This window comes from Cibotium barometz, chromosome 47 (genome assembly GCF_041138505.1).
Source record: "Cibotium barometz isolate CiBa-2024 chromosome 47, ASM4113850v1, whole genome shotgun sequence".
In the NCBI taxonomy this organism is placed as follows: domain Eukaryota; kingdom Viridiplantae; phylum Streptophyta; class Polypodiopsida; order Cyatheales; family Cibotiaceae; genus Cibotium; species Cibotium barometz.
The window spans coordinates 6,267,315-6,339,403 of record NC_141092.1 but is presented as its reverse complement, the minus strand read 5'-3'; the positions used below and the strand labels follow the sequence as shown (position 1 = coordinate 6,339,403).

Sequence of the window (72,089 nt, the reverse complement as noted above, 5' to 3'; positions counted from 1 at the left end):
CAATTTTCTGCGATGTTGCACAGGCACTAATGCATATGCCAGGCAACCAAAAACACGTAAATGGCCAACAGATGGCTTGCGGCCATGCCAAGCCTCATATGGAGTGACAACCTGTAATGCTTTGGTGGGACACCTGTTTAGTACATAAGTGGCACACATGATAGCCTCAAGCCAAAAACCATGTGGTAGACTTTGACTCTTAACCATACATCTTGCCATTTCCATGAGAGACCTGTTTTTTCTCTCAGCCACACCATTTTGTTGTGGTGTATACGGCACTGTACATTGGTGTTTTATCCCACGCTCAGCCAGAAATGCATTAAATTCTGAAGACATATACTCCCCCCCTCGATCTGAACGGAGGGTGCCCATCTTACTTTCTGACACATTTTCAGCCATAACCAAAAACTGTTTGAAGCACAAAAACACTTCGGACTTTGCCTTCAAAGGATATACCCATGCATGCCTGGTAAAATCATCAATGAAAGTCACGAAGTAAAGGTAGTTTCCAAATGATGGAGTTTGCATGGGACCACAAACATCACTGTGAACAAGCTGCAATCTGCGTTCAGCTCTCACTGATCCATCTTTGGGAAAGGAAGCACGCTGCATTTTACCCAATATGCAGCCCTCACAAACATGCTTGACAGGTGCCTCAAGCTTAGGCAAAGAAGACACCATTTCAGATTTCTGCAGGCGTAGCAAACTTGCAAAATTCAGATGACCAAAACGTGCATGCCACAGTTTTGCATTTGAAATAGCCTGCGTATCCATAATAGCACATGCTGAATCCTCTACACATTTGCCATCCATATTGAGCTTATACAGCCCTCGACATAGTGAACCAGATGCTACAATGATGTCACCACAAGAGAGATCATGAACAGTACATCTGTCATCCACAAATTTTACAACCAAACCTGTTTTGGCAAATGCGGAGACTGACAGCAGATTCTTTTTGATCCCTGGCACATACAATGCATCAAAAAGTGTAAAGGTGTTGCCATTTGCAACATTCAGCACAATCTGTCCAACTCCTTGAACGGGATAAGAGGAGTTATTGGCACAAGTGACAGTATTCCCTGTGGGAGCAGACTCAAGGAAAGTGAATAAACTGCGCTGCGAGGTGATATGCTTAGTGGCACCACTGTCAAAGTACCATACATCTGAATCTACTGCAGACATACATGTGTCATGCAAAGATGGGTCATAACTGCACTGCGCATTGAATGCCCATTCTGTATCTAGCACAACATTAGCAGATTCATTGTTAGAAGGAGAGGCATCTGCAACAGCCATACCAGCCTCTTTCTTCTTAGCCTCTTTCGCAGCCAGCTTAGGACACGCTTTGATGACATGATCATTTCCCTTACAGTACTTGCAAAATGTCTTCTGTTTGTCACCCTTCTTCTCATCTTTGTCTTCCTTCTTTGGTTGCGCAGCATTTGCAGATTTCTGCTTACTAGAAGAAAAGCCAGCTTTACCTTTCCCGCTTCTCTGACTAGCAACGAAAGCTTGATCTGCGACACGCATAATATTCCTGTTTTGCCTTGACTGGTCTTCTTGCAGCAAAACAGAAACTAACTCCTCAAATGATAAGGCATTGGGATTGCCTTTCATCATCAAGCGAAGAGTGGAAGCAAAACCCTGATAAGAATCTGGTAGACCATTCAAAACAGTCTGCACAAGTGAACTGTCTGCTGACAGGATTTCATCTGCAGAAATGAGCTGCTCTTTGAAATCCTTGATCTTTGTCAAAAAGCTATCCATAGAATCACCTTCGTTCATATGCTCACTCTCCAACTGTTTTCGGAGGTAAGCAACACGAGCCTCATTTCTTGCCTGATACAATGTGGCAAGTACATCCCAAGCATCCTTAGAAGTCCTGCAGGAGCGAATATGTGGGATAATGGTACGTTTGACAGACAGCGCAATCAAGGCATGAGCCTGTGTATCTCTACCATCCCAACGAATCTGCTCTGCTGAAAGTGGTGGTTCTCGAACAGCTGCTACAGCACTTGTGCCTGCACCATCATCAACAGTACCTGTTTCTGATGTGTTTGCAGCATTCCCAGCCACAATAGGACGTGCATCAATACCCTGCACAATGTTCCATAACCCCTTTGCTACCAATACATGTCGCATCATATATGCCCACAATGGATAGTTGGTGCCATCCAACTTATCCTCAGCAGCCAACATGCGGAATACATCATTGTTGTCAGCCATGGCCAATGACTGTACTACTAGATGTAAATGCTGTCTGTAAGAGGAAAACCTGTATAAAATTGACCTGTGCTATGTAGCACAGCCCAAAACAGACGAATGGGCACCTGTCCTGCAGATTTTAATCCTGACAGAAAATCTGCACAGCAGGACGATTTTGCCTGCGCAGTACTTGGAATGCAAAAACGGAGGGCGAAATGACCTCAGATTAAAATTCTGAAATGACGGCATATACTAACCTCAGACCCACGGCATATACTAACCTGCAGACGCTCGTGAAACCTCGTCGCAATCGGAGGAGATGAAGCGGCAGGTGCCGGTGATGCTGCCCGGGAGGAGGAAGCCTGCTCTGATACCAATTGTTGGAATTAGGGTTGCAGGAATGCACACACAACTTCAAGAAGATGAGGAAGCTTGAGCACAACACAGTAGTGTATTATGAGTGCCAAAAACAGAAAGATTACAAGCCCTAGAAGATAATGGGCGTATATACAATGCACGGGGGAAAAAACCTCCTAGTGAGGGAAAAAGTGCCCCGGCGGTCCTAAGTGTGTTCACACACATCACTACTATAATATGGTAACATTGCTATTCCTAGAGGGGTCACATCTCATCCTAGTGCACCCATGAAACACCCCTTCCCTAGAGTGAGTGTGTTACCAACTCCTTTTGCAAGACCGACTACACTTAATGCCCACATGACTAAAGCACCTATTGGGGCACTAGTAGGACACACACCCTATGTAACACATCTAGGGTTTAGACCAATGTATTCTCATGTAGTGCTACGTGTTGCACCTCCACCTACTATTGTTTCTCCTGTTATGCCAGCACCATGGAAGCCATGGAAAGGCTGCCCAGATAGCCAAGCTAACTCATAAATTCACTAGAGATGGTGATTCTAGGAGACATTTGGATGTATTTGATCAAGTGTGTGAGGCATTTCCTAGACCAATGCCTTAAGTCTAACATTTTCGTGGATGTTATGGTCATGAGGCTTCGTAGTGTTACACGTTGCTAATGCTTCCAGACCTTAGCAGTTGGGTTTATTAGCTCCATCATAGCCACAAGCCATAATGCCTGTTGAACACCTCAACCCAATGCTAAGCAAATGGCATAATAATCTAATGTAAGGGGGATTTACAATGTACAAAAATGTGTCATTACCTCCACTTAGTCCCTTTATACTGATTTATGGTTATAACTTATTAGCCTAGAGCCCCATGGATGATTAGATTAGTGAAAGGCTGATTTGGTGTTATGGTTGATGAAAACAATATCAAGAAATGTGGGAGTTTCCCAAAGTAAAAGTGCATAAGCCAGAGCACACTTTTATGCTAACTAGAAGCGATTAGCTAAAGTCCTAGAAGAAGGCCAATGGGTTTCCCAAAAGATTCTTAGGTAATGCTGACTGGAAAAGTCTATAAGTCCTCATATGATCTTGAAAAAGATGAATGAGGTTGCTTACAAATTACGTCTCCCGAATAGAGTACTTGTCTTTCATGTTAGTAGATTGAAAGAGATGCTAGGTGCAAAAGAGAGCTTGATTTCCAACTAGAAGCTTGGGGGACTAGAGGATCTACTTGTCTATGTCCCCCATGAGTAGTGATATGTGTTGCCATATATATAGGCAGTGATGTGTGTGAACACACTTAGGACCGCCGGGGCACTTTTTCCCTCTTTAGGAGGTTTTTTCCCCCGGCTTGTATATACGCCCATCATTCTAGGGCTAACTTATCTTTGTACATTGACACAATCTAATACACTTTGTGTTATGTGCATTCTTGCTTTTTCTTCTCCAAGCTTTGTGTGCTTTCCTACAACCCTAATTCCAACAATTGGTATCAGAGCAGCAGGCATCGGCTCCCAGGGCTACGCCGCCGGCACCCTCCGACTCACGTTCTCCTATTGAGGTGAGCTTTCATGAGCGCTTGCAGGTCCCTATACTCTGCAAATCAGCCCACAGGGCTGTGCGTTCTCAGAAATCGCATCTGAGGTCGTTTCGGGCTCCGTTTTTGCATTGCAAGTTCTGTACAGGTGTTCGTCATTTTCTGCAGAAATTTCGACAGTGTAATTTTTTGTAAAACAAGCATACATATTCTATTGTGGATCGTGCCACATAACACGAGTTGTTCTCGGTTCAGTCTCTGCTTCATTACAGGTAGCTTTTGCATCAGTTTTAGTCAGTGGCCATGGCTGATAACAGCAATGATGTATTTCGCATGTTGTCTGCTGATGACAAATTGGATGGAGACAGCAACTACCCACTTTGGGCATACATGATGCATCATGTTTTGGTTGCAAAAGGAGTGTGGAACATTGTGCAGGGTATGGATGTACGTCCAGGTTTTGTGGATGTAGGATCTGTTTGAGGATGTTGCAGGTTCTAGCAGCTCTACTGTTACTGCTGTTTTACCCACTGCTGAACAAGCTCATTGGGATGGTAAAGATGCGCAAGCTCATGCCTTGATTGCACTTTCTATCAAACGTAACATCACCCCACATATTCGTTCAGCTAAAACAGCAAAACAAGCTTGGGATATTCTAGCTGGTTTTGTATGCAAGTCGTAATAACGAGGCAAAAATCTCTTACCTGCGTAAAGAGCTAGAATCGAAGATTATGCAGGAAGATGATGACATGAATGTTTTTCTTGCTGAGATTAAGGATCTCAAGAAATAATTGATTTCTACAGGTGAGATTATTCCTGATCATTCTCTTGTGCAGACTGTTCTCGATGCTTTACCTGAGTCATATCAGACTTTTGCTTCCACATGGAGACTTGTCACTGAAGACAGACCTGGCAAAACAGGGCTAGGCAGCGTGCAGTTGATCAGGCATTTGTTGCTGCCCAGTAGAGAAGAAGTGGTAAGGCAGCCCCTTCCATTGTTTCTTCTCCTATTAGTAGGTCTGCAACTTCTTCTCCTTCCACAGGTAGCAACAATAAGTCTGAGAAAGGCTCTTGATAAAAGCAAGAAAAAGATCAGGTGCAACTAGTGTAAGGCAACTGATCATGTCATTAAGAATTGCCCTAAGCTAAAGGCTAAAGAGGCAAAGAAGAAAGAGTCAAATGCAGCCACAATAGCGAACGCTTCTACAAATGCAGATTCTGCAAATGTTGTGCAGGATACAGAATGGGCGTTTAGCGTGTATTGCCAGTATGACCCATCTGTACATGATACATGTTTGGCAGTTTCTATTGACTAGTTTCTGTTGACTCTGATGTTTGGTATTTTGACAGTGGTGCTACAAAGAACATTACCTCGCATCGTGATATGTTCACTTGTCTTGAGGCTGTCCCTAATGGGAATACTATCACATGTGCCAATAATGCTTCTTACCCAGTGAAGGGCATTGGTAAAATTATGCTTACTGCTCCCAATGGTAGCGCTTTCACACTTTCAGATGCTTTGTATGTGCCAGGGATAAAAAAGAATCTATTGTCTATCTCTGCACTTGCTAGACTTGGACTTGTAGTCAAATTTATGGATGACAGATGTACTTTTCATGATTTGACTTCTGATGATACGATTATTGTATCTGGCATCTTGTTTCGTGGGCTGTATAGGCTCAATTCTTATGACAAGTGTGTGGAAGATTCAGCAAATGCAGTTTCTGATGAAAAGGCAGTTTCAGATGCAAAACTATGGCATGCTCATTTTGGTCATCTGAACTTTGCTAGTTTGCTGCGTTTTGCAGAAATTTGATATGGTTGCTTCATTGCCCCCTCTTGAGGCACCATTGAAACATGTTTGTGAAGGCTGTATTTTGGGCAAAATGCGGCGTTCTGTGTTTCCAAAGGATGGTTCTATGCGGGCCACTCGCAAATTGCAACTTGTACATAGTGATGTATGTGGGCCTATGCAAACTCCGAACACTTGTACTTCGTGACTTTCATTGATGATTACTCAAGGCATGCATGGGTATATCCACTGAAGGCAAAGTCCAAAGTGTTTTTGTGCTTCAAACAGTTTATGCTTATGGTTGAAAATGTATCCAATTGTACTGTGGGCACCCTCCATTCTGATCGAGGGGGGGAGTACATGTCTACAGAGTTTGATGCATTTCTGGCTAGTCATGGGATAAAACACCAATGTACAGTGCCGTATTCCCCTCAGCAAAATGGTGTTGCTGAGAGGAAAAACAGCTCACTTATGGGAGATGGCATGATGTATGGTCAAGAGCCGAGCTTTGCCACATGCGCTTTGGCTTGAGGCTGTCATGTGTACTGCATATGTACTCAATAGGTGTCCCACTAAGGCCTTGCAGTCTATTACTCCATATGAAGCCTCGCATGGCAGGAAGCCTTCTATTGGTCACTTGCGTGTCTTTGGCTGCTTGGCCTATGCTTTTAGTGCCTGTGCAACAACGCAAAAAATTGGATGATAAGGCTGTCAAATGCATTTTTGTTGGTTACAGTGCTGAGAGCAAGGGTTACAAATTGTATCATCCGCAGTCAAAGCATATCTTGATTAGTTGAGATGTTGTTTTTGTGGAAGATGCTATGTAGCCTTTGTTATCATGTAGCAAAGAGACAGGTGTGAGCTCACAGGATGTATTTGATACATTGTTGCCTCTGTTTACAGGTGGGAATTCAAATGTAAGTCCTAATGAGGTAAATATTCAGCCTATGCAAATTTCAAACGACATCATAGATCAGCCTATTTCTGATGCAGATTTACAGGATGTAATTTCTGAGGATAGGGCTGAAAATGAGCAAGCTAGAGGTATGCCTAAATGGCTGGTGCAAACCTTGCGTGATAGTAAAATTGATGCACCTATGTCTAGTCGTACTCGTTCAAATTTTCAGCATGCCTCTTATGCATGAGATTGTTATGCTTTGGCTGTGTCTAGTATGTGTGGAGGAAGAACCTCTTTCATTTAATGAGGCACAAAAATCAAAAAATTGGTTGGCTACAATGTAAAGTGAATATGATGCTATAATGAAGAATGGTACATGGTCTTTGTGTGATTTGCCTATTGGTAAAAAGGCCATTGGATGTAAGTGGGTTTTTAAATTAAACGAAATCCAGATGGCAGTGTTGATCGCTATAAGGCTAGACTTGTTGCAAAGGGTTATGCTCAAGAAAAGGGCATTGATTTTGATGAGACCTTTGCTCCCACTTGTCGTATGACTACCATTCGTAGCATTTGTGCATTGGCAGCTCATAATGGTTGGAATGTACATCAATTAGACATAAAGACTGCATTCTTGAATGGAGATTTGCATGAGGAGGTGTATGTATCACAGCCTCGTGGTTTTGTTCAAAGAGGCCAGGAAAATAAAGTGTGCAGGTTGAAAAAGGCTTTATATGGTTTAAAGCAAGCTCCACGAGCTTGGTATGAAAAGATACATGCATATTTGACTGCACATGGTTTTCAGAATAGTCCAACAGAAAGCACTTTGTATGTTAAATGTGTGGATGATGTACATCTAATCGTTGCTCTCTATGTCGATGATATGCTGCTCACAGGACCAAATGAGAGTCATATTGCTGATTTTAAGGCTGATATGAATGCCTCTTTTGAGGTGTCAGATTTGGGGCATTTGCATCATTATTTGGGGATACAATTTAAGCAGTGTGATGGAGGTATTGCTTTGTGACAGACAAAGTATATTGAGACATTATTGCGGAGATTTGGCCTTGAAGACTGCAAGCCTATTGCTACTCCAATGGAGACAGGTTTGAAGTTGAGTCTTCATGATGCTGGAGATCACTTTGATGTCACACTCTATCAGAGAGCTGTTGGTTGCCTCATTTATGTATGCATTACGAGACCGGACATTCATTTTGCAGTCTCACAAGTGAGCAGGTTTATGCATAGCCCAGGGTCTCAGCATTGGAAGGCAGTTAAACGCATCTTTCGCTACTTGAGTGGCACCATACATCTTGGGTTGTTTTATCCCAAGGGGGGATCATTGCCGCCAGATTTGCATGCTCTTTCGGACTCAGATTGGGCTGGTTGCTATGACACAAGAGTGTCCACAAGTGGTTTTTGTTTCATGCTTGGTAGCTCATACATATCTTGGTTGAGGAAGAAGCAACCTACTGTGGCCACTTCTAGTTGTGAAGCTAAGTACAGGGCAGCTTTCACAGCTCTACGGTTGAGTGTGTGTGGCTCAGACAGCTTATGTGGCTGACTTGGGTGTTGGACAGGAGTCTGCCACCTCTATCTTCACTGACAGTTAGAGCGCATTGGCAGTTGCGAGAAACCCAGTTTTTCATGCTCGCACAAAGCACATTGAGGTGCATTATCACTATGTCAGGGAGAGACTCTCAGCAGAAGAGATCAGCTTGGCCTATGTGACAACACAGGACAACCTCGCCGATCTTTTCACAAAGGCGCTTCCTCGTGAGAAGTTCGAAGCTTTCCGCAAAGCTTTGGGCTTGCTCCCCTTTGTGGATTGATCTACTTCGGGCATGGCACTCCCCTATACATGAGTGCCAGCTCTCGTTCACACCATCACTCCCAGGGGGGATTTGTTGCCATATATATAGGCAGTGATGTGTGTGAACACACTTAGGACCGCCAGGGCACTTTTTCCCTCTTTAGGAGGTTTTTTCCCCCGGCTTGTATATACGCCCATCATTCTAGGGCTAACTTATCTTTGTACATTGACACAATCTAATACACTTTGTGTTATGTGCATTCTTGCTTCTTCTTCTCCAAGCTTTGTGTGCTTTCCTACAGCCCTAATTCCAACAATATGACTATTGCAGATCATAGGAAATGCACCCTTAGAAATAGGTCAGTTTTTGAGTGGTTGATTAGATGTAAGGATCGCACATGGATGAAGACAACACTTGGGAGAATGTTGCTTCACTCGAATGCCAGCATCCAAATTTTATATCCTAGTCTTCCTCTCATTGGCATAGGGAGAATGTTATGTGCCGTGCTTGGACATAATGGGGCTAGTTATTAGAAACCGGCCATACACAATTCTTGTAGTAGTGTGAACTGGTTATTTGGCTATATAGTTGGGATTGTGGCTCATTTGTGTGGGAGCTCATGTGTGTGACTCTATCTTGGGAGAGGGGCCTCCCAAGGGACCGAGCTTGTGTGTAGACCACTAGTTAGTGATAATCGTGAGGACTAGGGGTGCCTGGTATGGGACATGCATGCCTTAAGGGTGGGGGCTTGCCAAGGTTGTGTTGGTCTCTAGCTTGGGGGTGGCTTACCATTGCGAATGGTTTGGAGCCTAGCCTACCTGTTAGATCACCGTAGCACCACTACGGGCACTACCACAGGAGGGGGCGGCCTTGTTGAAATTTGAGCAAAATGATGAGCTATGGTGGATCAAACACTAGAATCAACATAATTAACAAAGTGATTAGCAAGTGATTAAGACGTAATTAGTGAATAATTAGTACATAGATTAATGTAGGCATGGATACTCAAAAACCAGCAAATTCTCATTAGGGCTATGCCTCAATTTATAGTGTTTACATCAAGCATCAAATCCCCTTGATTTCTCCATGATTCATTCCCTGAATTTCTCCACCTCTTGCCTGATTCTCTCCACCTCTTCTCTTTTCCCTGAATATCTCCCAGAATATCTCCACACTCCTAAATTCCCTCATGCTACCCATTATTCTCTCCCAGTAGATTCTCCTAACCTTTTCACAGGTTCTTTCACAATTACATCTCCTCTTTTACAGCCTCTATCCAAGAGCTTGTTCCCACACACACCCTATTCACTTGTATTTTCAACACCTCCCCTCAAGTGAATACGCCTAGCACACCTAGACCCTATACCAAGTTTGCCTCCCCTTACTTGATAGTCTGCGACTAGTGTCTAGCACACCTCCCCTCAAGTTATCTCAGCACACCTGGACCCTATATCAAGTTTCTCTCTTACTTGATAGCCTGCGACCAGTGCCTCAGATCCCTAAACTCCATAGTCCTTGACACTCTCTCTCTCTATGTGTCCAAGGCTACTATAAGTGCCCGCGACCTTGACTAAAGTGCTCACACATACATCTCTCTACCACTTGGCCTACATCATCGGTGGCTCAGAGGTGGTTTTACTTTATTGGGGCAGGTTACATTGGGTTGTGGGTTCTCTCTCTCTCTCTCTCTCAGAAAAGATGATCCGACTCCACTTCTCTTGGAGCCTCCATGAAGTTTGCCGATGTCGTTCCTTCTTCACTGGGTTTGCTGTAGCAGTCTCTCGCCATGTGTCCTGGCTTTCCACATTTGTAGCAAGTGAAGGTCCTCCCTCCTACTCTGCCTCTTCCTCGTCCTCGTCCTCGAGAGAATCCTCCTCGGGTGAAGAATGCTTTTTCCTCTCCTGCTGTTGAGTCGAGCTCTTTCTTCTCTTTGCCTCTGCTCTCTTGCTCTAGTAGAGCTGCTTCTATCTCATGTATCTTCAGTTCAGGTACATTCTTTAGTGTTGCTACAATGTTTTCATAATCTCCTTTGTCCACACTCTTCAAAAGTACAGCTAATGCTTCATCATCTTCTACCTTTTTGCCAATAGCTGCCAGCTGTTGCTTAATGCTTTTATATTTGTTCAAGTGTGTGATTAAAGGTTCACTTTCCTTCATGTCCAGTTTGTAGAATTGCATTAACAAATTTATCTTGGAATTTTTTGCTTGTGTACCAAATAATTTATTGAGTTCATCCCATGCATCTTTTGCCCACTGTATCCCTGTGATATGATGAATGATCTCATCATTTAAACTGAGTGCAATAAGCCCCAATGCTTTTTCATTCCTACTCTTCCACTCATTTTCCCCTCTCTCTGGGCATTCATCTCTCCCTTCAACTAATCCCCACAGATTTTTCCTCATCAGCAAATACATGGTTTTTGTTTGCCATGTATAAAACTGTTCTCCATTAAATTTGGCTATTTCCTGTGCTGAATTCATGGTGAAGTGAAGGGGGTCTTACCTCTTGATCCAAATTCAAGATTCAAGGGCAGTGTCTACCCTTTTACAACTCAATCTGGTGTTTAATAGATGATTACAACAATTTTATCAGCATAAAATCACCAGAAATTACATTAAATTGAGAGTAACCAATTTGTACGGGATGGTTGGAGTATCAAACCAACTCCGATTTGCAATCTGAAGCTTCAGGGATCTGTATTAGATACCTAATGGTTAATTTGAACCCTCAATTGCACCAAAGTACAGTGATTAGCACTGATTAATCACTGATTAGCAAATTAATGCTCTGGTTTGTGTGCAGAAAACAGAGTATGCGGGGAGCTCAGATCTGGTGCCTTCCACTTCAAATGAGCTCAAATGCTTTGAAAGGCATCAATAGCAATGAGTCTAGTAGAGGATTAAGCCAAGAAACACAAGATTTGACCAAATAATGAAAGCTTAATCTCTGTTTTACCAAAGTCACCTGCAGATTTGATGAAGAGCTTTGATCTCCCTGTAGACTTGATGAAATTGATTTCTGTCTTCACCAGCTTGTAGAGCATGCTTGATTACCCCTTGGGCTAAGAGGAATTAGAGATCTTTGACCTGTGGAAGTTGCAATGTCACAAACATCTCAGAAAATAAGCGCCGGCGAAAATCGCGATTTCTCCTAGTTCCTTTGGCGGTTTGCTGCGCCGTTTCGATGGGCTGGTAGCCAATGGTGTTGGCTAGCTTAAGCTAGAAGCTCATAGCCTAATAATGAGTGTGGATGGAGAATAGAGTCCTCCACTGGCTGGGGGTGAAGGGGAAGAGTGAAAACTCACTAAAAAATTGATTTTTTGCTAATTATCTTACTAATCCTGATTAATTCACTAATGGGCTCATAAATCTGGTTGATTCTAGGCATGGCTCTGATACCATGTTGAAATTTGAGCAAAATGATGAGCTATGGTGGATCAAACACTAGAATCAACATAATTAACAAAGTGATTAGCAAGTGATTAAGACGTAATTAGTGAATAATTAGTACATAGATTAATGTAGGCATGGATACTCAAAAACCAGCAAATTCTCATTAGGGCTGTGCCTCAATTTATAGTGTTTACATCAAGCATCAAATCCCCTTGATTTCTCCATGATTCATTCCCTGAATTTCTCCACCTCTTGCCTGATTCTCTCCACCTCTTCTCTTTTCCCTGAATATCTCCCAGAATATCTCCACACTCCTAAATTCCCTCATGCTACCCATTATTCTCTCCCAGTAGATTCTCCTAACCTTTTCACAGGTTCTTTCACAATTACATCTCCTCTTTTACAGCCTCTATCCAAGAGCTTGTTCCCACACACACCCTATTCACTTGTATTTTCAACAGGCCTCTGGCTCACCACCCACAGCCACAGAAGAAGAATGAGGATTGCCCCTCATCCCCCAGGCTATATAGTGTGTGGCCTGCCATCCACACTAGCCTGGCCGCCCATGACTCCGCATGGGCGTCCTCTCCCACTGAACCCCGGTGGATGGCCACGTCCTCGGCGCTCCGGCTGAGGCGTTGATGCTAAAGCCCCGTCTGGCCATCCGGTCTGCCGTCGTCGGTCATAGGCGTTACAGCCTACGTGACATTACTCCCCCCTTAACAAGAGTTTTCGTCCTCGAAAACAAACTGGGGAAACCTCTTGGAAATTGCATTACGGAGTTCCCAAGTAGCTGCTTCCTCATCCCTGTCTATCCATTTAACAAGTACCTCCTGGTACACTTTATGTCGGGTGGGTTTGTCTGTCACGATACCCTAGAATCTTTTCAGGTTCATGTGGTATCTTTGGTGGCTCTATCAAGTCCACCAAAATCTCTGGAGAAACTGCGTTCTCTAACCCGTGAACTGATTTCTTCAGTTTATTGACATGGAAGACAGGATGGACTTGAGAACTCTCCGGTAACTCAAGCTTATATGCTACGTCCCCAATCTTCTTAAGGATTTTGAAAGGACCACAATATCTCGGAGAAAGTTTATCACACTTTCTCGTTTTCATGGTTTCTGACCTTGTAGGAACCTTGAGGAATACAAAGTCACCTTCTGCAAAGGTCACCTTTCTACGTCCTTTATCCGCATAAGTTTTAGCGCGATCCTGAGCGCTACAAATGCTCTCACATGCGGCTCTGAGCATATCATTCATATCTTCAAGGAAATCCTTGACAAATTGAATCTTCTCCTTTTCTAGGCCTACAACCATCGGAGATCTCGGCTGGAATCCATACATTAACATGAATGGTGTAAATCCAGTTGCTGAGTGTTTGGAGCTATTATAGGCAAAGTCCAATAAGAGCAAGTACTCTTCCCAATTAGATTGCTTCTTACTAACATAAGAATGCAACGTATCCTCTAGAATTTGGTTAACTCTTTCAGTTTGACCATTAGACTCCGGATGATCTGCCGTACTCATACTCAGAGTAGTATCCAATTTTTTGAAGACTTCCCTCCAAAAATGACTGTTGAACTTTCTATCTCTATCCGACACTATATCTGCGGGCAGGCCATATAGCTTGTTAGAGATGTTCAATAAAGAGTTTTGCCAACTCTAGCGTTTTAATAGTTTTCTTCGTGGCGATAAACTTTGCCATTTTAGTTAACCTGTCCACTACCATTTTAGTTAACCTGTCCACTACCACCCACACCGAGTCATTCCCTCGACTCGTCTTGGGTAAATCGGTAATGAAATCCATGGAAATGCTTTCCCATTTCCCCTGAGGAATCTCCAGCGGATGGAGTAGTCCTCCAACCTTAAGACATTCGTGTTTATTGACCTGGCACTTATTGCATTTCAGCACATAAGTCTGGACATCCTTAAACAAATAGGCCAATAAAACTGTCTTTTTACTAGTGCATAGGTCTTCTGAGTCCCAGGATGACCCGCACTTGGACTATCATGACTTTCTTTAAGAATTTGGGCCCGAAAGTCACCAATAGTTGGTACACATACTCTACCCTTGTAGAGTAAGTACCCGTCGTCAATGGAGTAATTAGCATATTTCTCCCCCTCGATGAAGTTTATCACGTCCCTTTGAAGCCGTTGTGTGAAGTTTTTTGGGAACCTCAAACTCAACTTGTACATGTGTACATGAGTGCTGTTCGTGTTGTGTTTAAGTCATGGGAGCACCCATTGACTCAGTGTGGGCATCCTGGATGCGGCAATCAGGCTTTAGGCTTAGATGGAGGTGTATACACAGGGACAATGATGAAATCTTGGAAGCACAAGCTTGTCCGACGATGGTATCAGTCATTCGGTTACTTAAATGTGTGCGCGTCCCAAAAATCGAGTGGGCACTTGTAGGTCATACTCAAAGGCGTGCATGGAAGCATGAGCACAAGTTAATGCAAAGGGGCCTTCTTAGCATTGTGGCCATCCTCCAAGCTTAAAAGAATAAAAAAATAAAAATATCAACGTGGCTGGCAAAGACCACCTCCACCTGGCGGCCCATTTTGTGAAGCTTCGTGAAGGGAGTGGGGCGACGACGTGGTGATTTTGGCTGGTGGCAGCTGGATACAGCTGGCGACGAGCAGGTTTGGTGGTTGGTGATACGGGGGGGAGAGAGGGGTCGTTTTCTGGTGTGTGTGGTTGGTGCAGCCGCAAGCACAAAAGGAGGAGAGCAGCGTGCTGGGCTAGCTACGAACGCAGCTGGTGGTTGCTGGCGTCGGGAATGTCGACAGGCTGGATATAGTGGAGAGGGGTGACAAGATAGAGATTGTCAATTGCGCATGGGAGCCTAAGGGGTGCCGACGAGTGGAGGGAGCCACCTGCAGGTAGCGAAGAAAGAGGAGTCCGTGTGGGGAGGGCCGCCTCTAGTTGCGGTGACTGCAGGTAGCAAAGAAAGAGGAGTCCGTGTGGGGAGGGCCGCCTCTAGTTGCGGTGACTGTTGCTAGGAGGCTAGTGTCGGGGGTAATGAATCTAGGGGAGGAAGCAGTGCAGTGAAGCGGTGGAGAAAGAAGCGTCAATTGCAGTTAAGAAGGCGAAGAGAGAGAGGAGGTTGCCAAAAAAGAGAAAAGGTGGTGGTGACTTGCTAGGGAGCCGTCGGCTGCAGTGAAGCAAAAAAGGAAAGAGGTGAGGGGGGCGTCCATGGCAAGAAGGGAGGCTGCAGAGGTGTCGACTAGAATGTAAGGACATACAAGGTGGTGGCGACTTGCTGGGGAGTCACCGAGGCAGTAAAGAGTGAGAAAGCAAAGCGTCAAACAGGTGGAGGCAGCGACTGCAAAACGAAGAGAGAGAGAGAGCTGGCGGGACGGCTGGCAGTGAAGCTGTGAAGGAATACGTCGACAGCAGAGAGGGCTGATGGCAATGAAACAATAGTGAGAGAAAGAGCATTCGTGGGCTGCTGCGGCGGGGCTGGTAACAAAGAGGAGGGGTTTTGGCATCTCTACGGGCTGAGCAGAGAGAGAGAGAGAGAGAGAGAGAGAGAGAGAGAGAGAGAGAGAGAGAGAGAGAGAGAGAGAGAGAGAGAATGTGTGTGTTTTTTGTGGGTTACTACCTCCTGGAGTTTCAGGCCAGAAGTGTTGTTTTTTGTTGATCAGCTATGGTGGCTGGTGTCTGGGATATCCAGCTCTGTAGAGATGAAGGTCTGTAACTCTGAAATATAAGTCCCCAACAAGGGAGGTGGTCGCGTCTGTGAAGAAGTGCGTACGCGTACAGCGCGCCAGACCTCTGTAAAAGATGGATCGTGCTCACATAAACCACGTAGTGACTCCAAGAAATCATTCTTGAAGACTGTGAAACTAAGTTCATTAAATTGTGGCATGCGACTAAGTGTATCTGCCACCACATTATACTTACCTTTCAGGTAACGTATTTGAAGGTCAAACTCCTGTAGAATATCTGCCCACCGAGCTTTTCTACCCTTCAGTTCACTTTGACTTGAAAGCCATTTCAGACTTTCATGGTCCATCCGGACCTCAAAAGAAGCACCATATAAATAATGTCTCTACTTTTTCAGTGCATGAACGATCGCTAGTAACTCTCGCTCGTAAGCCGAGTAGTTACGCTGCGCACGATCTAACTTTTTACTCTCAAATGCAATTGGGCGTCCCCTTTGCATAAGTATGGCCCCAATGGCCTCATTACTAGCATTTGTTTCCAAGACAAATGGCTCATTTGGATCGACAATAGTCAAAACAGGTGCAGGTGCTACGTGCAGGTGCTACGGTCACCTTGAGCTTATCAAAGCTCTTCTGTTGGGCTTCCCCCCAACTAATGTTTTTAGTTTTTGACCGTAACTAGTCACTCAACGGGACTCCGATCTTTGCATAGTCCTTCACATACTATCAGTAGAACCTCGACATGCCAAGAAAAATCCGCAAATCCTCGAGATTCTTCGGCGCTGGCCATTTAAGAATAGCCTCTACTTTTTCTGGCTGCATCCGCGTACCATCGGCGGATATAATATGGCCAAGGTAGTGAATTTCTGTTTCAAAAAATTAACATTTGCTCTTTACAAATAGTTTGTGCTCTTCTTTGCAAATAGTTTGTGCTCTCGCAACAACTCGAACACTAGACGCAAATGCTCTATGTGTTCTTTCTGTGTCTTACTGTATGTACACAAGAATATCATCTAGGAAAACTACTACGAATTTTCCCAGATATGGATGTAAAATGCTGTCCATCAGCGTCATAAACGTCACTAGGGCATTGGTTAGCCCAAATGGCATAACCAAAAACTCAAAATGCCCGAAACGGATCCTAAATGCTGTCTTTGCAACATCTTCTGCTTTGATTCTAGCCTGTGATACCCTGATCTCAGGTCTACTTTTGTAAAGTATCTCGATCCATAGAGTTGATTAAACAACTCATCCATGCGTGGCATCGGATACTTGTTCTTAATCGTTATCTGATTTTAAGAGCCCTATAGTCTATGCACATCCGCATAGATCTGTCTTTCTTCTTTACCAGAAGAATAGGCGATGCCCACGGACTTGAACTAGGCCGAATAAAGCCTTTGTTCAAATATTCCATCAATTGTTTTTCCACCTCCGCGATGCCCACGGACTTGAAATAGGCCGAATAAAGCCTTTGTTCAAATATTCCGTCAATTGTTTTTCCACCTCCTGTGCCTCCTCCTGTGCCTCAGAGTGGCTTAATCTATAAGCATGTTTGCTTATAGGTTTTGATCCTGGCATAACTTCGATGCCATGGTCTACTTCTCTAGATGGTGGTAAGCCATCTGGCAAATCATTAGGAAAAACATCCTGAAATTCCTCTAATAAATTCATTAAAGTATCTATGTACTTTTTCTTTAATGTCTCTTTTACCTTGGATTTTTTCTTGTTTGAATTGCATGCATGCCAAACAGGGTTTTCAAACAGTGGGTCTCGTCCAAGGCTATTTTGTTTTCCTTGTTTGTCTACGCAAACATCATTTACAGTTTCATCTACAGAAATAGAATTTAAGAGGGTAACAAGCATATACCTCTGCTATCTGGCCTCTCTACGGATCGCTGTGCACAGCTCCATGGAGGAAATAAGTGGTGTGACGGGAACAGTACGGTCGCCCTGCAGGGTAATGACTCTACCTCCATGCTCAAAACGTAGCGTATTATGTAGGTAACTCCGAGATAGACTAGGGCCCAAGCCATACAACCACTCCCTACCTAGATATACGTCTACTCTGGCTAAGTGCATGACCTGAAAGTCAAGCGGAGCCTCATAGTCCTGCATAGATAATGGGACCCCCAATACTACGGTATTCCATACCGTTTTGTCATACCCGTTGTCAACCCCAACTTCTTGACTAACGAGTAGTTCAAAAAGTTGTGGCTAGCTCCATCATCGATAAAAACTGTGACTCTATGGCCACCTATGGTGCCATACATGCGCACCATGTCATGCGGACCTACAGTAGGCTGCCACATCGCTGGTGTCACCGAACAAGCGTGATGCTTATCACAATGACACACTGTCACCTCTCTGAACTCTGTGGAACTGAGAGGGAGTCTCTGCACTGTATGCAACAGCCTAGAGGATTTACCATCTCTTTTGGGCTTGTTACCACTCGTGCTGGCTTTAAGCTTTGGACACTCAGCCTTCGTGTGCCCTACATCATTGCAATTAAAGCAGCGATTTTCCTTTCGTGCTTTAATATGAAGCGAGAGTTAATTTGGAGAGACTAGCCATGTCTTCTGGGTATAATTTGGAGCCGGAGAGCTCTCACGTAGGCCCTTCATCACCTTTGACTGCCACGGCTTCAAAGGGGAGTGATAAACTTCGTCGGGGGGAGAAATATGCTAATAAAATGAGCAGTGGAGAGAGAATAGTCACCTCCCTTACGGTCGCCTGCGAGACTGTCGTCAACTGTCGATTTGTGTTGCGTTGCGAGCCTCTACAAGCGTCGCTACTCTGGGATGCTCCGATCCGAGAGAAAGGTGCATGCAACTCATAAAAAATTTATTCCCTGCGGGAACCTATGCCTAAACCACCCTGGATTATCCCTCCACTGCCGAATTATCCTTCCACTGGCGGGAGAGAGGTGTTCGTTGGATTAAAAAAAAACAAAAAAAAAATCCTGGCTGGCCACCGGTTGTGTTGGCCTGGCTGGCCGCCGCCTGTGGGCCGGCCGTCGGCAGCACCAGACAGCCGCCCTTATAAGGTTCGCTCAATGCAGGCGATGAACGACGACATCACCCACTGACAGATGGTAAGCGCATTGACGACCTCAGTGCCCCACAGCTCCAGACACACACAGTCGACCCTCAGCTCCCCATAGCTCCAGACACACACAGTCGACCTCAAATTGACAAGCTCCAAAGCAAAAAAAAACACAGAAATTGCTTACCTGCAATGGAGAGCTTGAGTGTGTACACGCAAGGGAGAGAGAGATAGAAAAATAGAGGAAACCTTCCTTCCAGCTATGGCCAACCTCTTCTCCTCCACGACTTCCTGCTGTAGGACCTTTGGGATAAGGTTATCCCCCCAAATTTGATTGAGAGCCAATCATTAAACGGCTGGGTCTGTTTTGCACGCCACTCGCGATCCCGACGCCAAGCTCTGATACCAATGTTAGATCACCGTAGTACCACTACGGGCGCTACCACAGGAGGGGACGACCTCTGGCTCACCACCCAGCCACAGAGGAAGAATGAGGATTGCCCCTCATCCCCCAGGCTATATAGTGTGTGGCCTGCCGTCCACACTAGCCTGGCCGCCCATGACTCCGCATGGGCATCCTCTCCCTTTGAACCCCGGATGGCCACGTCCTCGGCGCTCCGGCCGAGGTGTTGACGCTAAAGCCCCGTCTGGCCATCCGGTTTGCCATCGGTCACAAGCGTTACAGCCTATGTGACACTACCCCTTCTATGTTCTCGTGGGGATATTTGTGTACTCATTGTATATGGTGTACATCATTTATAGTGCTTTGGTGCTTTAGTCCTTTAGTCATGCTTCTTCTCGGGCTTTCCTTTGTGATTGTTGATCTCAAAGGGACACACATGTTAGTGGATTCTTACTATGGATTCTTACTATGGGGTGTTTTAACACTCTTGGAAGAGATATGATTTAATAGACATGTATGTGTTGTACTTTATATTGTACCAACACACATGTTAGTGGATTCTTACTATGGGTGTTTTAACACTCTTGGAAGAGATATGATTTAATGGACATGTATGTGTTGTACTTTATATTGTAGATTTGGTGTAATGTGATGAGATTATGAGGCTTCCGGAAGATGATTCGATTTGTGTTGTAGCATATGTTACTATGATGTGATTTGAGGCTTATTGTGCTTGGATATATCCTTGTATGTGAACATAGTAATTTGGAGCCACCTCACATGCGATTAGATTAGCTAAAATATAAGTAAATGTAATTTAAAGTGTGAGGAGAGGTGTTCAGATGACATGTACAAGTAGGTGTGATTGAGCATATCGAGGAGATTCAAGGAATCAAGAGGTGGATGTGATTGAGCATATCATGGAGATTTAAGGAATCAAGAGGTGGATGCGATTGAGCATATCAAGGAGATTTAAGGAATCAAGAGGTGTAGAGATTCATTGAGGTACTCCCCGTGTGTAAGTGTCTATTGCAATGAAAAATCAACCAATTTATAGATTAAAATGGTTTAATTTATAAAAATCTCATTTTTAATAAAAAATTAAACCAATTTTTATAATTTGTTGTAGAACTCAAAAGCATAGAAAAATGTAGTCTTCAGATCTAATCGTGTTCTTTCTCTCCCTCCCCATTTTTGTCATGTTTTTCCTCTCCTCTATTTTGCTTGAGTGCCTCATGTGCATATTGAGAAAATCCATGTTGGTCATTTGCTAGTTCTCAAAGGGTTGGCTTCACAAAAATAGAAATGGTGGGAACTTGGAGGGCTATTATTTCGGCTCTCTAGATTGGAATTAACCTCCAACTTGCTTCATGCCCTTTCAGTGGGAAGAGCTGTACAATTCCATTTGAGAGTGGAATTTGAGAATTCCATTTCTAGCACTCTTTTTCGATGTAGGCAAATAGACGTACACCTAGGATTGAAGTAGCCTTTGAAGATGATTACATTCTTCTCCCACCACCGTCAACACCCTCACACGTCTTCTTCAGAGCCTCGCAATTTGAAGTGCACTTTTTTATTTCTTTTCATACTTTAACCGCAAGATTAAGGCCGGGCATGTATATAGGGTAGCCTCCTTTGATGGGTAACACAACACTAAGGCCTACACATGGTGCACAACTTTATATATATATATATATAATTTGGGCAACTAGTGAGTGAGATGACTCCTCTTAGGGTCAGCAAGCCCCTTACAAACACTGCGCCCAACACACACTGGCGGGCAACATTACAAGATAGCATCATTCGGAAACTTTATATGTAACTTTATATATATATATTTTCACGGGAAGCTTTATTTTCTCGATTCCAAAATTCAGAACGTGTTTAGCTATTGACGGTTTGCGACAGTTACCAGGTCCAAGCTCAAATTCTCAAAGGTTTTGTGTCGGTGGGGTGTCCGCTACAATGGTGCTGGTGCATGTGAAGCAGAGCGGAGACAGGCAGTTTCTGTACGAGTGCCCGGCATCCCAGAGCGTGGATGCGCTCATCAGAGAGGTGGTCCTTATCCACAACCTTCAGCTCCGGCTTCTGCTCTTAGCGCGCGAGGGCGAGCAGCTCTGCCTCTACGGGCCCTCCCGCCTAGCCCAAGACAACGATCATGACAGCGATGATGATGACCAGGAGGCCGAGTGCAGCAGCAGCAACAGCAACAACATGAAGCCCCATGGGCCTTTCTACCTAAAGGACCCTGCCAGAAAACGCACAGGCGAAGGTTAGTCATCTGTACATCCTTCTTTTCTTGCCGGCCTATCTGTGTAGCCTTGTTAACCTGGCATCATAGTCATCAATTATCAATGCAGTCTTCTTGCTTATGTGGTCTCATGTATTAGTCAATGTTGGGAGGTTTTCATATGAGACTTGGAAATCTTAACTATACCCTGCATTATTGCCAAGGGCATGTTGCTTTACACGGGTGCAGACGTCAAGACAATTTGGGGCAGGTAATGTGGGGCTAGACAAGCCACAGCTGACCCGTTAATCTTCATCTCTCACCCTGTGTTGCTGTAGGCGGACCTTTCTTACCCCCCCCAGCCCCCCCACAAGGGGCCTTAGGCATATAATATTCATCTGCATTTTTGTGTTTTAAGAAAAGATCTAGATGTTTCACCCATAAGCTATAGTGGCATTAGCTATTCTTGTGGCCGTGATCATGCTTCTCATCTCTCCCAAATTTTCCAAAGCTTTTTTTGGGATGGGATTGAAGGTTTCTACGAACTCAAAGTAAACATCTTGCTAGCATGTAGAATTTTGTCCCTCTTTCTTAAAACTCTTGATTTGAAGGGTGCTGAAGGAAAAATCATTCTATTTTCAGCTATAAGGCCCACCTGAGCGTGTAATTGGATTCAATATTTGTACACTATTGTGACACGAGATTTCATTGCCTCTTCCGAGATGGTTTTGGCCCCCTCTCACAGGTGATGCAGTATAGCGATGACAGATGTTAGGGCTTGTACTTGATTGGGCTTCACCCTCATTGGGAGACTTTGATGAGGCAGCATTAAAGGAGGCAAGATCAGTTTACTATGGGCTCGAGAGTCGAAAGATTCTCTCCATCATACGGTTAAATATTGCCAGGGCATTGGTAAGGCCAAAAGGCATCACCAAAAACTCATACAACCCAAAAGCTGTCCTGAATGTGGTCTTATGGACATCTTGGGGTACCACACAAATTTGGTGATAACCACTCTTCAAATCGATGCGGCTAAGACAAGCCAAACTATCAAGTTTATCCAAGATGTCATCTATGCGCGGAATCGAAAACTTATCCATGATATGTGAAAAGTCGGATGAATCTTTCCCCATGAAAGTGGTAACTCCAACTTATAACTTAAAGAAGAATTCTTCTTAATAATCCGAAAAGGACCATAGTAACATGGTCTTAACTTTGGAAAAACTGATTTCATTGCTTTATATCGATGAGGAGCCATGAACAAAAGAACCATAGCACCTTCTTTGAATTCATCATATCGGTGATGTTGGTTAGCTGCTTGTTGATATTGTTCTTGAACTCGAATCATCTGATCTCGAACTTGAAGAACATCTTGCATTTCTTGAACTAACTGATCCGCTAATGCCACCTTGTGTTGAAGAACAAAGTTCGATGGCACAACTGGTGTATGACCATAAGCGGCTTGAAAAGGACTCATTCCAATTGCTCTGTGATGAGAATTGTTATAAGCAAATTCCATCAATGGTAGATAATCTTCCCAAGATGCTAAGCGAGAGTGAATATAATGTCTGAGTATCTCTTCAAGAATTTGATTAACTCTTTCAGTTTGGCTATCTGTTAGTGGATGATACGTTGAACTGAATAATAAATTCGTGCCAAGTGACTTGAAAAGTGAAGTCCAGAAATGTAAGCCTAGCGGGGCGTGCAGTGACACACTCAACCACGTGCCCAAGAGATAAAAATATAAAGAGAGAGGGGAGAGAGAAGGGAATGGGCAACAGGCTCCACCCCCTTTCAGGAATTTATTCAGGAACAATCCACGGGCACGTTGGCCAGGATCAATACAATCAATGAATACAAAACAAACAAAGATGCTGATGTAGGATATCCAAGTTGATGTCGATGTCGACGCACAAGATCTCTGATGCCGAGCACACCATGGGGATGACCCACAAGTATCTCTCACTGGGTTAGTACCAGATCCAATATCCAAATCCAATGGATCCCAAGTTCAATGAATCCAAGTCTAAGTCCAAATCCCAGTCCAAAATCCAAGCTCCGTGTCTAAGCTCTGTGTTCCATGTTCATGTCTAAGCTTCATGCCCAAGCTCTATATCCAAGTTCCATGTCCAAGCTCTAAATCCACTCGCTCATCCCATGAATAAACTCCACAATTCCTATAGCCTTGTCAATGATGAAAACTCTGGAGAAGCTCTTTCTAGCAAGAAAAATGATAAAAAACTTGTTTTAATGGTTTTAGGGCGATAAAAACATCCAAAAAGCAATTTTTAGGGTTTTTGAAATTTTTAGGATTTTTAAAATTTTTGTCTGTACATGTCCGTACAGTTCCGTATATATCCATACAGCTCCGTACATACGTACATATCGCCCATGCATATGCCCATACAAGTCTGGGGCTGATCATACAACTGGAAAGCAAGTTGGAGAAGGTGTTGATGGCGAAGAAGAAGCTCTCCATGATCATAATGATGCCCACACACACTCCATGGTCTCCTTCAATCTTCAATGATTGTTCATGGTACTACAAGAGAAGTCCAATCCTTTTTATACTTGACACCGGCCTAGCCTCATGTGAACATGGCACAAATCTGGCCGCTCTATGGAGTGATAGTCCCATAGAAGTGGCACCAGAAATGGAGATGGACCAAATGGTGACACCGTATGGACCCAGCAAAGATTGATACAATGTGGAGTTGGCTAGAGTTATCTAATGTACACGAGGTTCGAAGTTTTCTTGGTCTATGCTCCTATTACAGGCGACTCATAAGGCACTTTGCTCTTATTGCCTCGCTATTACGTGAGTTGACTAAGAAGAGGGCATCGTCAAATGGACTAACAATTAGAAGGATGTCTTTCATTATCTCAAGGATGCAATCATACATGACACACTTCGGGAAAGAAGAATCTAGTGGTTGATGCATTGTCTAGGAGACCATATGTGGCTGCAGTTTCAGTTGCCTCACATGGAGACTTATCTGCCATGCATGATTTGTATCATCAAGATGCTGATTTTGGACATTTATGGGCTGATTTGATGGCTGGTCATGCACATGCATCTTATGTGATAAAAGAAGGATATCTCATGAAGGATAATTGCCTATGTGTTGTGTTTGACATGAGGCAAAAGGTTATGGATGAATGCCCTGCTTCTCCTTATGCTGATAATAGAGGTATATTGTCTACTACGCTAATGATTGAGGGCTATTTCTTTTGGCCAAGTATGCGCAAAGACAGAGGCATATGTGCATGCATGTATCACTTGTCAAAAGGTGAAATTTGATAGATAGAAAGCTCCAGGTTTGCTTCCGCCATTGCCCATTCCTTCACAGCCATGGGAAAGTATAGCTATGGACTTCATAATGGATTTACCAAGAGGCATATTGTGGGGGATAGAGATCCTGGAACTATGAGCCTCTTTTGGAGGGCTCTCTTTGATGACATGGGGACCAAGTTGGAGTTCTCATCAGCTTATCATCCCCAGACTGATGGCCAAAGTGAAGCTGCAAATTCAGCCGTGTTGGATCTTCTCAAATGCTATGTTGCATATCGAAAGACAGCATGGGAGAAGTATCTACCGCTTGTAGAGTTTGCATACAACACGGTACATACATCCATAGGGAAGGTCCCATTTGAGATTGTATATGGCAAAGTGGTTCTATCTCCTATCCTTTGCACTATGGATGAGATCTTTGCTTTGTTGATGAGTATGTAAGAGATCTTGATGTAGCCTTTGCATAGGTACGGACAACCATTGCTAGATCTCAAGATACGCATAAAAAGGCTGTTGACAAACATAGAAGGCAGCTGGACGTCAAAGAAGGAGATTGGGTATTGCTGACATTTGAGAAAGCAAGACTTCGGAAGAGGCCAAATAAAGAGGAGCATATCCTAAGCTCTCTACCAAGTATTATGATCCCTTCAAAGTGAGCAAGAAGATGAATGAAGTTGCCTTCAGGTTGGCATTACTTGATCATTAGAAGATTCACCATGCTTTTCATGCGAGTTTGTTGTAGAAGTGCGTGGGGCATAGTCACAGGGGACGGAGGGGACGGCAGCTTGGAACGCGGGGACGGACCAGCACGGGGACGGACGGGCGTTCCCCACGGCATGTTTCTCACAGGGGACGGTGCAGGGACGGGGACGCCGGTCGGGGACGGCAGTGTGAGGGGACGGCAGAGAGCCGTTGCTCGCCGCTTTTTGCTGTTGCGCCTACCGTTTTTGGCCGTTGCGCTTCTCGTTTCTAGCCGTTTATGGCTGTTGGCTCTTTGAGGCTTGGCCCTCTCTCTCTCTCTTGCCCTTGAGGCTTTCCTCCCTCTCTCTCTCTTGCCTATCTATATAAGAACAAGCCTCTACAAGGCTACAAGCACACACAACTCTCAAGGCTCAAGCTTCTTCTCTCTTCCAACTTCCAAGTTCCAAGCCTCTAGGCTCTCACACAAGGCCTGCGGGCCGCCGCCCTACTATCTAGATTCTAGAATCTAGACTCTCTCTCTCTCTCTCTCTCTCTCTCTCTCTCAAGCCTCTTGAGTCTTCCAACTTCCAAGCCTCTAGGCTCTCTCTCTCTCTCTCTCATTCCTCAAGGCTCTCTCTCTCTCTCTCTCTCTCATTCCTCACCGAGTGGGAGATGAGTCAACAAGAAGAGCAACAAGAGGATGAGGTGCAGGAGTAGCATGCCAGTGAGGATGAGACTGAGGATGAGCTTGATGCTTCTTTGGCACAAGCTACCCATGACCATGAGGCGAGCACTTCACGTGGATGATCATTCATGGATCATGATTCATGGGCCTTACTACTTAGCTCTAGCCTCTAGCCTCTAGTCTTCAGCACTTTTTTGTCATTGACTCATTTGAGTCCGTCCATGTATTCTGCCTCCTTAAGGCTTAGTCCTGACTCCTGACTCTTGAGTCATGACTCATTTTGTATCTACTTAATTATTAATATGACTCAAAAGCTTACCATTTTAGTGTAAATTTGTGCTCATTTTGATGTACTTCCAAAGTAGAATAAGTGTAGAGTAGAAAAATTAAAAAAAAAAGTATTTTTTTGAGTGCCGTCCCCTCCCCCGTCCCCGTTCCCTACTTATGGCCGTCCCTCGTCCCTCGTCCCGTCCCCGTCCCCCGTCACCGTCCCCCGTCCCTTGTGACTATGGCGTGGGGCCAGATCCGCAAGAGCCTATCACGGAAGACCCACGAGAAGTTGATGAACTAGTAGAGATACTTCAATTAGAACATATAGTCTTCCACAAGGAGAGAAAGCTAGCTGGTGGCAAGCTTTCCAGGTGATACCTTGTGAAGTTTAAAAACTATCTTTTCATCGATGCAAAGTGGGTTGACGAAGACTTCTTCACCGAGTTTCCACAGCTTCTTCAGGCGTACCTCGATGCTTTTCAGTTGAGGACAATTGTTTAGAAGCTGGGGGGATGTCACCATTTGGCCAGTTATATGGTTTCCCCCAGTTTCTTGTGCCCAAATGTGGCTAGTTTCTTGCGCCCAAATGTGGCCAATGTGTGGATCCGAGTGTTTTGGATCCTAGTTCCGTGCTTTCCGATGTGCCAGACTTGTGCCCGGAAATGCGAGTGCTGTACATGTTCCATGACTGGGAGATTTGTCCATAAATCAAGTGCACATGCACACATGTTCGCATGCATGACATTGTTTTCGCGTGATCTGTATTCGTGTGTTTGCATGCTATGAATGTCTAGTTCATGGGCTTGGAACGTGAACTGTGCGAGTGCCTTGTATTTTGACGTGTTTTATGGCCTGTGAACACGTGGTAAGTATGCCCAAAACCTTTGTAATCTTTATTAAAATTGCTTTGTAATGTTATAACCTTTGCAGGTTCACATTTATTAGTAAGAGAGTGGACACTTATTAAGTGTGCCTGGGGACCAATCCATTGAGCACCCCCTTGGGCACCCAAATGACCATAGCATGTGAAATCCTACTTATACATTTTAACCTCCCACGTGTTATTAAGGTTGGTGGAGAACAAATCGAGCTTATGCAAGGCTTCTTCCTACTCAAGAAATTTTTTCAAAAAGAAAGTGCAGACCATCTTGGATCAATCACTTTTGCTCATAATCCTCCATACACAGGTTGGTTTGCAAAACGGAAGGCATAGTAGTGATCTCCATCTTCAGCTCGACCCTCAGCCACCCTCCATGCAGGTTATTTTGCTGGTCAAGCTCCTACAGGCTGCTGGTTGACTACTTAGGCCTGGTCATACAGCCCATACGGGCTGCTGGTCGACTACTTAGGCCTGGTCATACAGCCCATACGGTTGCAAAAATCTCTCTTCTACCTGTTGGACAGTCCAAGTGCTTCAAATTGGGACACCTTTATGACTCTTGGCTGATGGTCGGCTGCTAAAACAGGTCGGACAGTTTGTAAGGCAAGCATCTTCATCTTCCAACGAGTTTCCTTCCACCAAGAGTGCACAGTTACTGAGCACTTTCTCTTTTTCAGCTTTGTCTATGTCTTGAGTTGTCTTAATAATCTTAAGTGTTTAAGTGTTGCTAAAACACGATACAGTGCCCAATACGTGCTTACACCCTGTGGGGTGCATTACAAGCCCAAGATCGTTCAGCCCCACACACCCAAGGCATGGAATGTGGGTACAAAGGGCCAAACAAGAACCAGATCTAGACCCACACAAGCGAAAATTGCTTCTTAATATTATTTATCATGGAAAAAAGCAATAAGCCCTTTGTGTTATGCTTTAATACGGTCTTTTTCAAAGAATGCATATGGATATTACATTGTTGCCATTAAATTACCGGTCATTGTTTTGATCTTAAGTACAAAGAAAATGCTGATTCGATTTTGATGGGGAATGAAAATTAGTACGGTTTGTAAGCACACCTAAAGTACATTCAATCACATTTAAAGTACATTCAATCCTATGCTTGAAATTTTGTAAAGAGCTTGTGTGTTTTTCTGGTGTTGTCCAGCTTGTGATCCAGAAGTCACTAGAACCCTGAGAAAGACATTGGCCGAGGCAGAAGCATGTGCATCTAAGGTCTCTCTCTCTGTGTGTGTGTGTGTGTGTGTGTGTGTGTGGAATGAGCTCAAAAGTTTCAGAATACTAGCTTTCATGGGAGTGCTTGAAAAACAATTCTGAGGTCTTGACACTTGAAATGGAGCAGTATTGTTGTCTAGCAGTTTTTTCTCGCATACATGATGCGACACTTGTTGATAGCTCCATCATTACTGAAGTTAGGAAATTGGTTTTGGGCTTGACACTGGCATGAGATTAAGCCTGAGGGTTTCCTTTTAAAGAAAGTTTCTGTACCTTTAGGTGCTCCCTCAGTGCAATATTTTCTGAACTTGTTGCTTTTCCAGTATCCTAGCAGATGTAAAAAGTAATGCAATCATTCACTTGATCACAACTATATTCCTCAAGGAATTAAACTAAACAAGTTCAGCACATGCAGATATCGACTGTATTAAGCAAGCCCTAGGGACTCTGCATGAGTCCTAAGACACAGATTGCAAGTCCAACCGATCAATAATTTTATCAAAAGTGAAGGAGGGATAAGATACAATTCACAGTGGCTTGGATTACTCTCTACATTAACTAAGACCCGACTACATGTTGAACCATTTGTCACGTAACCCTCCCACACTGATTTGTAATGCTCCTTACATTATATGGTAACAACCCTAACAATTGTGTGGGATGTAAATGCCACACGCATCAGATAATTGATAGCCATGTTAAAATCCAAAGAGGAGTGTTGCCTAGGGTCAGGGCAAGGGATGTGGACTAACCTAGGTTAGGGTTAGGGCTTAGGTGGGGCATGGGGACGTGGAGGGTTCACACGTGGGCTAAGGGCACTATCACGATGAGGTCTAGATTGGCTAAGAGCTTATAATTAATAGCCTAGGGCTAATAAAGCGTAAAAGCTTATAAATAAAGTGGGAAAGCCTATAAATAAAGCAGGAAAGTTTATAAATAAAGCAAGGGCCAATAATATTGAGGTTATTGCTATATAAGTAACCTTGGGGGCACTTATGAGTTATTGAGGTATGTGCGTGATAGACAAGAGTGCTATCAGGGGCGTGCAAGACCTCATAGCCATTGAGCTATATGGGATGCTAGGTTGGGGCCATAGGTACCAAGGAGACTCGTCGCAATCAGAACTGAGGCTCGGTGATGAGTCCGGAGGACTCTACGATTGACTCCACGGTTGGGTCTAGGATCGGGTCTATGAAATCTTGTTAGGGTTTTGGTTCTAGGTTAGATGATCCTTGAGCATGGTCTATGGAGACCTTAGAGAGAGAGCTGCAATCTTTAGACGTAGTTTCTAAACCCTTCACATGTGTTTTAAACCTTGCAAATGGAACATAACATCTGGAAACCTTGTTTACATATCAAACGTGCTCCCAAAATGCAGCTTCTTGAATCCTAACACCCTGCTTTTAACCTTTCTAAACTACTCCTTGAAGTTTCTTGCATATCAACAAGCCTCTTAACATACCTACTTTTATCTTAACTCGTTGACCCTTACCCCTGTTAGAAGTCATCTCCTGTCTATTTTTATACACCAGGGCCTTTGTTGTGGGTGTGCCTGCCCTTATGAGGTGTTTTATCATTTTTCCTCACTCCCCGTATTTTTCCCCATTTTTCCATGGTGTGGATGAATGCCAGATGGTTGGCAGGAGCACCTAGTGGCTGGCCGACTGTCCATTTAGCAGTCGTGTGGCTGGCCGACTGCATATTCAGCAGTCGTGGAGGTGCTGGTGGCTGGCCGACTTGCTCCTACAGTCGTGGAGGCCATTTACTGCTGGCCGACTGCTGTATGCAGTCGTGGAGAGCTTTTACAGCTGGCCGACCCCATGCATGGGGCATATAAATAGGCCCCATGCTCCCCACCATTTTATGTATCATACTCCGGGATCTTCTTGTGTATATAGAGCAGAGTTACACGCCTCTATCTCTCTCTTGTGCTGTATTTTTCTACATGCGTTTTGCTCGTGTTCCCATATCTGGTCATCATCTCCGCTGCGTATTTTGACATGGTATCAGAGCCCTAGGCTCTAGATAGTTCTTGGGATTTGTGTGAGCAAGAGGGGGACTGCTGTGTTGCTGATTGGTGGACCGTACGGGACTGTGGAAGAGGAGAAGCAAGAGGACGGCGGGCTGATTTGCTGGACAGCCACTTGCAGGTGTTAGTTCTTTTTTGTTCCCACCCACCCACCCTTTTGAGAGTACATCCCCGCAATGGCAGATCTGTGTGAGATGGACGAGAGGCATGTGAAGATCCCGACACTCCCCACATTCCCGGTGGACCGTCAGTTGGACGGGAACAACTACGGCATATGGAAGGTTATGATGGAATCTGTTCTGGAGTCTTGCGACCTCGCTGATTTCGTCGTTGTTGGGGTTCCACGGCTGGAAGTAGAGGAAGGGGAGTTACCGTCGATCCGAAAGGACCGGGAGGCTCAGACACAGATGTGGGATCGTGTCAACGCCACGGTCCGTTCGTTTATCTTTCTCAACTGCACACCGCAGGTATCAATCATGTAAAGCATATGACGCTGGCCAGAGGTATATGGCAGCATTTGGCCTCTCTTTACAACAGGGTATCGCCCATGAAGAGGATTTCCTTGGAAGTACAGCTGCGGGTTATGAGCCCTGCAATGTCGTCGACGATGCGGGAGCATATTAACAAGCTGCAGGCTCAGTTTGCTTTGAATGCTCATGAGCACAGGAGCGAACTGTTGTTGTGTAGGGGAGATTTCAATGCCCACTTGACAGCCATGGTATTTGGCAGTGCATCCTCTCTCAATCTATGTAAACACTGCATCCAAACCTCAATCTGTTTGTAGAGAGTCGCTATCCAGATTTCCATTGATTTGTGCCAATTGATGGTGGCGCTTGTTGCCAAACAAAACATCTCCAAGGTAGTGCGGAAAGCATAGAGGCATGCGTGTGAGGCCTCCAAAATAAATATAGTATCATGTAAGTCTCGTAACTCTTCTTTTGTGCGAAGAGGCAACGTGAGGCCCGAAACCCTGTGGTAACCCTAAGAAATATGCTCATAGGCTCTGCTACTATAAGATAAAGTAGTGGAGCTAAGGGGCATCCCTACATCATGGAATAGGAAATTTGAAAGCACTCACCACGCCTCCTGCAAGCCAAAACTGTGCTATGGGCCTCGCTATACATGCAAGAGACCCCTTTGATCCACTCCTGGGAGAAATCCATCCGTCCCATTGTGCCTTCCAAAAAGTCCCAATCCACTTTGTCATAAGCTTTTTTAAAGTCTAGCAAGAGAATGGCAAGGGGTTGTTGGCTAGATTTAGCCCACTCCATAGCTTCCCCGAATATGTGTTATCGTCTTATGAGCATCATATATAGGGGGTTTTCTTGAGGTTCATGCACGTAGGTGACGTCGCCCTTTATTGTGAGTGAATCCCTCGGGCTGCTACCTTGACTGCATTCTTCTGATGAATCTGTGCACGTCTTTGGGACTATGCTTAGTGGCTGAGCTTGAATGCTCTGATACCAATGTTGCATGCGCGGAATCCTTGCTGTACTGAACCACAGCCCTAAGCCTTGTTAAGAACAAGATGCTGATTAAACATGATTAAGAGAGGAGAGAGAAGAAGAGAGAGAGAGAGTTGGTGTCAGGGTTTTGTTGTATTTATATGGTACAAAAAGGTGACTGGAGGTCTGTACATGATTTAGGCGCTTGGTCTATTCATTAGGGGTGACCTCTTGTCCCTTCTACATGCTAGATGCTGACTTCTACTACTCCAAGTGATGAATGGCTGAATGAATATGCTGAATGATGGATTTTATGCTTATATATATGCAAGTTCTGGGCAGCCTGCTGCAGTTGCTGTTGGCTAGGTCTTGGACAAATATTCATGAAATAAATCCTGTAAATGCTGCGGTTCATTCAATGCTTGCCCAAACTTAATGGTCTTCACACTGGTGCCTGGCCATGTGCTTGCTTGAGTCCTAGAAGGTTGTCGACCATTGGTTGGATGCTCCTGATGGCTGATGCCGACTGGGTTCCCATGCCATGCCCTTCGTTGTGCTTATGATGATGCTAATGCTGATGATGATACTACTGATGTTGATGATGTCCTAAATGCTGTCCTAACGAGGGATTATGATGTTCATGCTGAAGATTAGCCATGGCACAGGCGTGCACATGACAAGCAATATCATCACCAATGTAATCCCAAAATTGTAACAAGTAGGATGGAGAGATAACTGGGCAGTTGCCTTTTGGGAGGGTGTGCAAAGCATGTCTTAGCTCACTCTTCGAAAAGGGGGCATCCAAACAGGCGCACATATCATCTGTAATAAGCCTGGGCATGTGCTCCTAGACTTTTTGTTGTGCAACATCTCTATCCAAAGGGTAGGTCTCTGCAGAGAGCAAGGTCTGAAAAAATATGAGGCAATACTCCTCACCTTATTTGGATCAGCATGAAATTATCCTTGACAATCCTACAAGTATCTCAAACTGCCCCTACTGTGCATAGGTCCATGTGCTGTGAAAAACGGTTTGTTGCATGTGCCACCCATTTGTGTGCAAAATGCTTGATTAGCATGAAATGCAAACTCAGCCTGCCTATCCATGGCCAATTGTAACTTAGCTCTAATAGTGGACGAGATCTGCAATCCAAGGGAACTCACGATGCTTCTCGTGTTCCCTTTGAAGCGCAGCTAACCTGTGTCTGTGATAGCCTTCTCCTTGTCCAGAGCCTCTGCTTTCTTGGCCAAGGCAATAGAGTGAGTGTGTGGGCTCGTCCTCTCCAAGGCCAAGGCTAGCCTCTCCCTAGGGTTAGGATCACCACAAAGCCTCCAAATCTCTCTAACCTCTGGGGAGGTTTGGCATTTTGATAAAGAGTTTGGGATGCGACGTGAGGTGCACCCTTCTGTCTCCCAAGTTCCTTGATGCACAAGACAATCGGGCAGTGATCAGATTTGGTACTACCAGGCAAGATGGCAATAGAGCCTCCTCTATCTAGGCCCCGATCATCCACATAAAATCTATCCCACCATGCAAAGATGCATCCATCCCCGCTTCTACGGTTATGCCATGAGTAAGATAAGGAGTTAGACCTCCTTTGGAAATCATCCTATGTCCCACAATCCTTGCCATAGAAGGAGAGTATGAATCTCTCCTAGGAGCCTCTCCCCAAGGGGTGTGTTCTACCCTCACGGCTACCCTTTTGTTCCAAGGGTTGCTCAACCATGTTGAAGTCTCCTCCAACAATCCAACGATCAGCCAGGGGTAGCAGTTCTGTGATGGTGCCCCATAGGGCCACCCTCTCTCCTTGTACATTAGGCGCATAGATATTCAAGATACCCAACTTTTGTCCCTTGTGCATACCCATAACCCATTGTACTCTAGTAGGTATGATGTCACGCGTACGCTCGTGCCATGGCTAATCTTCAGCATGAACAGTATTAATCCATCAATTAGGACAGCATTTAGGTCATCATCAGTAGTATTATCATCAGCATAAGCATCAATACCATCATCATCAGTAGCAACATCAGCACCATCATCATCAGTCTGAGCATGAGCATGAGCATCATCACCACCATAATCATCATGGAAAGGCTTCGGGGCTTGTCGGCAGCCATCTTACCTCAGTCGGCAGTAGCCAGCAGACACCTAGGCAACAGGTTGAAGAATCAGCAGTGTGGGCAAGGCATGAAGTCAGCGCAACATTTATGGAAGAAAGACATTAATATTGTCCAAGAGTTGTGTCCAAGAGCTGGCCGACAGCAACATCTGTTGGCCAACCAACACTTGTAGCAGTGATATAAGCATAAAGTCATAAATCAAGTTTGGTCAGCAGTCATTCATCATTCCATCATTGAAGTCATCAATAGAAGCGTATGTAGGGGCCAGAGGTCACCCCTTTGGGCTGACCAAGGGCTAACCATGTACAAGCATTAAAGATCTTTTTGTACCATATGAAATACAAGAAACCCTGACACCAACTCTCTCTCTCTTTGTTCTCTCTCCTTTGTCTTAATCATGTTTATTAGCATCATAGTTGTCAGGTATGAAGGTACGAAACGAGGCGAAGGTACGAAAAATGGTACCGGTACGGGACTTTTTATTATAAGTTCGATAGAGGTACGATTGACTTTTAAAAACACTTGAAAAATAGATATTTGTACACATTTAGAGATGCAAAGTCGAGAGAAGGTGGCAAGGTAGAAAGCTCCCATTGCCCAAACAACCATAAAAAACAATAAAACAAAATAGGAAGAAAAAAAAACATGCATAAAAAAAGTCACCAAAAAAAGGCCATTAAAAAAAAACAGTTTCGCATTAGTTTCGCTTGCATAGTTTTGTACCGTACCGTTTTTTACGTACCTCATGAGCGGGACTAGTTTCGTAGACAGATATGATCAGCATCTTGTTCTTAATCAGGCTTAGGGCTGTGGATCAGTACAACAAGGATTCTGCACATGCAACATTGGTATTAGAGCATTTAGGCTTAGCCACTAAGCATAGGCCCAAGGAGACACACAAATCCATCAGAAGAATTCAACAGGGTAGCAGAAGGAGTGGTTTTGCAAAACAGGCGAAGCTAGAGGAAGCATTCCCTGAGGGCATGTATGCATAACCAGTATATCATTAAGCGCTCAGATCAGTTCCAAAGGCCTAGCAATAGGCGTGATCAGTTTCGCGCAGGTGACCAAGGTGGTACCAAACGTTATGTACTGTACGGATCCGTACGTACTGTACGTTGTTTGCTACGGAAAAAAATTTTAAGGTACGTAAAAATACGTACCATTGGTAAAAATACATAAAATCTCAGAAATTTCATAAAATTTCAGTCCATGTCCACATTGACATATAAAACTTTCGAAATAGAGACACAACAAGGTCACAAACCTACTAATTCAAAAGTGAGAAATTAGAATCACAAGTCGTCAATCTACTTAATAAGTTAATCGTACTTAATACTTAATACTTAATACTTAATACTTAATACTTAAGACAAGTCACATTGTCACAAGTGAGTCGTGACAACTCACAATTCACATCAAAAAATGATGAAATTTGAAAATGAGTCTATGAATAATGACAAAATGTGCCATGTCCATACAACACCAAATCAAAACTAAGGTAACCACATGTGAACAGTACGGGCCGCTACGCACAGAGGCGCGAAGCGAACAGGGGCGGTGAGGGCAGAGGCGAACTGAGGCGGCGGTGAGCAGGGGGCGGCCCAGGGAGAAGGCGACGGCGACAGTAGTGAAGAGAGAGAGAGTGCGACTGTAGAGGAGAGAGAGAATGTTGGCTGGCCCTTACCGGAAGGTTGAGGTCGTACGGCCTCCAGAGTCCAGACACAAGACGCAGGCACGCCGCACACAGAAGGACAAAACGGCGAAACGTTTATCGCAGGCGAAACACACAAAAAACCCCCCCCCCCCCCCAAAAAAAAAAACCGTACGGATCCCCATACGGTATGGATGTACGGTACGGATTGGATCCGTACATACGTTTTGATCCTACCTTGCAGGTGACCCACCGCTATGTTAAGGGTAAGGGATAGCAGTAATGGGGACAACATTGGAAAAGATGCTCAGTTCTTCAGCAAGACTTGGAAGTGGAGATCAAAGGTGGAAGGTGTTTAGACAAAAGTATCAAGGTAGAAGTGCCAAAATCAGAAGTAGAAAACTCTACGGAGGAAGGATGACAGAGTATCCACCCCGGTATTAATCCCTGATTAATCCATCAGTTAGGACAACATTCAAGTCATCATCAATAGTATTATCATCATCAGTAACAACATCAGCACCGTCATCATCAGCCTCGGCATCAGCATCGGCATCAACATCATCACCACCATAACCATCATGGAAAGACTTTGGGGCATGTCGGCAGCCATCTTACCTCAGTCGGCAGCAGCCAGCAGACACCTAGGCAGCAGACGGCCTAGCATTAGGTTGAAGGATCATCAATGTGGGCAAGGCATGAAGTCAGCGCAACATTTATGGAAGAAAAACATTAATATTCTTGTCCAAGAGCTGGCCAACAGCATCATCTGCTGGCCGACCAGAACTTCCAGCAGTTATATAAGCATAAAGTCATAAATTAAGTTTTGTGAGTAGTCATTCATCATTCCATCATGGAAGTCACCAGTAGAAGCAAATGTAGGGGCGAGAGGTAACCCCTCTGGGGCTGACCAAGGGCTTCACCATGTACAAAAATTTAAAGTCAGCTTTTTGTACCATATGAAATACAAGAAAACCTGACACCAATTATCTCTCTCTTCTTCTCTCTCCTCTGTCTTAATCATGTTTATAAGCATCTTGTTTTTAATCAGGCTTAGGGCTGTGGATTAGTACAATAAGGCTTTGGCACGCTGCACATGCAACATATGATAATGTCATGGCCAATAACATGAGGCAAAAGTGGCCTATGAACTACGTAGGTCCCTATGTGTACAATGTAATAATAGACATGGAGAGCTCAAATGTCCATAGTGATAAAGTTGCACAATGCGGAAGAAAAACATAGGAGAGAGGGAGAGCAAAGGAGAGAGGGAGAAATCAGACAATGAACATCATGTTATGTAGTAAGAGGCTTTTACAATGGCAATACCAGCCATCAAATGGTGTAGAACATGTGCCTGTGAATAGCTTACATGATTAACAAGTGAATATGGGAGGGCCCCTTTTATGGTGATGCTGGGAAGTTGGCCGACTGCCCCTAGGAGCTGGCCGACAGCCCACAACCTACTAAATAGGAAATAAATGGATAAATAGGCATTCCCCAAATACACTGAGATGCACAATTTCTAACACCCCCTCTGCAGCTCATAGTGTGTATAAAAAGTCTGAAGAAGATAAAGCTGATGAAGATGCAACCATGGACACTTGAGTATTGTGCAGTACCGGATATGCCTTGGAAAGAGGATCCACCAACTTGTTTCCTCGAAATAAAATTGCCACCACGAACAGCAAGGAACTTTGCTTGGCTCTGAATTCCCACACAAGTGTGCAGTGAACTCCAAGAATAAAATGATGAGCTGCTGGACACACCGTGCCCATTATCCCCCAATAGTGGACTCTGAACACATCCTGTCCCAAAAACCTCGAACAATGAATTTAGAACACATCCAGTCCATAATCTCTGCTACACCAAGCAATAGGCGTGGAACACATCCATAGCTCCAAAAAATGAACTTGTCTCGCCAGATATTTTTAAAGCTCTCCGACTCACGGTTCCCATGCACCAGAAAAAATGGAGCTACTAACAGCTCGCTCTCCCGTCCACAAGGCTCCTTTGGCTGGAAGCACATGGGGGAGAACTATCTGTGTAACTATAGAAGCTGACCATCCAGGTCCTCTAGGGCTTTTGCAGCCTTGGGGACACTAGAAGTATCAGAGTCATCATCCTGTATATGATCATTGCCGTCTTTGAAAACTTGGTCCTAGCCTAGGCTGTACCTTTGGTCTTGCAATCCTTGGCCAAATGAATCTGCTTTCCACAAGAGTAGTAGTGGCACCGTCCTGTCTGTTGCACTGTAGCAAGTGCCTGATCTTGTCCACTAGGAGGGAACCTTACCTGCTCTTGAGAAAGAAGGATAGATGCCTCCTCCAAGAGGGAACCCATATCCATGGCAATCGCTGTGCGGATCTCCTCAATATCCTGTCACATGCACTCTGCACTCAGTGCATGGTGACAAGATGGCTCATCATCAGAAGTGCATCAGTTGTACAGTTTTAGAACCCAATAGGATGATATTTGTCGTACGCCGTGACCCCATTGTACATCCTCAGTCTAGGATAAGTCAGGCACGAGCTACGTAGGTCATTCCTCAGCCTTAGTGGGTCAGTCAGTCAGTCAAGTCCCTTAACCCACTTGGAGAGAATCATTCATGCATGTAGAGTCAATAGAAGCCTTAGGGTTTGCATCAGAAAGCACTCTGCATCTTGCATAATATGCATACATATGCCTGTGCATCATTTAGAACATCCCCAAAGCCTTAGGGAATTTATTGGGATTTATCTGGTATTTTTCCCATATTTATTAGTATTTATTTAGCATTATTTGCATTATTGGGCATTTATAAATATCAACTTTATTAAATGACCAACCTCCAGTTAGTATAAATAGGCTTGCCTAGAGCCTCTTTTCCTCATTCAGTCTTCATTGTGCTAAGAGCTCTCCTCTCTCTTGCTTTCAGCCCAAGACTAATCCAGCCCTAGAGCCCATAAGCTTTCTTCTCCAGCCCTTGAGAAACCCTAGCTTCATTTAGCCCTAGGTGCTTGCATTCAGCCCTGAATTCAGCATCAGTTCATGCCCATAGTTCAGCCCACAGTTCAGCAGAGTTCTACGCCAGCAATCAGCAGTACAGTAGGCTGCGTTTCTGATCCAGCAGTGCAGCAGGCTGCGTTTCTGTCCCAGCCGTACAGCAGCAGCTCCTGTAGTCCCTGATTCACATGCGTTTCAGTCCACAGCATCCTCCACACCTCAGCGTTTCTGTCCACAGCAGATTCCAGCCCTGAAGCAACAGTCTACAGCAGTTTCCAGCCCTGAAACTGTTGTTTGCATCAGTGTCCAGCATTCTGTGCCCTTGGGAAGAGTGCATAGGCTCGAGATCAAGTCATTGAGGTGTTTCTACTGCAGTGTACAGATCAGCCGCTCTCCGATCCTCCGAGATCTTGCGTTTGGCTTATCTACAGTCCAAAGTCATTCTCTCTAAAGTAATAAAGCAAATACTATCTCGTTATCGGGATAGGGGGCCCTTCAGTGGGTAATTCGGGACCCAATCTGGTGTACAGTTCCCATCTATCTCTCTCTCATCTCTTTAAAGTTTGAAGTAAATGAAATGGATTGCTAAACTCACGAAACTCAGGATACAGAAGACGGTGTGAGCATATTGTGTGACAGGATCAACCAATACAAAGACTTCCGCTGCATATCACATTGGTATCAGATTTAGATAGTCCACACACACCGTATCCTAGCGTGGGGGCATCCTCGGATGGTTAGATTGCGTTCCGGCACGACCACCGACTTCAGCATCATGTCTACAGGAGAGAGTACTCATCAGCCGGAAGACGTCTCCCTCGAAGGAGACCTTGTTCTTCCGCCTACACAGCAGACACCATAGCTCTTCTTAGAGCGCAGAACCAGCTACTCATGGAGCGTCTCCAACTCTTGGAGGCAGCAGCAACACATCCTTCTACACCTCCAGCAGCACCCGACTACATCTCCCTCTTCTTTCAGATGGAACAACAAAGGAGAGAGGACGAGGCCCGAAGGAGAAGAGAAAAAGAAGAAAGACGGGACTATGAGGAAGCCCAACGCAGGATCGACGAAGACCGGCGTCAGGCTGACCTCGCCGCTCGGGAACACCAACGTGAGCTTGATCGAGAACGTATGTTACTCGAACACCAACGGGAAAAGGAGGCCATACACTTGAGGTATCAGCAGCTCTCCTCAGTCTCCCCAGTCATAGGTGTCACCAGCCAGCATCCCGCAGCAGCATCAACCACCATCATTCGCAGTCAACCGAATTTCAGCAAGTATGATGGTAAGTGTGATCATTCTTCAGTTAATCAATTTATTCATCAGTTTAATGCTCATTTTCCATTAGCTAGGATCACAGACCCACAAGACAAAGTCCACTTAGCGGCTCCCCATCTCACTGGTGAGGCAGTCACTTGGTGGCAGCATTGGTCTAGTATTCATACTGACCAGGCCACAGGTGTCACAGCCTTTGAGTGGGACATCTTTGTCCATGACCTGAAGACCAGATTTCTCCCGCCCCAGTACATGACCGGTCTGAAAGACGAGTTCTATGGACTCAGACAGAACGGTTCCCCAGTGCTTCAGTTTTCCGGTAAAGTTATTACTTTAGCACAGCAGTTAGGTTTATCTGAGCAGGCCAAGATGGAGCAATTCATTCGTGGATTGGACTCCAACATTCGGTTCACAGTTCGTAACTTTGAACCAAGTACATATGACCGGGCTCTGACTCTCGCTGAGAATGAAGAAATGAAGCTCAACGGGGGCAAGCCCAAGCAGACATCTCAGTCCAGTACCAAACCCCAGCAGCAGCAATCAGCTGCACAGACAGGGAAAGGTAACGCATCTTCTAAAGATGCTAAGAAGGACAGCAGTAATAGCTCCAATTCAGGGGGTAAGAAGGATAAAGAACCTAAGAAAACCCCTGATGAAAAGGCTAAAGCAGGCATTACTGGAGGTTATCTTCCTCCAGAGGAGCAAAGGAAGTACCAGTCAGAAAATAGATGTTTTTTCTGTCATATTATAGGGCATGGTAAGAAGGATTGCCACAAATGGCAAGCGGCACAAGCTGCCCCAGCTCCTCCAGCCCCGCCTACTACCTCAAATGCAGTTCAACTTTTACCTTCCATACATCCTATGCCATCCGTGGTATTTGATGCTAAGCAGGAGGGTGAGAGTGATGCTGCTCAGAAGAGCCTCATCCGAGCTTATGGCTCTGCCCAGGGCCGACAGTTTGTAGTCCTTTTCGATATGGGTAGTTCTGAAGACGCCATCTCTCCCCAGTTGGCTAATAAATTGAACTGCACTTTAGTCCCATATCATCTGGATGTGGACGGGTTTACACCTGGTCTTCGCACCCACATTTCCCAGAAGGCACAGCAGTTTGCCTTTGAAGTTCAGAAGGCCTCATTTCAACGAGATTTCATGGTCTCCCCTCTGTTAGGGTGTGACATGATCTTAGGAATTCAGTGGTTCCGTCAGTATGAGCCTATTCCCGATTGGGGGCAGGACACTTTTACTATTTGTAAAGGTTTTCCTGAGCCTGTCATGATTCGTGGGGATAGAAGCATTCTTGGCATCCCATTGATTTCACATCTCCAGGCCCGACGAGCTATCCGCAAGGGAGCAGAAGGAGCACTCCTTTATGTTCGTGCTCAAACAGCCCCTCCCTCATTAGTAGCATCCATTACATCTTCAGTCCCTTAGTTAGCAGACCTCCTATCCAGACACCAGGACATTATGCTTAGGGATGATCTCCCACCCAGTCTCCCACCCTCTCGCCTTGAGGACCATCACATTGATTTGGTCCCTGGATCAGATCCTCCTAGTAGGTTTCCCTATCGTCTTTCCAAGACTTTAGAGGGCGAGTTGGAAAAGCAGTTATCTGAGCTTCTCCGAGCCGGATTCATTCGGCCTTCTTCCTCCCCATTTGCTGCACCTATCCTATTTGTCCAAAAGAAGGACAAGTCTGCACGCCTTTGTGTAGACTACAGGGCATTAAACAAACTCACTATCAAGAATAAGTTTCCTATGCCCAGGATAGAGTACATTTTGGAGCGTTTAGACGGTGCTAAGTTTTTCACTAAGATCGACCTCAAGAGTGGTTACCATCAGGTCCGCATTTTTGAAGCTGACATTCCAAAAACAGCTTTCAGGACAGAGCGTGGTCACTACGAGTTCGTAGTCATGCCTTTTGGGCTTACAAATGCACCCGCAACGTTCAATAAGATGATGTCTAGGATTTTCGCAGTCCACATTGGGAAGTGTGTTTTCATATTCCTTGATGACATACTAGTCTTCTCAGCCACTGCGGAGCAGCATGAGAAAGATGTGGAGAAAGTCTTGCAACTTTTGCGAGATAATCAGCTCTACATAAATGCCAAAAAGTCTATCTTTGGTGTTAAGGAAGTTCAGTATTTGGGCTATATCATCGGTTCCGATGGGATTAGACTGGACCCATCAAAGGTTCAGGAGATCTTAGATTGGGACATTCCTAAGACCGCCCAAGAAATCCATTCATTCGTAGGTCTTTGTCAGGCCTATAGCACACATGTCCATCAATTTTCCAACCTTGCAGCACCTCTTACCGACTTGCTCAAGGGGGTGAAGACTCGCAAGCCGAAAGTCTCAGTTACAGGTAAGGCACTTGATGCATTCCGTGCACTCCAGAAAGCTGCCTCAGAAGCACCTGTATTAAAGTTAGCATCATGGGACGAACCTTTCGAGGTCATCACCGATGCTAGCAATGTAGCCATAGATGCAGTCCTCCAGCAGGACAATAGACCCGTGGCATATTACAGCAGAAAGTTGGATGTCGCCGAAAAGAATTATTCGGTATATGACAAAGAGCTTTTGGGTGTGATCACAGCGCTCAAACATTGGAAGCCTTTTCTTTATGGGCAGGCTTTCACAGTGAAAACAGACCACCAAGCACTTAACTGGCTTCAGACTATGCCAAGTGCCCAGTGGAGTGGTCGACAGGCCAGGTGGAGTCAAATCTTCCAACAGTTTGGAGGTATGATTGAATACATCCCTGGTAAGCATAACCCAGTAGCAGATGCTCTCAGTCGAAAGTCCAGCATCCAGGCAGTCCAAGAAGCTACCATTCTCGAAATCACGGGGAAGGACTTGGATAGTATGAAAGACCAATATGTCGACTCCCCTGAGTTTGGTACTCAGTATAGTTTGGCCCTCACTTCTGAGCCTGGCCACTATTCAGTACAGAACGGTTGGTTGTTCTACAAGAACCGTCTCTGTGTTACTCGGGAAAAGCGCTCCGCTCTTCTCCATGATGCCCATGACTCCTTAGTTGGAGGACATAGGGGTATCAACGGTACCCTCGAGAAATTAGAACGGTCCTTTTATTCGCCAAAGATGAGGCGTGATGTCTATGCACATGTACAAGCCTGTAAGATTTGTCAAAAAGTCAAGGTTCCCCATACAAAGAAGGCAGGTTTACTACAACCTTTGCCTATCCCCGACGGACCTTTTATCGACATATCTATGGACTTTGTAGGGCCTCTACCAGCATCCACTGGATCCCGTAACACTCAGTGTTTTACCATTGTGGATCGCTTTAGTAAGTTCTGCATGCTCATCCCATGCAAGCATACGGCCACAGCCGAGGACGTAGCCCGTCTGTTTCTCAAGCATTGGTATCCAATATGTGGTTTGCCTAGCACCATAACATCAGACAGAGATTCCAAGTTTACCTCGCATTTCTGGAGGGCATTATTTGAAAACTTTGGAACTAAGTTGCAGTTGTCTAGTGTATTCCATCCCCAGACAGATGGCCAGACAGAAATTTATAATCAGTTGGCCTTTGATGTCCTCAAGTCATATTGTTATGACCAGCAGTCCAAATGGGAGCACTATCTTCCGTTGGTCCAAGCTATCTTGAACGACACACATTCATCCAGTGTCGGACGGACTCCATATGAAGCAGCCTTTGGTCGCCTTTTTTCTTCTCTTTTGACGAGAATGGTGTCTCCATCTTTAGAGGCTAATAAAACCACGAAAGCATTTTCCGAGATTATTGAGTCAGTCCAAGGACCGCTTGACCAAAGCTCAGGAAGCATATAGCAGACAGGCAAATAAATCTAGACGAGATGGCCACTTCAAGGAAAGGGATTGGGTCTATTTGCGTATCATGAAGCAGAGATTGAAACAAGTGGGCAAACGTTGTCCCAAGCTTTCTTTCCGTAGTTTTGGCCCTTTTCCAATAGTTAAGAAGATAAGTGATGTCTCAATGAAGTTAAAGTTGCCTGCTAGTTGGACAATGCATGATGTTTTCCATGTTTCTTGGCTAAAACCATATGTTGGTCCAGAAGTGTTTGATGTTTCAGATGAACAGCAGCCAGACGTGGTAGACGAGGCAGAAGTTATTGAGCCTGAACAGATCCTTCTTCATCGATGGAAGCATGGTTCCGGTCGACGGATTCGTCAGTTCTATACGAAGTTCCGAGATCGAGGCACCCATGAAGCCGTATGGCTCGACGAGGAGTTCTTCCAGGAGTACCCCCAGTTATTGGCGGACTACTTGGAAGCCATGAACCTGCCGCCGCCAAGCTAATCAGGAGGGAATGTCACATGCACTCTGCACTCAGTGCATGGTGACAAGATGGCTCATCATCAGAAGTGCATCAGTTGTACAGTTTTAGAACCCAATAGGATGATATTTGTCGTACGCCGTGACCCCATTGTACATCCTCAGTCCAGGATAAGTCAGGCACGAGCTACGTAGGTCATTCCTCAGCCTTAGTGGGTCAGTCAGTCAGTCAAGTCCCTTAACCCACTTGGAGAGAATCATTCATGCATGTAGAGTCAGTAGAAGCCTTAGGGTTTGCATCAGAAAGCACTCTGCATCTTGCATAATATGCATACATATGCCTGTGCATCATTTAGAACATCCCCAAAGCCTTAGGGAATTTATTGGGATTTATCTGGTATTTTTTCCATATTTATTAGTATTTATTTAGCATTATTTGCATTATTGGGCATTTATAAATATTAACTTTATTAAATGACCAACCTCCAGTTAGTATAAATAGGCTTGCCTAGAGCCTCTTTTCCTCATTCAGTCTTCATTGTGCTAAGAGCTCTCCTCTCTCTTGCTTTCAGCCCAAGACTAATCCAGCCCTAGAGCCCATAAGCTTTCTTCTCCAGCCCTTGAGAAACCCTAGCTTCATTCAGCCCTAGGTGCTTGCATTCAACCCTGAATTCAGCATCAGTTCATGCCCATAGTTCAGCCCACAGTTCAGCAGAGTTCTACGCCAGCAATCAGCAGTACAGTAGGCTGCGTTTCTGATCCAGCAGTGCAGCAGGCTGCGTTTCTGTCCTAGCCGTACAGCAGCAGCTCCTGGAGTCCCTGATTCACATGCCTTTCAGTCCACAGCATCCTCCACACCTCAGCGTTTCTGTCCACAGCAGATTCCAGCCCTGAAGCAACAGTCTACAGCAGTTTCCAGCCCTGAAACTGTTGTTTGCATCAGTGTCCAGCATTCTCTGCATCATCCACACATTCAGCAGTCATCTGGTGAAGGTAACTCAGCATTCATATGTGTTTTTTCAGCATTCTAACAGTGTGTAGAACAGTCCACCTTCTTCTTCTTTGAGCCTCTGGTGTGCAGCCCTTCCTCATGCCCTTGGGAAGAGTGCATAGGCTCGAGATCAAGTCATTGAGGTGTTTCTACAGCAGTGTACAGATCACCCGCTCTCCGATCCTCCGAGATCTTGCGTTTGGCTTATCTACAGTCCAAAGTCATTCTCTCTAAAGTAATAAAGCAAATACTATCTCGTTATCGGGATAGGGGGCCCTTCAGTGGGTAATTCGGGACCCAATCTGGTGTACAGTTCTCATCTATCTCTCTCTCATCTCTTTAAAGTTTGTTGTAAATGATAAAAAACCAAAAAATGAAAAATAAAGATGATACTAATGGCGTAGATTGCGCTCGCTGAAGCTCCCGCCTCCCCTCTCCCTGCTCGTGGTTCTGCATTGCGCCTGTCGCCCCCCCCTTCCTGCTCGCCCCCCCGCCTGCCCATCGCTCCTGCCCCCCCTCCGCCTGCATTGCCCGCCGCCTGTTTTTTTTAGCCCCCCCCCCCGCCTGCTTCCGCTGTTGCGCCCCCCCCCCCCCCTTTTTCTGTTCCGCCTCGCTTCCTCTCCTCGCGCCTCCCCCTTGTCTTCGCGCCCCCCCTCCACTCTGCTGCGCCTCATTCCCCCCTGCCGCCTGCTCGCTTCCTCCCCTTCCCTCTTGCGCGCAGCCCCCGCCTTCCCCCCTTTTTTGGGGTTTTTTTTCTTTTTTCTCCTTCGCCTTCTCCCACCCCCCCCCTCCTTCTTGCTTCCGCCCCCCCTTGGGGTTTTGTTTTTCTTTTTCGCTCCGTATCCCGCCTCTCTGTGTGCAATTCGGTTCCAGCAGGTTCCCGCCTTCGCCTCGCCTTCGCCACAGCTTCAGACTCTGATGGAGGCTCCTCCCGCCCCGCCTCAGAGGGACTCATCCGCAGCCCCCTCGCCCGCCCTGGAGGTCACCCCCATCAGGCTTTCTCTTTCGCCGGAAGAGGAAGCGAGCCTCACCGCAGAGGTGGAACGCCTCCAGGCTCATTCCACCATCTGCCGTATAGTCGGCACTCGCCCCAGCAGAGGGGAGATCAGGGATCTTCTTCAGGCCCGCCTTCTTGCAGATGTGGGCAAGATCCTGGATGGACAGCTTCTGGGCCGGGGACATTATCAGATCGAGTTCGAGGCCGCCCAGAGCGTTGCCAAGGTCCTTGCCATGAGTCCCCTTGACATCAGGGTTGCTCGGGCTTTCTTCAGACCTTGGCAGCATGGATTTGACCCAGCAGCGGGGCGGAGCAGGGAGAGCGCCTCTTCCATGTTACAGTTTGTTTCCTTGGTCTCCGCCGGGAGTATCTTCCGCTCCTCTCCAGGCTCGGAGCATTGGTGGGCTCGGTACTAGAGACGGGCCCCTCAGCAGCTTCAGTGGTGGCCAGAGCAGCTGGGCTACCTTCGGTCAGAGTGTTGGTGTCTGACATCTCCTCCCTTCCTAAGGTCATTCAGCTACCTAGGATAGGGGGGGGTGGATAGATCAGAGAGTGGAGTTCTCGGGGCTCCCGAACCAGTGCTTCATTTGCAGGCAGGTCGGTCATCTGGCCAAGGCCTGCCCTCGCAGGAGACCTCGACCCTCACCACAGCAGCAGGCTACTGATGGCCCGCCCACAGATTCGGCTCGGCAGGCTGCCTCCGGGACACCTGCTCAGGCCATAGAGACCTCGGAGTGGCAGCCTGGACAGGGGCACCGCCAAGGGAGACAGCCACAGCAGCACGCCCAGAGACCGCTGTAGCAGCAGCCACAGTCTCAGCCTCACTGGGTTCCCGTGAGGAACAGCTTTGCTCCCCTTCAGGAGGAGACCCCTGTAGCGACTGAGGACCAGGAGATGCCAGCTCCCCCTCCTTCACCCCCCCCACCCCCGTCCCCTCCCATCGCCTCGCTTCCACCATCGCCTCCTCCCGCCCCCGCTCCGGTTTCGGCAGCGGCTCCCTCTCCACCTCCCTCGCCTCCCCCTCCTCCTCCTCCGCCCGCCTCACCTTCCCGGGAGGCCCTGGCAGTTCCCTGGCGCTCACCTGCAGTCCGGAGAGCGCTGAGCACTGACCTCGCTCGAGCATCACAGAGGAGACCTATGCCGATTAGGGCCTCACGGATTTCATCTATCCGCAGTCGGCTGAGTCGCCTTGGCATTAGACAGCGCTCGGAGGCCTTTGATTATACCTTCACACGGCTTTTTGGAGCAGAGGGCCCCCATGAGCCAGCACCCATTCGAGTTCATGTAGTGATACCTCCGGCCCTCGGGGAGGAGGCACTAGACTCAGCGGTGGCCTTCTCGTTCCCTCTATGTGGACCTTGTGACCGGGAGTGGACTCTAGAGCTCGCTCTCAGCACTTTGAAGACTCTGGCAGTTGAGTTTTCTCATCACATGAGCGATCTGGAGGTGACAGATGTGATAGGCCGACTTTGGGAGTTGGCTCATTTTTTCTTGGATCCCGGGAGTGTGGATACCTCAGGGATTCGGCATTTGGTCGTGCGCATAGTGGCAGACTTGGCACGCGACCCTGGATATGTGAGTATACACGAGGTTGCTCTGTCAGAGCAGGAGGCAGTCGCCATGGGCCACAGCCACTAGCGCCTGATCCGGGATTCTTGCAGTACACCGGGTGGGCAGATTCGCAGCCGTTCGGATGGGGACTACTCTCCATCCAAGCTGCTTGCGAAGGCCCGCCGTACGGCTGAGACAGCATCCACCTCAGCAGGGCATCCATGAGGATCATCTCATGGAATGTACAGGGCCTTGGCGGAGCACACTTTATACGCTATCGAGGTTGCTTGAGGCAGGAGCTTCAGAGATGCCTGGTTGGTGGCAGCATTGACATTTTGATGATGCAGGAGCACCACTTGGGTGAGAGCAGGATCCGGAGATATGGTTCGGTGATGCCTGGTAGATGAGACACTTTTTGGTCTGCAGGGTTTGGTCCTTTGGGTGGACAGGGAGGAGTATGCATGGTTATTGCAGATGTATGGCGGCAGGCCATTGTGGATCGAGGGATCATTGTGCCTGGTAGAGCACAGTATGTCATTCTGAGGATGCATGATGAGCTATTGGGTGTGCTCAACATCTATGCGCCCAATCATGCTAGTGCCAGAGCAGAGTTCTGGACTCAGGTTACAGATGCATTGCCAGAGGCCGCACATTGGTGTGTTGGGGGAGACTTCAACATGCTTGAGGACCCGGCAGATAGGGTGGGAGGCAGTCATGTTACAGTGCACGGCACCGAGCTTGCAGCTTGGGACCGGTTTTGCATGTCACTGAGGATCACTGATGCATGGCAGCATGGGGCTTTCTCCCGGTCTCAGGACAGTCTTAGTTTCTCTCGGTCGGATCGCCGGCAGGGAGGGACTAATCTATCACGGATTGATCGCTTTTATGTGGGCGACTGGTTAGGGGAGCGAGGGGGCTCCGTCGGCATTCTCGCTGGCACCTCATTTTCAGATCATGCGCCAGTTATATTGACATTGGAGGAGGGGACCCGGGAGCCCAGCTTGCAGTTGAGGATCCCAGAGAGGGTACTTATAGATCCCAGTCTTGCTGAGGACATTGAGAGGATCTGGCATGATAGTCAGTGCTTTGACCAGGATGCAGCGGGCCAGTGTGCCCAGGGACTCATTGATCTTAACTCTTTTCTACACGCTGCAGCTTTGACTCCACTGGGAGAGATTCGCGAGCGGGAGCAACGGCTGAGACCCAGCCTTGCTTCGCTACAGCGCCTTCAGGAGCAGCAGCCTGCATGTGAGTGGGTGGCGTCCCAGCTGAGCCAGGCACGCCAGGAGGTTAGAGAGGTAGAGGAGCAGAGACATGAGTTTTACTATCGTCGTCAGGCCTCTCAGTGGACGCAGCTTGGTGATAGAGTGACTGGAGAGTTTTTTGAGATCACTGGACCCCGTCATGCGCGAGCAGGAGTCCGCCAGCTTGGTAGACCGGATGGATCGGTAGCTACTGAGCTCGGGGAGATCAGAGCCATTGCTACTGCATTTTATAGTGACCTGCTTTCAGCGGAGCCAGCCACTGAGGATCGAGATGTTTGCAGACAGACTGTGTGGGCCCAGAGGGTCACAGACCATATGCGTACAGTTCTAGGTGCGCCTCTGTCAGAGATTGAGCTTGCCGAGGCCTTGAGGGTCCTGCCGCGACATAGTTGCCCAGGGGAGGACGGACTGACGCCGGCCTTTTTTATGCGCTATTGGGACCTTTTGGGGCCAGGCCTCCGCAGGGGCTTTCAGCATGTTTTGGACACTGGGGTGACGCCGCAGAGCTTTTCAGAGGGCTTGATCTATCTTATCCCCAAGGGGGAGGGAGTATCAGATGACATTCGGCATTGGAGGCCTATTACGATCCTCAATACTGTCTACAAGGTCTTGGCAAAGGCCTTGAGTTTGAGGATCCATCCTGGGGGAGTTGATTCATGCTACTCAGACAGGATTTGTCAAGGAGCGCAGTATCCTTGACAACATCTTTACTTTCTGGGAGGCGACGGCCCGAGCTAGATTTCTTGGCGAGGACTTGGTCGTGATGCTTCTCGATTTTGAGAAGGCATACGATAGAGTTGATTGGGGTTTCTTAGAGGGCACTATGCTTCGACTGGGCTTTGAGCCAGGATGGATCAGAGGGGTGGCAGCTCTGTATTCCACAGCTCGCAGCCAGGTGTGCTGATTGCAGGAGGACGGGGGCCGAGTTTTGAGCTGACCAGATCAGTCCGTCAGGGGTGTCCTCTCGCCCCTTTCCTTTTTCTCTTCTTTGCGGAGGCTATGAGTATGTATTTGACGGCAGAAGAGGTTGGTTTGAGAGGACTGCAGCTCCCAGTCCGGGGGGAGGACCTGCTTGATGCTGAGTTTGCAGACGACACGCGCTTATTTTTGCATGGCCATGAGGCCAATCTTATTCGGGCTGAGCAGTCGCTCCAGGTTTTTAGTGCAGCTTCGGGAGCATTGATCAATTGGCGCAAGACAGTGGCCTTTTGGATCAGTAGGTGCTCCCACTCCGGTATGGAGCCCGGACCCCGGTTTTAGATGGATTCCTCCAGGCATAGCAGTGCGGTATTTGGGATGCCAGATTGGCCTAGATTTGTCACCTGAGCAGCAGATTGCCCCGCTTCTTCTGAGCATTCGGAAGAAGCTATTGTATTGGAGTACAGCTCGACTATCCTTGGCTGGGAGGGTGGTGGTGGCAAATCAGGTGCTATTAGCGACCATGTGGTACATTACGTCTTGCTGGATTTTCTCGAGCTCTTGCATCAGCCAGGTACAGAGGCTGATCAGGAACTTTCTGTGGTCTGGGAGGGACGGTCAGCCAGCTCGGGCAAAGGTTGCATGGGCAGTTATTACACTTCCGCTGGCTCAGGGCGGTTTGGGCATTATAGATCCAGTCGATCAGAGTAGAGTCTTATTGGGGAAGCTTATTGTTCGGGGGTTGCTTCCAGGCGCTGAGCCTTGGAAAGAGCTCCTCTTGCAGCGACTACAGGCTCGGGCGCCCCCAGCAGGGGGTACTTGGGCACCAGAGATTCGCTGGATCTTCATAGAGATGAGGAGGACAGGCCTCAGTAGAGGATGGGAGGACAGATTTGCTTTGAGTATCCTGAGAGCTTGGGAGCTGCTGAGACCGGGGCTCTCTCAGCGGCCTCCTTCCTGTGTTGAGGAGCGGGCCGGCAGCCGCTCATCTGGAGCCCAGCGGTTCGCACGGAGCAGGGTCATATGCTGGGTTCTCGGCCTCGTCTAGCCTGGGGACCTTTAGCGGCAGGCCCAGCTCGTAGTTTTGGAGACTGGCAGGCTTTCTGCAGTCTACCAGAGGAGATCTAGGTGGAGAGGCTGAGTCACTTCAGAGGGGGGTTGATTATGAGGGATGATATACAGGAGGCACTCACAGAGGAGTGGTTCACGCCTCTCGAGCCAGTGGCCCCAAGGTGGATGGGAGCCTTTACTCAGTTGGAGATCCTGATTGCTGTCAGAGCTAGCAGTGAGGATGGCAGATGCCTCTACTATGAGATTCAGGATGAGGGCAGACTCCAGAGAGTGGAGGTGGAGTCGCCTTTGGTTGCAGAGTGCACCTTTCAGAGGATTCGGGTAGTGGCCGCCGCTTCTCGGAAGTGGCATATTGACCCCGACCCTGCTGATGTGCTCCCGGATTGGCGCATATGGGCATATGCAGCGCGCCCCTTGGCCCGGCTACAGTGGGACCCCGGGGAGTACGAGTGGCATGATCCTTATGCATCCCTTGAGGCCACAGAGATCACCTTTTTCCAGTATACTGTTCTGTTGGGACGGCATATTTTGACGGCGAGGAGGACGGTTTCTCCAGCGGCAGCGGGGCATTGGCGACTACAGGGACTCTCACAGGAGTTCCTGGAGGATTCCTGGGCTCGGCTCTGGGCTAGTCGGCAGGCCCGCAGGATCTCGGCTTTTCAGTGGCTGGTCGCCCACAGGGGCTCAGCAGTTGGCACTTGGCTTGTTTACAGCGGTCTTCCGGCGGCCTGCGTCCGATGCGGCCACCCTATGGAGACACAGAGACACTGCCTTTGGGACTGCCCTCAGGCACAGCAGATTTGGCTGCGGATGCTGCGTATTCTGGCCCCCCTCTCTCCAGAGGGTATGTTTACGTGGGGTGCCGCTGCTTGGTCGACTTCGTCAGGGCCTGCTATGGGCTATGAGATGGAGTAGGGCAGTCAGGCCATCAGATTTATTAGGGGCCAGCCTCGCCTGGTTCCGGCACCGGATTTCTCGTCCGCCAGCTGGACACAGGAGAGGGATTTACGATGGGAGCTCCTCAGCAGCCTCACCATCTGGTTCACCTGGAGGGCCCGGTGCTTTACGGCCTTTGAGGGGAGATTGGAGCCACCAGCAGAGACTGTACGGGGGATTTGGCAGGAGTTGATCCACACCCTGCGAGGACAGTACGACCGCATCCGGGGAGACTCGGATGAGGCGATCTTGCGGCGCCAGGCCTTTCACACCACTTGGCGCTGTGGCCCTTTCTACACCTTACACACGGGATCCCCCCGTTGGCACTACATGCCACCTGTTTGGCTCTTCCCCCCCCCTATTGTATGATTTAGCCTCTCAGTTCTTTATACTGATGCTTGTATTTTGCAGCACCAAGGGAGAGTCTCTCGGGCTGCCATGGTGTATTCGCTGCTCTATCTCTCTTAGGAGCAGGAGAGATCTTTTGTAGCCCTACGGGGTTTCTATATAACCAATGAAAGGATCTTTTCTCGGGGAAAAAAAAAAAGTTTGTTGTAAATGAAATGGATTGCTAAACTCACGAAACTCAGGATACAGAAGACGGTGTGAGCATATATTGTGACAGGACCAACCAATACAAAGACTTCCGCTGCATATCACATATCCTCTGTGGTCAGCACCCTGACTGGGTGTCCCGCATGCCTTGCAAGAATAATTCGAATCCGCCGCTGCAACCTCCGTCTATGCTGGGATGCCCTCCTCCGTAGTCGTGGGCGTCTGGACCACCCAAGCTCAATCGCACGATCAATCAGTGTACCTCTGGTGTGGGCGGTATCCATGTTCTGATGCTGCTGTGGTCCATCTGGCGCAGTGATGGTTGGACTAAAGAAGTCTGTAATGTGCCTCTGAGTCTGGCTCTCTGTGCGCCTAAGCAGGCTATCTCTATGTCTCCGCAGCTCAAGCAAGAACAATCCCAAACACCTCTGGTCTTGGTACCCCACGACTCTAGAAAGTGGTCCAAAACCCTCTCTGAATAAACAGTGGAAACGACCACGTATCTCATAGTATGCAGTACAATGGCATATATAATGCAGCTCTGTCTCTGGCTCCCCATGGCATACTCCGCATATCCTGGCCTCAGCTGGTATACCTCTATATCGGCCAATCTCAATCTCAAGCTGGTGTGAGGATGTGCGAATCTGACCAATAGCACATCGTACTGCATGAGACAAGTGTACATCCATGTAACTGGGTCTGATCACAAAACCATCTGGTGTGAGCTGAAGAAAATGCTCTCTGTAGAAAGCCATCTTCGTGCCCAGTTCCTCAGTCGGCTGTATCCATGTCCTCCTAATGTCCAGCTGAACTAAATCCTGACGGATGAGTCTGGTAATCTCTGTCCGTGTGAGAGTGAGAGAGGGTTCCTCCAAAGAATATTGGAAGGGAGGCAATCTGTCCGTGTGAGAGTGAGAGAGGGTTCCTCCAAAGAATACTGGAAGGGAGGCAATCTGTCCATGCTAAAACCATGTGCCTGGAACCAAGATGTCATCTGTCCATACCAACAAGCCGTGTCTCCCTGTAAAGCTAACTGTCGGGAGGACTCCAGGGCGAGGCGTGCATATCTGTCTCGGGGGAGATCCCACAAGCCATGTATGTAGGAGACTGATCTTGTAAGAGCCTCAATCACCAGAGGGGCAGCCGCCAGCTCTGCTCGAATAATCTCATGAGGTACCACGGCCTTGGCTCTAATAATCCTAGCAATCATAGATACCAAAGGCCTCTCCATACCTCTCCACCCGCCTGCGCTGTGATGGCCCACTGAAAGTCCCCATATCTGCACTCCATAAAGCATAGAGAGAGACAGAGAGAGAGAGACAGAGAGAGAGAGAGAGAGAGGCATAAATTTTTTGTGTCACTATTGGTAGCTTGTTACAGTTTTAATTTATTTTTGTTTAAGTTTATAAGACAGCAGTTGCATTACTTCTTTTGATTCTTGCTACAAATAGTTGACCCCAGCTGGTTTAAAACAGGAGCAAGTGCTGCATAAAGTGACACTCAATGCAAGCCTTTTGAAAGAAGCTTTACAAAATGTGAGAGGGGCAGTAATGATGTGTTACCCCATGGGACTTCCAGATTATGATCCTGTACATCAATTGTTAAATGGCACCTTTAAAGGTTCACTTTTTTGCATTTAGGTCTTTTTATTTTTGCAATTTGTGTCCTCATGCCTTTTTTAAGAAAATTGTTCATGTTTCTTTTGCAGATGGGGACTTGATGGATCCTGACTTGGCACAGATGTGGTGGGCTGGTAAGGAGTTAATGCGGGAGAAGAGATTCTCCGACCATGTGGGCAAGAATGACAAAACAAAGGTAAGCAAAACACCAACAATGAAAAACACGATATTAGTTCTTCCTATATGGAACTAGGAAAAGTATGTTTTCAAACCACAGTTGCAGGGGATAGTGTCACCCAGCATGGGAACAGAACAAGACCGTTTCACAATCCCAACATGTGAGATATGGGAGAACGGTTGTGGGAACAGGCATCTTGGGTGGACATTAGGGAAGGGGGAAACAGCATTGTAGAACCAGGGAAAATTTGCTACCCCAGCGACAAATGCTGTTCCCCATATCTGCAATGACAAGTCCTTGATATGTCAGACTTTCTTTAACCGTCACATTGCTTCTTACTGGCATTTCTATGTTGTCTTGGTCACTTTACACCTTTTAATCAATTTTATGAAGTTACTCCCGTTCTCATTCCCCTTTTCTCTTTTGTCCACCTTTCTCATTTCTCAGTTCCTACTTCTGGCAACTATGATTCAAACATACATATTTTTGTAATTTTGGGTACTCAAAAGATCTCTTTGTAAATTTTTATTGTGATTATCATCACATTTTAGGTCATTGCCAAACTACAAGCTAGAGGCCGTGCTCCACCACCACGTGAACCTGTAAGCAAGCATTGTAAATTGCAGCTTTTAAACTTTTAAATTAATCATCATACTCTATTCTGAGATTGGTTGCTTCTATTCATCAGCCAGTAGATGCAGAAACTCAGAAGGCAATGATGGCTTGGTATTACAAGCAACAACAAGAGCAAAAGGTAATACTTCTCTAAAATTAATGTTAAAAAAAAAGTAAACACAACCAAATATGCTGGATTATTTCATGTCTGTGAGGCACATCCACAATGCTTCAAATGTGGCGAGGTCCCTTACTTGAGGACAAGGAGAGATGTATAATTGGTCCTAGTGCCAGGATTAGTTGCCCGTTTTCTCTTTTGTTTGACTCTTTTTCAGTCTCAATACTGAGAAGTTGCCCTTCTCCAACTGTCTCTATCAATTGAAGTTATATGGCTGATCTATGACCCCTAGCTTCCTTCAGCACTTGTGGGTGAATCTCGTAGTTCCCACAGGATGGGGGTGATAAGGGCGATGGGGTGGGTCCATGGATCTTGATTCCGTTTGCTACATTGTGCTCAAGGACTCAAGAGAGGGAAAGAAAGAAAGAAAGAAAGAAAGAAAACTATATTAACGTCCTTTAGAGGCCACATCTGACCTATAGGACTAATCAGATACATCCATGTGATTACATTCCACTTCGGGGGCCATCAGGCTGTTGGCAAGAGCCAGATTGATCGTCTTTCCTGGGGGATCCTGTTGAGGTAGCCGTGGGGGAGCTGCTGATGTCAACTGTCGTCCATATACAGCCCAAAATGGATCCAACCAACCACCCATCCTACTATTTTGTTAAGAGATTGTTTCATGCATTCTTATCTTTCCTTTCTGTTGAGGCTTGAGTGCCACCAATCTGGTAAAAAAATGTGGTATATGCACACATTTTTGCGTCTCGCATCTGTTTGTGAATTTCTCATTATCATTCAAATGTTTATTGTCAGAAAGAATTTGATAGAAGCATGCAAAGGTCGGAAAGAGCAGGCTAGTCTGTTAAATCAGCAATTGGTTCTCAGTAAGACAGACAAGGGTATGCCTTGTCTTGTCCAGATGATAGTTGTTATTAAGGTGTGAGAGTTGCAATGAAAGTCATGAACTCTTTTTTATTTTTTTATTTTTTTTTCCAGAAAAAGATCCTTCTAAAGGGGGTACCAGGAGTGTGGGGGGGCAATGTTCTCCGAGTTTCCCCCAATCCTCTTTGTATTTTGGCCCAACAAAAGAAATGTTTCAAACAACTAAAAAAAAAGAAACTTAAAGAGAGGAACCTCATAATTTTATTTGGAATGGGTTTCGTAAAAAAGAGTGGGTGAAGGCTCGGCTGAAATTGAAAACATTGAGGGTACTATGGGTCTCTAACTTAGGATATGTTAGCTGAGATCCATCAAAAGAAATAAGAAAAACAACAAAAGGAAGATATCAAAACGTAAGCCTAAGAGGAAGCCAAGGCTTGAGAAGCTAAGGCTAAACAAATTAACCTTGCATGTGAAAGTGGCAACCCTCACCTTAATGGAGATGAGAATCTCTTCAAGCATCTCTGAAGACTTTTGCATGAGAACTATGAGTGTGCCAGGAATGCTCATGCACTATAATTGAGCAACACGATTTTTACATGGATTTGAAGCACGAATTATCCTTTCAATACAATTGATGCTTAGAAACCCACAAATCTCTTCAAATCTTAGTTTGTTCCTTGAAAAAAATTCACACTAGCATTCTTGAATCCCAAGTTAACAATAAGTTTCAAGAAATCCTTCAAGGATGTGTTACAACTTTGCAAATTTCATGCTCTTGATTGTGTAGCTCTTATTTCACATGCAATCTCATATACTTGCATCACATACTATACAATGATTATTTAACAGTTGGTATAATTCATACTCTTTCCGAGTGTAGAACTGTTGTTTCTTGCTTTGGGTGAGGCGTTGAGAAATCTGTTACGCTTGGCGCTTCGTGAGGATGTGGTTCTCGGCATTCGTCATTAGACCAATGGTTATGGGGCATAGAACTGCAGGGTGGCTTGGTGGTAGACTGCCGCGTGCAGATGAAAGAAGTGGTGGCAGATGTGTGGAGAATGCCGGTGAGCTGTGATGTGAGGGCAGGTAGGAGGATAGAAGGATCCACATCCTGAAGGTGACGGTACATGTATTTGGAGTAAACAGGGTCAAGCTCGTGTTCAAAATGGACCGAGGTGTAATGTGAGATGGGGGGTGATGGGTGGTGTGCAGGTAAGAATGAAAGAGAGGTAGGAATGTTTGGCTTCAAAGGGGGGTGGCGGGATGGAAAAGTCAAGGAGGTGTGCCAAAGCCGCAGATCCCATCAAGTAGTCCATGGTCTTGGTACCTCTTGAGTAAGGGAAGGAGTTGAGGGCGTTGGAGTGGAGGGCCATCGGGACATCCTGTTATAGGTAACGAGTGCATGTGCACCTCCCAATTCTAGGAGAAGTCTCCCATACACCATGACCTCCTCTCGGTCCCGTGATTATCTCTGTAACCCTGTGCTAGTGATGTCCAGCTCCTGTAGTCTGATAGGGTCATCCAGATCAAGTAGTGGGACTTGGCTACTCCCTGTCCTGGCGTTGAAGTCCCCGAGCAGGAGGACTTCCCCTAGCTATGAGAACTCCATAATATCCCCATATAATGGTAATTATGGTGACTGCCCATGCTGCACGGCGTTAAGGGGAATGGCTCAGTGCAAAATAACACACAACTATGAGGATCACTTTGTCTCCAGTAAGCTGTAGCTGTGTCCTCGTCCTTCAGGATGATGCTGAGAATCTGTCGGAGGTGGGGTCTAAAAAGGACAACTACCTTTCTTGACCCACATACTCCTCATGATCTACCGGTCTTGCCTCGGAAAGTTGACTCCCACTTGAACCCAGCTATGTATGGTAAACCCCTCTCAGGGCTTTGATGAGTCTCTGTATAGAAAATGACATCCCTGCCTCTGAGTGTTGCTCAAACCGCCTGGATCCAACCATAGGGTGCCATATTGCTAACCTTAAGTGTTTGTTCTCATAGAACTTGTGCCCCTATTTGGGGTGACGCTTAGTGATAATGATCTGATCATCTTTGTTCACCGCCCACTTTCCCTCTTTGCAGGCCTTATGAACTCTTACCATCGCTTCCTACCGGTGTGCCACCTGAGCTAGGGTGAGATCATCCCCTATGTAAACTTGTGAGCCCTTGAAGGCAGCCCACCTATCCAAGGTGTGTCTACTAGTGACATTGGGGAAACTGATGATAAGGGGCTGTTCTCGTGTCATGTCCTTCCTTTCTCTCCATGTATTTGTGAAAGGGAGGGGGGGGGGAGGGGGGGTTGCGTCTACACCCAACATTTGGCAGAGTGCCAAAGCATTTGCCTTGTGGGAATGTCCCACCTGTAGTCCGCTTACCCGGACATAAAGGGACCGGGCTTTCCTGCATTTTTCCTCCTATAGGGTCTCATGTATAATGCTTTGCGGGGGTTTGTGTCTCTTCACTACCTCCACTGAGTCTTTGTGCCCTAAGTTACCCTATCAGTGGGGCAGGTTCAGGGGTTGCCTGTATCTCTTTCAGGGCCTGGATATCCTCTTCCTGTCGACTCAGCTTTGCTTTCAGCTCTGGAATTTAGTCGATTTTGCCTTGGATTTCCTTGCGTAGGCCTTCTATTTGTTTTTCATGCTGATATATAACTGTGTCCAACACCTTCTTTTGCTCAGACATGGCCTTTGTAAGGTCTTCACTAGACCGTGCCCATGGATAATCAGACATAGAACCACTGTGGATCAAGGTTGAGGACATACTTGAGAAGCCATTAGACCTGAACGTAGAACATGTCACGTAATTGCGATAGATTGTGGCTAGAAACTCACCACCCAACTGTAGGTTTGGTACCTCGAATCACCCCTGAGCGTGAGGTCAGATTCCTGCGAGCGTGCTAGTCACCGATGATCCCAACCTGGTGTCCCATACCATCAAGCCGTAGCCACCCGTTGATGGCTCCATGGTCATGAGATCTTGCACGCTCTATAGTAGCCCCAAGCTACCGTGTGGCTCGTTGATCTTTTGTGTCTAATAAGTGACCCTAGGTCTCTTACATAGTAATAGCCCTGCTTCAAGTGGCCTGCTTTTATTTATAAATCTCTCTTGCTTTATTCATAAGCTTTTAGCCATAAATAGCTCCTAGTTGTTATTATTAGCACGTGGCTATTATTTACAAGTCCATAGCCGATCAAGACCTCTTCTTGCTAGCGCCCTAAGCCCACGTGTGAATCCTCCAAGTCTCCATGTCCTTGGCTAAGCCTTAATCCTAATCATGGGTTAACTCTAACCTTAATCGTAGGCTAGCACAACCCCTAGCCTAATCTTGGGCTTGTCGGTATGTAACATACTTCCCCCCTTAATTTAATTCGCGTTCTCCTTGAATGCATAAGGAGAACATCCATAACCACAAACTTGGATGTGGACAACTTTCCATAGCATGTTCTCGTCTCACCGAAGCATCAAAATCCAGGTTGCTGATATGCAAAAACGCAACACACACCCAAAAAAAAAGTGACATGGCATTGATGACATGGCGATGGTGACATGGCATTGATACGTGGTAGGATAGTAGCGCAAGGCCACCTTACAGGCTTGGAATGATGCGACTAGCTTTCGGAAAGCAAAAGATTAAAAGCTTTTTAAGTATTGAAAAAAGAAAGAGCTTTTAGTATTAAAAAGATGCTTTTCAGGCTATAAGTGAGTTTTAAAGGGCTTTTCTCAAGTGATTTTGGGCAAGAACTATAAATTCAGCTATTCTATCATTGTTGAGACATGTAAAAAGACGAGAGAGCTCTCTAGCTCTAAGAACTTGTACTCAAGACTCTTCCAAGGGGTTTTATCTAATATAACTCGGAGAGGGGGAGGGGGGGGTTTGGATGGCCCAAGGCTATTCTGACCCCTAGTGTGGTGTCTTCTCTCTCTACTCTCTCTTTTGTTTATTTTTTAGATTTTCTCAAATTTTTTTTTTCACTGGCGTTAGGCCCAAGATCCTCCCGTAGTTATTGATTTTTCACTACTTGGAGGTGCCCGCCCATGGGCATTTAATTATCCGCCCGTAGGCTATCCGCTGAGGAGGCACCAAGGGGGGTTTTGAACCCAAGACCTCTTGGTCCTAGGCGAACACCTTCACCACTTGAGCTATTACCTCATTGGTGATTTTCTCAAGGTTTTACGCGTGAATTTGTTGTTTTCTTGAAGATAAGCTAAGCACCCGTGCCTGTTAAAGTGGTATCGGAGCGAAGGTTCTCTCTCTTGTGTTGCCCCAGGAGGGGAGCTCTAGCAACAGAGTTAGAGTTTGGCACAACAGCACAGTCTCTTCCGAAGGTCTTGTGTTTGGCTTATCTATAGTCCTAAACTCAGTCATACAGTAATTCTCTTCAAAGTAATAAAAGAAAATACTGCTAGCAATAGGAAGGGGCCCTGCAGTGGGTAATCACCATGGAGGACATTGAGGATATCCGCCATCGACCGATGAGAGACATCTTTGGATAGTGATGTATATGATGCTTACCTTTGTTGGTGGAGTTTTCCTTCCCAGATGCTATCCATTAGGACCTCCTAGTACCTTACTTTTCCTCATAGTTGTTGTTTCAGTTTCAGTTAGTTGTTTAGTTGTTTTAGCTTTTCTTACACAGACATTGTATCAGATCCACCAATTGTTGTAACCTTTTTGGTCTCATAGGTCATTTTGGCCTTTTGAAGACGTTAATAACGGCATCCTCACCATCGCCACATCAGAGCCATTATTGCTCGGCATCGGAGGCGCCTACCTCGCTTCTACGACCGACAGCCCCATGGCGGAGATACTTGATCTAAGGGGAGGGCAACACTTCAACTGATCAGCATACATGGATCTACCTGATATACATTTTTCAGTATTTTCTAGTATTTTCTACTCAGTATCATCTCGGAGTCTTACAGTTCTGTTCTTATAACTGTAGGACAATTAGTTTATTGTACTTTTAGTCTCATTTAGTTGGTCTCTTTGATGAGACACCAACTTCAGATGTACTCTCAGTTTTGGTCTCATAGGCCACTATGGCCTCTTAGAGACATTAATATATCATATCATTTCATTTCATTTCTCTCTCTCTTTGCGCCATGGTGTGACCTGAGCTTAGCCCCACTACTGATTGCGCCTCGCGTAGGTGGCTATCTTCTCTCTCTCTCTTCGCCTGATGTAGACGCTTTGATGTGGCTTCCCTCTGTCTGCCTCTCTGCTCTGCTCTGTACGCGCCTAGCTGCGCACCTCTCCGCTCTGGCCTGTGCGCAGGCAATCCCCCTTTTTTGTTCTGTGCGCGCCTCTTTGCCTGCTTTGTGTGCCTTTGGGTGCTCTGTCTGCGGTGCCCACCTGCGCTGTGTGTCTCTGGCTACACTGCCCACCATCTTGTTCTCCCTCCTGGGATTGAGACATGTTTTACCCTAGTTGTTGCCTTGGGGGCCTGAGCAGGGGTGGGTGGGACAGCCTTTCACACCCCCACGAAGGCACCAAATGCCTACCGTAGAAGACTGAGGGAAGGGATCATGTCCCCTAGCTCACGAAGGCTTGCGAAGATGGCCCAATGAGATGGGGCCCTTTATGAGGAGATACAGCTGCACATAAGGACATAGATGAACACCATGCGACAAGAGAATGGACCGAGCAGATGCATGCCCAAAGGAAAGTGATATACGAAACAGTGAAGGAAGAGATATATGCGCAATTGAAGGGAGAAATGCAAGCCCAAGTACGGGTTGAAATGGAATTAGCCCAAGCCTTGATGCACACGGAAATGAAAAAAGAGATGCAGAATGGAAGGATGACATGCTCCAGGAGATTGGCACAACAGATGCATCGTATGAAGGCACTTTGAAGACATGTATGGCTGATTGCGAAAAAGAGGAGGAGATCTACCAACTCTTCCTGGGGAAGGACAGCAAGAGGGCATGGAAGATGTTTCAGGAGAGACAGCCTGGTACTCCGATTACTGCACTTGAGGCATGGCATACTTATGCTAGAGAGCTATATGATGCACCAGGATAGTCCCCCACCCCCCCTCCCACTGGGAGCTAGACTGGCTAGCAGCACCTTTTTTACTATGCGGATGGTGCTAGATGCGATAGATAGGTTACAGAATGGAAAGGCACAGGATCATGATGGGCTAGTTGGAGAGCACTTCTCATATGTGCGCGACACTTTGGCTCCGCTCATCGTACATGTGTTTAATCGTGCCATTTGTGAGGGTTTCCTGGCAAGCTGGACCTAGCATATCATTGTACCACTCTTTAAGAGTGGGGACCCCATGGTACGAGGCAATTACAGGACGATCATGATTGGTCATTACTTGGCCAAACTATATGGCTCTATATTGGAGTCGGAGCTGAGCCGCTGGGCAGAGAGGCATGGTCATTGAGCACATGGACATGCCGGCTTCAGGAGAGGATTTACTACCTTGGATCACATACTAACACTTCGGGCACTTATTGAAGAGGGCAGGGCATAGAAGAGAAGGATATACTGCTGCTTTGTGGACTTCCACAAAGCCTTCGATACCGTACCACGTAACAGGCTTATGCACAGATTGCATGACATTGAGGTACCCGAGGATATGCAGTGGGGGATATATGCTTTGTATGAGTCTGTGACAAGTAAAGTCCGAGCTTCAGGCGGACTATCCGATATGGTGACTAGCACGATAGGGGTGAAGCAGGGATGCCCGCTATCGCCCACCCTCTTTGGACTGTACATTGCTGTGGTCTCCGATTATGTAGACAGATTGGGAGGCCCAGGGGCATGCCTGGCAGGGGTGTTGATACCCATCTTGTTATATGCTGATGATATTGTTCTAATCTCAGACTCTCCGGAGGGATTACAGAGACACCTGGATGCATTACAGGCTTTGTGTGCGGATAGAGATCTGACAGCAGCGAACCTTGGGAAAACCAAGGTTATGGTGTTTAACACCACACAGGCATGGGTGACAAGATCAGAGCCTCAGTTCACTTTCTGAGGGGAGCCGGTTGAGTACGTCAGGTCATATGTCTACTTGGGAGTTACTTTCAGAGGACCGCCTTTCTCCCTGAAGGAGGCAGCAGCAGCTAGATTAGCTCGAGGGCATGCAGCCTTGGGGGCACTTGAGAGGCAGTGTGCACACATACAGTTTCAGGAGCTGCGTACCAAATTGTGGCTATTTGATATGCTTGTCACATCGACCCTCATGTACGGAGCTCCAATTTGGGGGCCCAGCATACATCACAGATCTCAGAGAGGGACGGATGAGGGATGGAGGCAAATGGAGAGACGACTGATTATGATGATTGCCCGCATGATTCGGAACAAATGATCAGTACCACATGAGATTGTTCGGGCTGAGCTGGGTGCCGCACTAGTAGTGACCGAGGCCCTATTCCAGGCAATTACCTTTTTACAGCGGCTATGGGAGCTCCCTCAGCAGGGGTACTCCCGATTGGCATTGACCTCATCCATACAGTTGGCAGAGGATGGAGATACTTATTGCTGGTATGCTCAGATGAGATCATGGTTTGACCTACATTGTTTGCGGATAGAGGCACTACCACCCTTTCTCAGTACAGTCTGGATTGTACATTTTTGGATCTCACCCGCTCAGAGCAAAACCACGTGATCAGGATGGATATCATTAGAGTGGACACAAAGAGGACATGGACTAGTCCCCTTGAGCCCTTAGACACGAAAATGGCTCATTACAAAAGACATTTTCTACACCTCTCACCAGATGATTTTATCACCCGCCCGGCATACATGGATGTACACCTATCACATGGGATACGTTGTGCCATTGGATAGATCCGGACCTCATCACACCAGCTGTGGATTGAGACAGGGCGATATGTGCATCAGATCTTGGATGACCGCATTTGTCAGCTATGCTACCAGGAGGGAGAGACAGAGGAGCACTACATTTGTTGATGTACAGTCTATTATGAGAACCGAGGGAGATATCACTGCCTCTTCTGAGAGGGTTTTGGGCTGTTACGCAGGGTCATGGAGTTTGAGGATCAGAGATGCCCGGGATTGTTTCTACTTGAGCTTAGGAGACACAAAGAGACCCTCTTGGCAGACAGGAGACCGAGCCATGATGTACCTAGACAGAGGACCCTGACAGATTTCTTCGGCACCAGCATCAGCAACCCAGCCCACACACCTCCTGATACCTCCTCCATTGGGCCATCAGGGCACCGACCACTCTCCCACGGAGTCACACTGATAGAGCAGTCATCTTATGTCGTGCTCGTCGGCCACGCCCACCACGATCCCGACCACGGCATCCTCACCATCGCCAGATCAGAGCCATTATTGCTCGGCATCGGAGGCGCCTACCTCACTTCTACGACCTCTCCATTCTAGACAGCCCCATGGCGGAGATATTTGATCTAAGGAGAGGGCAACACTTTAATTGATCAGCATACATGGATCTACCTGATATACATTTTCCAGTATTTTCTACTCAGTATCATCTCGGAGTCTTACAATTCTGTTCTTATAACTGTAAGACAATCAATTTATTGTACTTTTTAGTCTCATTTAGTTGTTCTCTTTGATGAGACACCAACTTCATATGTACTCTCAGTTTTGGTCTAAGAGGCCATTATGGCCTCTTAGAGACGTTAATATATCATTTCATTTCTGTGTGTGTATCATCTAGGAGTTTTACTTAACAGTTCTTCTAATTGTAAGATAGTCAGTTTATTGTACTTTTTAGTTTCATTTGGTTGTTCTCTTTGATGAGACACCAACTTTAGATGTACTCTCAGTTTTGGTCTCATAGGCCATTGTGTTCTCTTAGAGATGTTAATATATCATTTGATTTCATTTCATTTCTCTCAGTGTGAAGTGAAAAAGTGGATAAAGTGGATTGCTAAAGACTCACGAAACTCAAGATTCAAAAGCGGTGTGAGACTTTGTGTGACAGGATTCTACATCTACGCTTCCACTGCATGCTACACCACCTCAAACCCTCCACAACTAGGACCATACCATATCACCCAAAGCTGTATCTACTTCTGTTGCCAAGACCTTGTATTGGATATAAAGCCACATCAGGAAGCTCCTCAAAAAACTATCGTCATGGCTTGAGCTCAAAGACACATCATGCAAGCAGACAATGCTGTAAGGATACAAAATGTAATGATGCAAAGCCAAAACACACCCAACACACTGACAAAGGCAACATGCCATGATACCTACTCTAGATACAAGCTAAGTGTCATTGCTTGGAACAAGAACACTAGGACACCGCGGGTCCTATGCTCAACACTCCCCATGATACATGAGGACGGGCCCCCAACATATGGCCATTGGGTAAATGGATTAGGGGGTTCTAGATCAGGGCCTTCCGAAGATGCTCCTTTGAGGCTACTGGAGCTAACTGCCTAAGGGCCTGCTAACCGGAGCTAACTGTCTAAGGGCTGGCCCGAGGTGATCCCAAGCACGGAGTAGGCTGGCTGCAAATTTGTCCTCAAAAGCTGGGCTGAATCCGCGGGCCGGCATCTCTGTGAAGATCCATCTAGTGCTCTGCGGCCAAGGGCCCCCCAAGCTTGGGGTACAGGCTGAAATCCGGGCCAAGAGGAAGTCCTTCCGACGCTCACCACCGGGAAGGAGTCCTCTAACAACCAGCTTGCCCAGCAGGGTGCGGCTCTAAATGGCGGGGTCTATGATGCTTAGGCCCCATCCGCGTCATGGCTGAATGATCACTCTCAGGCCACCTTGGCCTGGGCAGCAGTTCTGCCAAACTTGCGTACTTTTCTTGGAAAAAGCAGTTGTAAAAGGTGATGATTTACGAATTGGAAAGAAGTGAAAGGTTTCTGTAAATTCTTCTTGAACAAGAGCTTAATAAAGACCGGCACGAAAACTTTGCTCCGTGCACTTGGAGAGCTTCTTGAGAGATTCTTGAAAGATTTCAAGGTACATAAAACAATGAGAGGGTAAATCTTTTATAGAGGTTTTAAAAAAGCTTTCTGCTTTTCTCAAAAGCTTGCCTTTTGAATTCTTCAAATAAAAATCTTAGTTTTTTTTTTTTTTTGCCAAAAGCTTTACTCCTTGATTTATAAAGCATGGCCCTTGGCTTTTTTTATAAAAAGCTTAGCCCTTTGTTTTATTAGGCATTGTCCTTAGCTCTTAAAAAACTTTGCTTTCTTTAAAAAAAATCGTGGCCATTGCCTTATCTAAAAAAACAACAAACAGCTTGCTTTTTTTGAATTCACCCTCTCTCTCTACCTGCCTCTGTCTCTCTCTCTGTGAGTGCTGGCCCCATCTGTCCAACACTTTTAGTCTCTCTTCTCGCGTGTATGCTGCCTACACGCTGCTGCACCCTACTGTGTGCACAGCCCCTGCTGGGTGGCCTGTTAGTGCCTAGGCTGGCTGCCTATGGGCTGGCCCAGCCGTCCTAATGACGCTGGCATAAGGCCCACTACTTTGGGACTGTCTGCTTGGGCCAAGGCCGCCTTAGGCCTGTTCTTGGCCACCTTTAGGCCTCAACTATCATGGCCCTGGCGGCTGACCCAGCTTGGTCGTCTTGTGGTGTGACTTTTGGCCCTTCCTGTTTCTGCCAGACTGGCCCTGCTGCTGACTGTACGGCCTGCTGTGCCTAGTGCCTGAGCTGTGTGCTGTCATCCTTGCGCTGCCCAGATGCCGCTATTTACTGTGCGCATTTGAGCCTATACAAGCTCCAGCTCGTGTGTGGGCTGCCGCGTTGATAGCATGGCTTGATTAGGCTGGTCAGCCCAAGCCTCCCATGGCCGGGCTGCCTTTGGCCTTGTCAAAGGCCCGTTTAGGCTCTCAAGCCCTTATGCAAAAGGCAAAATCCCCCCCCACGCCATGAGCAGTACACTCCTTGCAAACGTGAACCAGCCAGGCAAGAAGTAGGGCAGAAACTTCATTCTTCCCGGGGGCTTTTCTTGCACACCCGCATGAGAGTACAATCGTTTACTTCCTCCATGCCTTGGTTCATGCTTTGTTTGATCTGGGCTCTAATACCAATGCAAGGTCTTCACTAGAGTATGCCCATAGATAATCAGACATAGAACCATTGTGGATCAAGGTTGAGGACATACCTGAGAAATCATAGCAAGGTTTGCCTGCTAGTCACCGATGACCCCAACCTGGCGTCCCATACCACCAAGCCATAGCCACCCGCTGACAGCTCCATGGCCATGAGATCTTGCACGCTCTGTAGTAGCTCGAGGCTACCGCGTGGCTCCTTGTTCTCTTTTGTCTAATAAGTGACCCTAGGTCCCTTATATAGTAATATGAAGCTTTTAGCCATAAATAGCTCCTAGCTATTATTATTAGCACTTGGGTATTATTTATAAGCCCACAACCAATCAAGATCTCTTCTTGCTAGCGCCCTTAGCTCGTGTGTGAACCCTCCAAGTCCCCACACCCTTGGCTAATAAGCCTTAACCATGCAACATAGTTGTCACGGTACAAAAATACGATACCGTACGGGATTTTTTGGTACGATATGAAATTTTCAGATACCTTACGATAAAATACGGTTTTTTTTAAACACTTACAACCTATGGAGCTTCAAGCTTGAATGTGAGGGAAGGTTGGGAGGGGAGAAGTTTACAATGCTTGAGGAACCAGAACATGGATATGTGTCTCTCCCAGTTGGATCTCCCGATTGTCTCCAAAAAAGAACCTGGATGGGTAATGCAATACCAAAGGTCTCCCAGTGTAGCGTTTATGACTAAGGGACCATCCTTGCACAAATACAAGCAGTGCGTCTAGAGTGATAGGTTTAGGGACTCCTCTCTAGATCAAAATGGCCATGTCCAAATCTTCTTCCTTGTACATAACTTGAGAATCTGACTGTCTAGCCTACTTATACCAGGGATCTCCAAGTGATGTAGCAAGATTCTCTCATTCTACCAATCAAGTGTACACTACCAGTCTACCTTGCCAGATTTTTTAGGTCTCTCAACAACCCCATATGGAATACTGAGTGGACACGAAAGTTGCGAAGTATTGCGGGTATTTGGGATCTTCGTTAAGCAGGGTTTCTATATTTTTTTTAAAGCATTCGGAATTTTTTTTTTCCAAAAAAAAGAATTAGGGAAAAAAAAAACCTCGTACGAATGGGTTCGTACCGGTATGAGAAACAACTATGCCATGCAATTTCTTAACGGCCTCGGTGACATTTGCAGTAATGAAAAGATGGGATGACGTGGGCCTGGGTTTGTGTGTCGTTTCTGGCTGATCCGGCACATCATATAGCTGCCTCCCATATGATAGGGTGTGTGATGGGGTTGGGGGTTGTCTTCTCATCCAAAATGTGCCAAGCCTCTGTATTGTCTTCACTCAGGAACAACTAATACAATTCCTGTTCTCGTCTCACACACCTACACCTCCCATCACCACCTACACCCACATCCTGTTTCACCATGAGCTTGATCGTGTATATGCAGACCACTTATCCCATTGAATCCCCACCCTAGATCTATCACTACCTCTCTCTGACATCACAGCCCAACTCTCCTCTATCATCCATAACTCCACCTATGCCATCTTCCCCCACGCTACGCACTCTACGGCCAGCCTACCAGTGGGTTCCCATCCTCAGAATGGGTGGTATGCTGATGAGTGTCGGAACACCAGATAGCGCCTCTTACGTGAGAGGGAACTTGGACAGATAACAATACACGAGATGCAATGTAGCTTTCAATGACTCACCCAATGCAAGAAGAGACGGTGCAAGAGACTATAAATATGAGAGAGAGAGAGAGAGAGAGAGAGAGAGAGAGAGAGAGAGAAATGAAATGAAATGAAATGAAATGAAATGTTATATTAACGTCTTCAAAAGGCCAAAGTGACCTATGAGACCAAAGTTACAACCATATGACATCTGATACACTATCTGGAAAAGAAAAGAAAGGATTGAAGGTATCTAGCCCTACAATACATCAGTAGGGAGCATCCGGAAGCAGCAACTAGGGAGAGTGGGAAGCTAATGCTACTAGTCAAAATGGGGTACATGAGTACATGGATACATGAATACATGAATATGGGGGAGTACAAAAGTGACAGTGAGTACAACAGTATATGGCTGGAGTGGTAATCATCCTAGGAGCTCTAGCATGGGTCTCTGCCGGATGGCCTGGATATCTGCCATAGAGAGATGCCTGGTCGGACGAGCCCGATAAAGGCCAAAAAACAGCCTATGAGACAAGACCTGTGTACATCATCATCATGTCTCAATGGACATCATCGTGTTACTTGAAGGTTCAGCTCACCGCCTCCTTCCCACCCCCCAAGGGGTGCGGTTTAATAAGAATCATGGCAATAAAAAAACAACACAACTAATTAATTAATCAAAGCGTAACATTTTGGGTGCATATTTGCTTGAGGTTTATGTGCTTGAGGTTTTGCTATGTAACTAATACGGGTGTGAAATGAGAGAATGACTAATAAATGCATATTATGTTAATGAGCCGTGACTTTTCAAGCTTTGTGTTGTGACATTCATGTGTCTGACATTTGCCAGAAGCTAGAGGAAGATGAAGATGACTCGTATACGAACTCTTCATGGTCGGACCCGAAGGCTCTCAAGTGTCATTTTCAAGGCACATCGTGCATACATTATAGAGGCAGATAGGTATTGAATTGTGTGTCACATGTACATGTACATGTGCATTGCTGAGAGCAGTTATGTTGGTTGTAATCACAGCGAAGGAAGACTCGTAGATTGTGATGATTTGAAGACTAGGAATTGGAAATTGCTATGTACTTTAATAATGTGCAATAATAGTCGATTTACAATCATTTTGAGTCATTATAAGGTGCATACACAAGCTGAATTCTTTGGGTTCTAAGGATTCAATTTAAACTTTTTCACGTGGGTATTATTTTTGAGGGCTTCTATTGCCTATAGCACATCAAATTAATGAGAAGTTTGGCTATTTTACATGCAAATGTAGGATACTTGGGAGAACATCTACCTGTACTCGTCCCCAACCATTCCAAATGTAGGATACTGGATAGTTTGGCCTATTTTACATACAAATGTAATGAAAACTTTGACTATATTACACACAAATGTAATGAAAACTTTGACTATATTACACACAAATGTAGGATTATATTACATACAATCGTAGGATACTTGGAGAACATCTTCCTGTACTCTTTCCCATTCCAAATGTGTGTCAGTAATTTTGGCACTTTCTTCATTACAAGATGAAACTTTGAATTTATTAACTTTAATCCAGATTTAACATCGTTGTTTATTAAAGTAAGGCAGGTTGTTGCAAGTGCTTTTTTGACTTGTCTCTGATGTATGGGACTATTGTGATTCTTGTTTCATCTCAATATGGGGTCTCTCTGAGTACAGGCTAGCATTTGGAAAGTTAGGAAGGATTGTATCGCACTAGTAAATCCATAACAAAGACTTTCAAACAACTATGAACAAGAGCAAATAGATTGAAAGGATTAAATAAAAGCTTAAGAGTATGCCATTATACTATAGGCTATGCAGCTTATCCTCATCTTGACTCGGGAATGGACACCTAGCCGGCCAGCCATGTGATAACATTGCTTTCTACATCTCAATATCCTTAATCATTTTCTTTGAATTTTATACACAACCATATGCATATGGCTTCTCAATCAAAATTTTCATAAAAATTAGACTCCCCATTGGTTGTGCAATCCTAGACCTCATCACTCCTAGCTTTTGTGCCAAGCCCTATAAAGCCATAGATAGAACATTTCTAGGACATGTTTGAAAACTCTAGGATAATGTTACACAGGTGTTGTTCAAGGGGTGGGGCTGTGCTCCTTACAACTCACTCCGGTTCTCATGATCGAAGTGCATAGTTGCTCCTCATACACACACATTTTACATGATTATACATCCCAATAAATGTTTTAGATGCCAAATTTGGGTGTTATATCTGTAACACAACTTTCTAACTTGAAGGAACTCACAAAAGTCCCCTCCTCTCCAAGAAAAGAACCTAGTGTAACCTTGTTGCTCAAACATATGAAGACTCTCATGTCTTTGGTTTCAACTTTCAAGTGCAGCTTATTGTACGAGACAAGTTTGTGACATTGAATACCGTGTTTTGAGTTTTAATTCTCCATGGCACATCGAAGAATATACCTACTTTCACATGGTTGATGTAGATGTTGGTAAAGCTAAATACATTGATATGCACAATAATTTACTCAATGAAAACCATGATGGCGATGCTGAAATTATTAAAGACGAATATAATTTGTGTTATCTCTTAGTAATGCACGTATAAATTTCATGGCCATATCAATATCTATGTAAAAATATACCTAGGGCTTCTTCATATGCAAAAATTAAGGTTTGTTAGCATAAAAATGCTCAAAAAATGTCCTAAAAATTTAGGAAAATTTTTTAAAAACTGTAGAATTGTAGGGAATCCTTTCTACCAAAAAAATACCTGCCATAGAAAAAATCTGTATTTTTGTAAAAAAAAATCATAAAATGCTTAATTTAACTATAAAAAAAGAGAAAAATAGCATTTTTACTCACGAAATTTTCTCGTAACGTTGATATATTCATCCAAGTCGAAAAGCATCGTGTTTTGATCGCCATATTGACATTCCAAATCATAGGCCATCAAAATAAACCAAAAAATAAGATTTTTTGCTTAGTAAATTTTAAAATTTACTTGAAAAATATTAAAAAATTAGAATAATAAGAAAATTAAGAGTAAAAAAAACATCAAAAATTAACTAGAGACCGCTCTCATACCACTGTTAAAACCCTAAAGATCTCTCTAGCTAATCACTATGCATAAACATATAAAGAAGGAAACCTACTTAACGTTCTCAATTGACTCGCAAGTCGAATTCTCGATTTTCTTATCTTTTCACTTATTTTTAACCTCAGGGATTAAGCGATTACGAAGTTTCCTTTCCCTGAATTCAAGTACCTTTTTAGATTTATGTGGAACATTAGATAAATCCTCGACTTCAACAAGTTCTTGAGGAGTAATTGTGTTATCCTCACCTCCCAGCTTCTCTTTCAGTCTGTTGACATGAATGATTGGATGAACTCTGACATGTGGAGGTAGTTTTAGCTTATAATCAATCGTTCCAATCCGACGTATAACTCCGAATGGACCACAATATCTAGGAGACCATTTTGAGCACTTTCCTGTTGACAAAGTCTGAGAATCTTTAGGAACTTTACAATATACGAACGCTCCTCGCTC

The 72,089-nt window shown here is 45.9% G+C and overlaps 1 protein-coding gene across 3 annotated transcripts; it reads left to right on the top strand.

Moving 5' to 3' along the window:
• The first annotated feature begins 20,986 nt into the window (after window positions 1-20,986).
• On the top strand, window positions 20,987-70,132 carry LOC147611302 (uncharacterized). 3 transcript variants are annotated; one of them, XR_015263738.1, is made up of 9 exons: window positions 20,987-21,397; window positions 28,326-28,393; window positions 53,935-54,079; window positions 54,168-54,274; window positions 54,808-54,858; window positions 54,945-55,010; window positions 55,806-55,891; window positions 69,386-69,496; window positions 69,819-70,132. XR_015263738.1 is itself a non-coding variant. In XM_086784380.1 (8 exons), the coding sequence occupies exons 1-7, from the start codon at window positions 21,091-21,093 to the stop codon at window positions 69,494-69,496; spliced, it is 855 nt and encodes a 284-aa protein (XP_086640506.1). In that variant the 5' UTR covers window positions 20,987-21,090; the 3' UTR covers window positions 69,819-70,132. The 3 variants fall into 3 exon arrangements, 2 of the variants coding, with proteins under 2 accessions (XP_086640506.1, XP_086640508.1); XM_086784380.1 differs by lacking the exon at window positions 55,806-55,891; XM_086784382.1 differs by lacking the exon at window positions 69,819-70,132 and having other exon boundaries at window positions 69,386-69,663.
• Window positions 70,133-72,089: the final 1,957 nt, after the last annotated feature.

Bases quoted from the DNA above. Each gene is read 5' to 3' on its own strand.
- LOC147611302 (XM_086784380.1), top strand. From the start codon at position 21,091: ATGGTGCTGGTGCATGTGAAGCAGAGCGGAGACAGGCAGTTTCTGTAC. The intron at 54,080-54,167 runs GTTCACTTTTTT...TTTCTTTTGCAG, and splicing joins GTTAAATGGCACCTTTAAAG to ATGGGGACTTGATGGATCCT. The intron at 54,275-54,807 runs GTAAGCAAAACA...ATCACATTTTAG, and splicing joins GCAAGAATGACAAAACAAAG to GTCATTGCCAAACTACAAGC.